Here is a 59,273-nt window from a genome sequence, read left to right as displayed (position 1 = left end):
TATATATATATATATATATATATATATATAAGCATGGATATACAACCAAAAATATCCTATATATAGAAAGACGAGAGAGAAAAGTTAAAAGAGAAATAGAAACGACTTGCTTAAGATATAAATAAATAGGAGAGAGAGGGAAGATTTGTTTTTGGAAAAGATAAGGTTTTTTTTTGGGAAAAGATGAGGGAAAGGTAAAGTGTAGTTTTAAATTTTTCTTTAAATTAGTGTCAATGCCTAGCGAATTTAATTAAGAATAACTTAGAGAATATTTAACTTAGAAAATCCAAGTCCATCACACACGGCCAAGACTCGAAGTTTCACCATCCACCATCCACTTTGATGAGAATTTAATGACTATGTTTAAAAACGCTATCAAATATATTTAATTATAATTCATACTTTAACGTTGAATTGAGTAATTAAATCGTAATCACATTCATTTAGTGAGATTTGTCCCCAAATGAGACTGCTAAACAGTCTCCTCCCGTGGCATTCCTTCCTCTCACATAAAGGCAATAAATCAGTTTTAAGTGTATTTATTAGTATTTTTTATTTGAATAGGATGATTCTAATTAGTTGTAACTGTCATAAAATGAAATGGTGGCATAAAGTCTCATGTGCCATGGTACAAAAAAAGAGAGAAAGAAGGGTGTTAACCTCTCTAGCATATTAATAAAAGAAAAAGAAAAGATTTATATAAACCTTATTTTGTGTTTAGGAAAAATACAGTGGAGAGAAAATAAATAAAAAGATTGTTTTATTTTGTATGATTACAATTCACTTGTAATAAATTTTGGAAAATAAATAAATAAAGAAAGAAGAGGAGGAAGAAGAAAAGTATGAGAAAAAAAGGTACCAATTAATAATAAAAAAATGAAGATAAAGAATATTTACATTTACTCCTGTAATTTTTTATACATGCATAAATGTAACTGTTGCCGCATCCGGACACATAAGGTTTTGGACTTTGAAACTTCAAACAAAACCCGAATAGCAAGAAAGGTATAGATTGAGCATATCGAGACGATCATCAAATCAAACACACGGAATCGTACAGCGAAAAAGGAAAAAATTGACGTTGATGGAGGCGAAATGATCGTTGGTGTTGATAAGGATTTTGGTGATTCTTGGTATATGATTGAATAATGTCATCCCAGAGAGTTTCGAGCGAGTGAGAGAGAGAGAGAGTCTGATTCTGAGGAGCTTAGGGTTTCTGGACCAATTTGTAGAGAGAGATAGAGTAGAGAGGGAAACGATATGATGAATATGACGGAGGTGATCCTCCACATATATGACGTGACGAATAGTGGTTCAGATAAGACGAACAACACCATTGTTCAGATCAACAAGATCTTTAAAGACGGTATCGGTCTTGGTGGCATCTTCCACAGCGCCGTTCAGGTCCCTCTCCGATTTTCTTTATGTATGTATGTATGTATGTGTGTGTGTGTGTGTGTGTGTGTGTATATATATATGTTTATATTTATACATCCATTTATGTATGTGTGTATTTTTAATTTTGCCATTCTGAGTTATGCAATTTTGCACTTTATAAGAGATCTAGGGTTTAGTTTCGTATTTTTGGTGCGCTGATATATAAATTTTGACTTTAATCAAATACTTGTGTTTTTCTGTTTCGTTGTATATTCAGTGTTGATGTTATTTTTTATTGACAATAAGTTCGATTTTTGGAAGTAAAGTGATTTAATTTTAGTTGCATGTTAGTTCGATTTAATTTTTAGTGTGTTCTTTTTATCTATTAAAGAATCAGTACTCATCACCAGTTCGTGGTTGTGAATGTATCATATGAAGTTGCTCTCTAATTTTTTTTTTTTTTCTTTCTTTTTTCTTTTTCCTTTTTCCGCTTCTTCTCAGTGTTGATCTTGTTAATTTAACATCTCATTGAAAGGGTCAAGAAATGCAAAATAATAATAATAATAATTTGTACCAAAGGTTAAGTTTGGAGAAATAGGGGGTAAGAATAGTTGGTACTTTGTTTGTGTTTCCTCTTTAAGATGGTTGTTAGTCCATTTACTCCATTACCTCTATAATGCATATATATATGGAAGTTCAAGCAAACGCACTCGCACCCACAATACTGCCCCTAGGAGGGCTCAAACTCTCAACCTCCTCTTTGGGCAGGAGAGATGATACCATCTGAACTAATGCCCATTGGTCTACTCATGGATAATTGCATAGTGACATCAAGAGCTGTTGATCTTGAGGTGGCTCTTTTTTGTTACTTGCTCATGACTTGTATTCTTAACAAATTCACATTCATGACTTTCTCTTAGTTTGGAATATCTTAAAACCTCAAGATTTGATAACAACCTCTCTTAATTTGGCATTCTGCATCGACCTCAATTTGAAAAACCAAAGGCTAAGGATATTTGTTCATTATTGTGAGGGCAGTGTATTTTATAAGCCATGCCTGAAAAAATTAATTATGGGATCGGTGTTGATTTTATTTATTTATTCTTTTGCTGTTGGGTCCCTCTGAGAAGTCAATCATATTCCTAGGCATTATATGTCCAATTGTTAAAGCAACAAGATGTGTTGGCTGTATATCCTACATAAAACGATGTTATTATTTGCTTTTAGTTTGTTTTGTTAATATTTGCTTTTGTGATCTCCCATAATTTTATTTTAAAGCCCAAACTAACCACATGGTATTTATGTACCTTTTGATATCGCATAGTTGCATTTACTTAGCACGTTATTTTTTCCCTGTCATTTGATCACCAGGCTTTAAGGTCTATTGTATTAGTGAGGGCAGAAGTTACTTATACTGTTTTTTCTCACTAATTTTGGAATAATTAAGAGGTCCATGGAGGACCTTTTTTCTTCATTTTTTAGCTCATGAGCAAAGGCATACATTAGTTAATCCTCATGCATAGAGTTTTTTGTTGATAAGCAAGTGAAATTATTCCAGATTATTTGCTTCTAGTTTGTTGTGTTAATACTTGCTTTTGTGATCTCCCATAATTTTTTTTTTTGCAAAACCCAACCTAAACAACTGGTATTTATGTACCTTTTGATATCTCATAGTTGCATTTACTTAGCCCAATTTTTTTTTCCTGACATTTTACCAGGCTTTAAGATCTATTGTATTAGTGACGGCAGAAATTGCTTATCCTATTTTTTCTTACTAAATTTGGAATAATTAACATGTTCATAGAGGATCTTTTTCCTTCATTGTTTTTTGTTCCTGAGCAAAGGCATACAGTAGTTAATCCTCATGCATAGACTTTTTTGTCAATAAGCAAGTGAAATTATTCCAGATTATAACAAACAAGTCCTTTCTAATTAGTGTTTTTACTGGAGTTGTCAGTAGAACCCAAGTTTTTTAAAATTTCATTGGATTTCATCCAAAATGTGTTTATGGTTATTGTAAATTTGTATTATTGTGGTATTTAGCTTTCTTAGATACAGGGGCTGAAGAGATAAAATTAAGTTTGTTGGATCTAGTTTCCCAGAGACAATGCTGCATAGCAGAACTCCCTTTCAGATAAAATATGCTACCTCTAACAAATAACTATCATGGTTGGCTTTGTTGGCTACATTGCTTGTTGAGTATAAATCTTGAAGTGATATTTTGAAAACATTTTCTTTTTAGAAGATACTTATCCTTTAGTTAGTATTAGTATATTCAACTTCTTTATGTTTTAGCAGAGAGGTTATAATTATTTAAGTTGATGTCAAGACTGCTATTATGCAGTGGCATTTTTTTTTTTTTTTTTTTTTTAGTTTAAAAAAATTAAATAAATAATTCTCTTTTACTTATTGTGATATTGGTATCTGAGAAAGGTGCATCTCTGGCTGCCACAATTAATTAGGGAATGTGTTTACGTGTTTTAGAATTCCATAACTTGGACCATTGTGCAATCTTAATATCAGGTCCACAGTGTTATGTATGTTACAGAAAACAAGAATTAACTTTGGTATGATACAATTAACTTTTGTTTTCACTATTGTATGGATATTCCATTGTTGATATATGCAAATTTGTTGTTTGTGCAGACTTCACTACTTAGTCAAAGCATTTCTCTTTATTTATAAAATGATCAAAATTTCTGCTGTTGTGTTGATAAAGGAGACATATTAGTTGTAAACGAAAGGGAAGACATCTATGCTTTGTTTATCAACTTATAACCAATATGAAGCTCATCTTCTGCTCTTGGAAGAAGCTTCTGGACTTGATCAATTTCAATAAAGAATAAGGGTTCAAACGGGTCATCTTGGAAAGGACACTGAGATGAGTGCATGAATTTTTCACAAACCATTGTCGAGTATATAATTTGGTGCTGGTGCGCATGTCTCTTATTATTTGTTTATATTTCTTTCATATTCTTCAAACCCTTCTTCCTCATGGGAATGGTTAGTCTCTTATTATTTCTTTCATATTCTTCAAACCCTCCTTCCTCATGGGAACGGTTAGTCTCTTATTATTTTTTTCATATTCTTCAAACCCTCTTCCTCAAGGGAATGGTTGTGAAAACCTTGGTGCACCTAGTTTTCTTTTGTTTTGTTCTTCTGTATGTGTTCTTAATTATTATACTTGATTTTTTTTTTTTCTCAAGACTTAATTCATAGTTTTTTGGCATGATATTAACTTTTTGCGACTATTCATGTCTTTTCAAATTGTTGAAGATTCATCGTTTCCTTGTTGACAATCTTAGAGGTAAGCCTCCTCTATGGGCTGCAATCTGAGAGAGTGGTTCAGAGTTCTATTGCTGAAGAGACTACTTGTGGATAATTAAGGTCTCCTTAGCCCATTGGTGGTGACGCAAGTGTAAGATAAGTTGGCTGGAGGGTAGGGATAACCGGGTATTCTTGTAATCCACAAGAAAGAGTATGAATGTAGAATAGGGAGAGGGGGGACATAAGTTGTAGGGTTGAACTTGGGTGGCTAATTCAAACCCAACCTGGTTTTTTCCACAGGTCTGGCAACCATTTCAAAATTATGGTTGGAATTGGATTGAAAAGCAACCCAAACCAGGGTCAATCCTAGTTAAATGGATTTACCCTAGTTCAAAACCCGAATTATATTTATATTTATAATTTTGCATATTTATAGGGAGAGGGGGGACATAAGTTGTAGGGTTGAACTTGGGTGGCTAATTCAAACCCAACCTGGTTTTTTCCACAGGTCTGGCAACCATTTCAAAATTATGGTTGGGATTGAATTGAAAAGCAACCCAAACCAGGGCCAATCCTAGTTAAATGGATTTACCCTAATTCTAAACCCAAATTATATTTATATTAATAATTTTGCATATTATGTACATAATTGTAATCAATATCTTATTCTTCGTCACAGATCAACCTTGATCTTTAGCTTGATTTTTCCAACCTGAGCTCAACCCAAGTTCAAAATATTTGAGCAAGGGTTAGGCTTGGATTGAGAATTGGAGATTTTATTCCTTGGGTCGAGCCTGGGTTGACCCATCAATCCGTCCAACCTACAGGACTGGCAGTCTGGGTAATTTTTAATTTTTTTTTTTTTTTTTTTTTTTTTTTTTCATAATTTAAAAAGAGGTTTGGGTGCTGAAGGGACGGTTTCAACCCTTGCAGTCTGAGTAAGTTGGTGAGAGCAAGCGAAGGAAGTGCCTTTTCTTTTAATAAGAATTTTACTGTTTTAATGGTGTAGGAGCACCCTTTTAACAATTGAAGAATGAACATTCTCCTACACATTAGAAAATTTGTATAATGATAAGATTGATTCAATGTGAAGAATGAGATTTGACAATTGAAGTATGAACATTCTCCTACACATTAGACAATTTGTATAATGATAAAGATTGATTCGATGTGAAGAATGAGATTCTTTCTATCTTATCATTCGCTGGCCTGTGAATTTGATTATCCTCTTGGCTGTTAAACTTTATGTTTTCCCCTTTTTTTATTGTTCATGATCATACATATTAATATTCTTTTTCCGAATTTGTTTTTGCAAATTCCTTTTAACTACAACTCTCAGCAGTTATCGATTCAGTGGCCACTGAGTCATGATACCTGCGGTGTTGGAAAAAAAAAAAAAGATTTTACAAGGTGTTATTGATAAAGATTTGAACTTTAAAAAGTTTTGATCGATATTCATATGCATCAAGCATATATCACGGTCATCCAAAACATAAATGAGAAGAAAACTTGTGATATTTAATGCAAGTAGAATTGGCCCTTCTAACACAAGTCATAAATCTGCTTTTTTCTGCTTCTTTTTCAGCTTCCAACCTGACATTCAACTAATGTGCATCTATCTAGTGTTTATGAATGTCCACAATGCTTGTATGCATTTCCCATGTCTAAATATGACCTTAATGTTATTGTTGGTAACATTTGAATTTTGAAATTTGGTATATGTATCATTGTATGACAGGTTTATGGAGACGAGGAGTGGTCATTTGGGTTCTGTGAGCAAGGTACTGGAGTATTTAGCTGCCCTTGTGGAAAAAATCCGATGTATACATATCGTGAATCAATTGTCCTTGGAGAAACAAGCTTTTCTATATTCAAGGTCAATCAGATTCTCAGAGAACTTAGTAGAGAGTGGCCTGGAAACTCATATGACTTGTTGTCAAAAAACTGCAATCACTTCTGTGATGAGCTCTGTGAAAGGCTCGGTGTGTCTAAACTTCCTGGTAATTTGCATTTTCATCTCCCCCCTTACATCTGAATATTATGTACTGGACTACTAGACTCTGTTAAATATTATTTTGTGCTTATGGATGAAGTGCCCATCACCGTGATATACATTACAGCTTCTTAAACATGTGAGAAGCAACATTGCATCCCTGTCCAAGTACAGCTCTGCTTAATAGACAAGGTGTGTTGCCTCCAGATGTGCCATACAAATTTGAAATGGATAGTGTGGGCAGATCCTCCGTTCATTGAGCTGGAATATATATGGGCAAGTTAATGCTTCTGGGAAACCACTGAGTCTATAGCTCGAGTGGTATCTCCTCCTCTTACATGGGAAGTTGAGGATTCAAGCTCTCATAGGGCCAATAGTAGGTGTCTTACATGGGAAGTTGAGGATTTAAGCTCTCATACCTGAAAAGAGTTAATACCTTGGCATTTTCTTGCTTCTTGTTAAGTAAATTTATGAAGGATGAACCAAAGGCTGTATCCTGGTGGGTACTTCTTCGCCTTCCAAAGTATAAGATTGAGAGTTCAAGTCTCCATGAGGGCATGTGGGATTGTGAGTTTCTTGCCAAGGGAAAAAATAAATAATATAAAAAATTATGGAGGATGTAAATTTCCCAACGCCCGAGGGGCTTTAACCCAAATTTTATAACTAACACTTAGTGGGTTGAACGAGGCTTACTTGAGTATGAATCACCCTGCTCAGCATGAGACTCATACTCACCATAGTTTGACTACTAGTCTTCTAGTTACACAACTTCCTCTATGAGTGGCAGTCATTGAAAAATTTAGTGCAAACTAAGGCATCAAGCTTTTTGGTTTTGCTGGAAAGTTTGTAGATAGTTTGCTTGAAAAGGTTTAAATACTATTTTAGATGTCAATTGACATTTTAGGAATTTTATTGAAATATATGTACATATAAAACACTAAATAGTCGGGACCCTTTGGTTAGATGAGATAATAGGGGCAGAATAGCGTAAATGCTTTATCATGGATAGTGTAAATGACATTTGAAGATTCCTATCTTAACACAATTTAATAGGGTCTTCTTATTTTCAAAAATGATGTACCATTGGGAAGCATCTGGTACAGCTGCACTGCAGCAATTGTTACTTTGTCCTTGGGACGAACTGAAGTTAATATATCACATCTACTGGAAATATATAGTGGAAATTATACATAATGGTTTATCTATGACATATCTTTACATATTTTCTAGTTTATTGTGAATGTATTTCTATTTTAATGGATCATTTCATTGTAAAAAAGTTGAATCACGTGATCATTTCTCGTGTAGTTGTCATCATCTGTAATATTATGATTATTTCGTGTCAATGTACAACCAGATTTTAATGCACAAATATATATATATGTATATATATAATGGGTTCTATTTGAAGGTTTCATGTGAATTTTAACACAAAAATATTGTGGATTTTGAACCCAGAGAAGTTTATAAAAAATTGTAGAGTCCAATTGATAATTTGATATTAACGACCATAGCATGACAGTGATGACACAAATTCACAAATTTATGTGGAAGTTTATGCACCATAGCATATGATATATTCAGTTGTCTGTATCCAATATCGACTCATTTTACTTTATTTATGTTAGTATCTTCATGGCCTGCATCTTTTGTCATGTGTTATTTTACCTTTGAGAAATCAATTTTTGTTTAAAACAGGTTAATTTTGGTGGTTGCAATTCACTATGTCAAGCACGTTCTTAAAATTACTGTAACAGGTTGGGTTAACCGGTTCGCTCAAGCTGGTGATACTGCTGTCGAGATAGCAGGAAGCACAGCATATCGGGTGAGATGGTTGCAAACTTCTTGAATTGAAATTCTATTTCTGCCATCACTTTGTACCAGCCAAAAATGGGGAAAGTAGTTTCATGCAAACCTTGATGCATGCCATCCCCTTCTCTCCAATTTCATTGTTAAATGTGACACTGTTTGGAGTTGCCTATTAGCTGTCCAGGTGCACCAAGTTTTTTCATCATGCAGTATGGTGCTAGAATTGGCCTGCACTGGGATGTGGATTCATAATCTGCACTTGATATTTTAATAGCTATGCTTTTTATGTTGGTTCCATGCTACCTTGCTCAAAATGTGGTCTTCCAGTACTTCCTCTCATAGTTTTTGTGGGTTGTTGCAGCTAAGACAAGCTAAAACAGAGATTGTATCCGCCAGCAAAGTTGCATATCAGTTTCTTGTGGGTGTCTCTTCCAATTCAGCTGTTACTTCTGAGTCCCAAGACGATTCAAACAGAGAAGCTCCTAGATTCCAAGGTACTTGGTTTAGAAACCTTGTTTCTGCGGGTGCCAAACCCTCTAGTAGTTCGGAGCTGGAAAATCAGGAGGATCGGCTTCTGCAGCAACAACAGCAAGATGCAGAAGCACCCCTGCGGCAGAACTCACAGCATGGTACATGAGGAGCTATTATCAACAAGCATGACTGCTACATGTACCGAGTCAAAACTACTCAAAAGTCATTGGCATGTTGTTCATTATGAATTAGTGTAAACATGTTCTCAGATTTTGTTTAGCTGTGAAATTTGCCCATTTCTGCCGAAAAAAGAGAGACCATTTCTATTGTTTTTTTTTTTCCTCTCCCATATTCTTGACTCTTACACATGATCAAGGTTCAAGGAGTGAAAGTTCTTATTGAACTTCGGACATGCTTTGTTGTTTTTCCTCTAAATTTTTAATTTTTGGAAAATGGTGGATAATGGGGGTGAATTTGGAAACTGTATGTTGGGTAGAATGATTGTTTCAAGTGTTGTAAGATTCACATGCTTGTTACTTTCACATTCACTTTATATTTACCTGTTTTAGCGTATATTTACATATACCCGAGACCAGCTGTGAACAGAAATTATAGAATCGATTAGTACTAGAAATTTCCTCGTGTTTAGGGATGTTGACTGAAACTGTTGGCAAAGAAGTGCTGTTGCAATTAAGGCACCGTTTGTAAAAGCCAATGTAGAATTTTCTGGTCGTATGAAAAGTTTTAAGTTTCTATTACTTTTACTCAACATTCTTTTAAATAAACCTTACATCAAAAAAATAAAAAGTCCTTCCAAATAAGGCAAAATTTGTTTTCTGGTTTTCACTTGGCCACAATACTCTCAGGCTCATGGTCATAACATGCCAAGCTATTCCTGCGGCTCATAATCCATTGTGTGTGATCAAAATGCTGCTTGACATTTTGAAAAGTAAAATGTTTTTCTTGTAAAATATTTTTTAAACAAAACATTTTCATGTAAAATGTTCTTTTCATTTTTTAGTAAAATATTTTCTAGATTAGCTTTTGTGGCCCGTTAACTCCCTCTTTCTTCAATATCACCAACAGTACTCACAAGTGTTACTCTCTCTCCCCACTCTCTATTCCTACTATCGACCCAAATCTGTTCGTCAACCGACCAACCCAACTTTGCAGGGTTCAATAAAAATCCCAATGATTAGATGACCCAAGATAATATATGAAAAATTACTAACGAAATTTTTAGTAAATCATTTTCAGTAAAATATTTACATTGAAAAATAATTTCCTAATCTTGGAGTCTCCCAAATACTGAAAAATGAAGAAAATAATTTCGGATTTTACGTGCCTAATATCGCGGACGATCAGAAAATAGCATAATTTTGCAGGAGTTGACCCTTCCTTTCCCATTGCTAGCGGAGAGTACCACAACAAAAATCACGTGAATTGGAATTCTACAATTCGACTATTATTATGCAATCAAGAAATAGTATGAGAGGAGATGATAAAACTGTTCCAAGAAACAAAGAGAAGTAATCAAGAAATAGTACCTGTGAAATATTAAGGAGATGATAAAACTGTGAAATATTAAGGGACCACAAAAAAACCTCAAGCTCCATTGACCAATGTTTTTTGCCTAGAGTAAACAAAGATCAAGTCTTTGGCGTCTCATAGTTGCGTACCATTCAACAAGGATATACGAAGCTCTCAGAATAACATGAAAAAACGAAGCTTGAGAGCCGAATTGAGGAACAGTGTTCAATGGAACAAACATGATATCCAGTAAATAAGAAGGGGCACATGCGCCGTAAATATATACAGGGCATTATTGAGAACCATACCAAGAGTAGGACACTATCAAGTGACCAGACTACATAACAGAGGCTCTTCATCTTACTCTCCTCTTAGCATTCTGCCAAAGACCAACTGGTCTACGTGGGAGTCTTCTGCAATTTGGAGTGAAGAAACAGCCTGTGCCGCAATAAGACCTGCAGAAATCTCTGTAGTATCCCAACATCCCTCATCAAAATATGAGGTATGGAGATCCCTCCCAAAATGTCCACACGAGATTGACCAGTCACTGTGTCCCCCGTCATTCCACTCATATCCAGATATGTAAGCATTAGACAACCACCCAACTTCTTCAAGTGAATGTTTCGAGAAGTCCTGATGGGGAAGGAGTGCTCTACATTCACCCATGACGGGGTCATCATTGCTAGCACAATCCCAAGGGTTGAATCCCTCATCATCCTTATTCAGCATGATCTTACATGAATCGTTCGACTCTTCACCTAGTAGGACATGCAGGGCAACTGCCTCAGCAATCGCAGCGCCCTCCTCATCAAGCCTCTGCTGTTCTTCTTTCTTTTTCTGTTTCTTCTTTTCCAGCTCTGAAATGATGGCTGCTGAAGTAGCCAGGGCTTTCTCCAAGCGCCGCCTTTTCTTCTCAGCCTGTTTGAGACGATCCAACTCATCCTTCACTTGCTTCTTCTTCACTTTTCTAACTCCAGATCCAGATGGCAGCTTGGCAGATTCCATGTTATCCAATAACACACTACCAACCCCTCCAACTACTTAGCCTTGCTTGTTCAACTTTTTTTCAACAAGAAAACTTCTCTAAGACACATGCATTATCTCTATATCTTTTGTTTTTCTCTTTCTCCTTTTTAATATTTAACACTAAATAAATTCTAGTACGTTCCGGAATTGAAAACTAATATGACGTCGAAAACTAAAAACCGATACCTACACCCACTCAGGTTTGAAGGAGTACATCATTTTACGAACAATACAATCCCAAACAGAAAGAACTGGGGATAGTAGAAGAGAAGACGAGTAAGCACTCACAGACACATTCCCTGGCATCATTCTTCCTAATTTCTCACAACCCTTACCAATACTCATCTTGGGTACACCAATACGACCAATAGACTGACTGACTGACAAATGTGGTAATTACAGTCAAATTCAAACAGTTCACATGGCCTTCCCTCCTGCAGTCAAAATAGAGAAACTAGCATCTGAGATGTGTAAAAATGGCAGACAGTGTAGTCCTGTTGTGCACAATACTTTGCACGCACAAAAACAAAAACAATACAGACACATATATCATACCCGTCACTCCAAGTCACAATCACAAATCATAATTCCAAATTTCCAATCTTACAAGTAAATAATCCATGAAATTAAATTTATAGAACAGTATAAGGATCTCAAAAACCATATCCTCCATCAGATCAAAAACCCAAACAGCAAACAAAATTCAACAAGGCTATTCCTTTGAAAGACTTGACAACTCCAAGTGACTGCGAATTGACTTAAAAATCTATAATATGAATATAACAAAGCATTGAAATCCCAAATTGCCATTCAATAAGAAAATTATACCCTAATATTCTGAAATTGAGAAAATATTGATATTCACAATTGACATGCAATGAGTAAAAATTACACCCCAATATTCTGAAATTAACAGTTAGGGTTCTAAACCCTAAATTGGTCTTTTGATTGGAGATCAGCCACCAAAAATCCTTTGAATTGGGGATTACCCAGCAAAATTCTCAACTTTTCATTCATAACCCTAATTCTATTACATTCCCATCATTATATAGGAAAATAAGGAATTAATAGACTTCCTAAGCAAGAAAATAACAATTGGAAAAAAAAAGACTGCCTAATAGATTTAGAATAATATTGGTTTCCTAACATTAACAAAGCATCAAGATCTCAAATTGCAATGTAATGAGCAAAAATTAAACCCCAAATCTGGATTTTTTATACTTTTCATTACTTAGGACCCCATAGAGATTAATTAGTGAACCCAACAGCGCACCGTCCAATTATCAGACTAAACTGAGTAGAATTTCAATATATTTTCTCAGAAAACAAAACAAGGGTAATTAAAGCCCTGAATTGCATCTATCAAATCAACACGAATTTTAAAATCCTAATCAGCCCAAGTCCCTCATTCATTAAATAATTTAAATTGCACAAAAACTTTTCCCAATTGACCCATTTAACAAGCTGTGTCACAGACCTTATTTTCAACTCGCAATCCCAAAATTATTCATAATTGATCCACTCAACCCAGATACAAATCAGTTCTATGCAGTAATTAGCAGAAGATTGAAACACCCATTAAGCTACACTACACAGAGTCACACAATAAACAAAATTTAAATCGATCGCTATGGTTACAACAACAATTGAACAGAGAATCAAATCGAAAGTGGATAATATAAAACGAAACGAACCTCGTAGAAAAGGAAGAGAGAGAGAGAGAAAAAATGTCCTCTAAGATTTGTGTGGTGGGCTAAGATAGATTAGGATTTTGGGTTTGTGGAGGTGTATGGATCTGCAAGGAAATTTTTCTAGAGAGAGAAAGTAAGGTAACTGATCACATGAGTGCCGGTAGGAGGTGACGGGGTTGAGTAGGAGAGGTAAGGGTAATAGTGTCATTTAGGCATTAGTTTTGGAGATGTGGCCGTTTAACATTTGTGGAGTTTTGAAGTAAATCTAGAATCTCTTGACTTTTCTTTGGGTGAATCGCGACAGGACCACAGTTCTGAGTGGTTGTATAGGACACTTGGCGACTAAGAAAGGGATTACGCGCTAAAGTGGGTCCCACTGAAGTCGTTTGATGGACGGATCTGATTAATAGCTACTCCGAATAAAAATAAAATTTTAATGGACGGATCAGATATACGATCTCAACTAATCCCGCAAATCGATGGTTTGAAAAATTGGCACGTTATTAAACATCAGAGATTAGAGCGACACATAGCGAAATATCATTGAAAATCGATAAAAGATGGGTATTAATAATTGATAAAATACTTTCTTATCAAGTACGAAAAAATCGACTTGTACTTCTGTTGGTACCAAAATTTGGCAGCCATCTCAACGATGACGTGGACCAATAAGAAGCAAATAGGTATTTCTAATATAGAGTCAAGGGGATCGGCCAGTTTAAAAATATTAAGAGCAAATATAGGAAGATATATGTCATGGTAGTTGCTAAAATATAGCACCTCACATTTGAATTTTTTCAAAATAGGCTGTTAATAGAAAATGAAAAGGCTAGAGTTTGGATGAAACTCAATAACTAAATTCGTATAAAATAGGAAGTTTAGTTGGATGAAAGAAGGAAAGCTTTGGAGACATGTATAGAAGGAAAGCTTTGGAGATATGAAGTGAACAAATCTAATTGTGACAAGTGGCCTTGACATGGCGCTAAAGGATGGGCCACTTGGGATAGAACACAGCTGCCAAGTTTATAAAAGGAAGTTGCTAGAACTTAGCAACTTTTCAGCAACATTCTAGCAACTTACATTTGACTAGATCAAAGAAAGTTTCCAGCAAGGATTTTCTTATTGAAACAAGGAGCAAGACGAGATAAGAAGCAAAAGAATATTGGGTTTTGACCTAGTTTGAATAACAAAGTGAAGAAAATCAAGGGAATGAGAGATTTTCTGGCAAAAAGTTAGGAAAATAAGTTGAGAAAGAATTCTATAAGTAGGAAAGATGTAATCCTATTCCAATGGTCCAGCACCACCACAAAACATGCATTTCAACTAAAAATGTTTTCAACTGACTCTACGTCATTTTCCTATCAATTTCTTTATTTCAATTTAATGGCAATTGATTAGATCTTCGTCAACTATTTCGATTCAGCCATTTACTTTCTTTCAATTTCAATTATTCTAATTTTAATTACGCAATTTTAGTTAGGCTTTCAATTCAATGGCAATTGATTAAATTCTTGCCATTGAATCGTAGTGACAATTGATTAAATTCTTGTCATTACTTGGCTGATGGCAATTGATTAAATTCTTGCTATCACGTTTCAGTGGCGATCGATTAAATTCTTGCCATTGTGTTTGGCTAGTGGCGATCGATTAAATTCTTGCCATTGTGTTTGGCTGATGGCGATTGATTAAGTTCTCGCTATCTGTCTTCACTCGGCCATTCCATCCATTCAAACATTCATCAGCCGTTGCATTTCTTTAGACACTCTAAAAAGTCCTTGCTACAAACAAGGCATAAAAGAACCTTGCTGGGAGTTCTTACTAGTCTCTCTCCCACACAATCGCCTGAGAGTCAGCCATCGGAAAAAGGGATAGGCTGGTGTTCAATTACATATTTTGGGTATTTTGTACAAATACTCTGGCACGCCCGTGAAGAGTCCATCGACCGGCGTAGGGAACAAAAACCGCGCGAACACGTTTTGGCACGCCCGGTGGGACCACTACTAGAGTGTTATAAAAGAGGCAAATATGCCACGGCCCACAAAAAATTCTAAGGCCGTGGCTACTGATGAAGATTTGGAGGAAGGCGATCAGCCAGTACAGGCTGAGAACTCTGCAGCAGGTCCTACTGATGAGTTAGCCATACTTTAAGCACAGGTTAGCTCCTTGGTAGATGCAATGGGAAGGATGGGAGCACGCTACAACGACTTGCATGAAAATATGTCCCAACTCTCAGCCTTTATTTTGAACAAGCCGACTCAAGCTAGCAGCTCCAACAATCAGGAATCGGCTTCTCAGCCGAATCTATCACAAGCTGCTCGGCCAGAGAGGGCCATTGAAACATCACAGCCATGGCCGCCAGTAGTGACACTCCAACCAGGTGCAACATCAAGTCAGCCGGTTCATACGCTACTCACCTGGGCAGAAAGCTATCCTCAGCCTACGTTGGCAGGTTCTAATCAGCCACCAGTAGCAGGTTCGCGGCCACAGGTAATTCCACCAAACCCTCCTCGGATGCCTTTGAACTCGGGGGGCAATTAGATCAGGTGGAGGCCACCGAACCCACTGTATACTCATGTGCCGCCACAGGTAGGGCTCGGGGGGCAGAATATGGCTAATCAGCCACATGATTGGCCGAATTGCTATCAACCATTTTAATCAGGTACCACCAATATTAAATCAGCCACCTCAAGTCATGTTAGATAGAAGACAATTAGCTGATTTACTCACAGAAGAATATGGCCTGGAACTTAGAGGTGCCGGCCGACCAATTTATAGAACTCCTTATCCAGAAGTGGTAGACCAAGTTGAGTTCCCTAGAGGATATAAAGTCCCTGACTTTGTAACCTTTAGTGGAGAGGGGAATCAATCGACCGTGGAACACATTGGTCGATTCACGGTTCAATGTGGAGAGGCCAGTGTTAGCCCGTGGTTGAAATTGAGACTTTTTCCTAACTCTTTGACAGGGGCAGCTTTTTCATGGTATATTCGTCTACCTCCTAACTCTGTTTTTAATTGGCCACAGATGGAGGAATTATTCCACAATCAGTTCTACCGTATGGAGACAGAACCTACTCTGGCCGATTTATCCAGGCTAAGTCAATTGCCTAGTGAATCGGTCGAGACATTCATTGCAAGATTCAGGAGAGCAAGATTAAGATGTCGTGTACCTCTTCCAGAACAGGAGTACATTCGTTTGGCTTTGAACGGCCTTGATTTTGAACTTCGGAAGAGGTTTGAAGGAGTTCCATTTTGTGACATGTATGACCTGGCCGAGAAAGCTACCAGGTATGAGTTAGTTCTCAAAGAGGAGAAAGAACGAAAAAATTCCTCTAAAGGTACGTACTATAGGGACCCCAACTATGAAGTTTATTCAACTGATGTGGTTGAAGAGGAAGATTTTGAAGCTAATTTAGCCGAAGTCATTCTAAAGAAGCCTTATGTATGTGACGCTTTAACAAAACCAAATGTATCCACCAGTGGTACTCAGCCATCGACTTCATCGGCCAGGAAGGGTACGGCTGATACTGGTAAGGTTTATACGTTTGATTTGGCCAAAACAGAACAAATTTTTGATCATTTGTTGGCCGACAAACAAATCGTTTTGCCAAAAGGACACAATATACCATTGACCAATGATTTAAAAGGAAGAGAGTTCTGCAAATTTCATAATTCATGGAATCATACTACTAACAATTGTTATGTATTTAGAAATGTATTGCAGAAATCTATCGATAAAGGTGTATTGAAATTCCCTGAAAAGAAGCCAGATGTAATGGGGGTCGATGGCGATCCATTTCCTAATATTGTCAGTACCAATGTAATCAGCCTGGCAACTGAAAAAGCCGCTGATAATGGTAGACAGGAAAGATTACCAAAAGTTCTTGGTAGTTCATCGGCCAGTAATGATGAGCAGAAAGTTAAGGACTTGGAAATTCAGTTAAGAGAAGCTCAAATTGCCCTCATCAACCATGGTTGTTGTCCAAATTGCAAAGGCCGAAGGAATGACTCAGACAAGAGGGGCTATTTCCAATCAACCAGAAAGCGCAGTGTCCATGAAAGGTTAGGCCATCAGCCTAGACAGAATCATAAAGAAATCAATCGATCAATATTTAGAGAAAATGGGCCGAGGGCAGTGAGAATCATTCGGTCATCGGTGGCCGATAGAGTCCTGCCAGAACAACATTTTTATCCTAGTTTCAAAAGGAAACCAACAATTCAGTCAGAAATATGGGTTCAAAAAGGAGAAGAATCTAGCTGTGTAAGAACGGTTAGACCTCTTTTGGTTGACCATGGCAGATGGACTCGAGTAAATCACCCAAAGTTTCCTAAGCAACCTCCTACACGTACTCAAAAAAGGAGGATGCAAAGAAAAAATGCAGAACTCAAAAGGAAAGAAGACAAGATCGACCATGATCAACTAGAAAGAAAAAATGAACCAGTGGTGGCTGAAGACATGGAGGTTGCTACATCCTTTGAGAATAAGGCATGTTTTTATGAAGAAAAAGATGATCAGCCAGACCAGGATCCAAAGCATGCGGCCAAGTACAGAATTCGTTTTGGTTCTCTCCCGGATGAGGTAAATTGTAACATGGTATTTGTTTTGCCTTCTGTGTTTGAAGCAAGGATAGAACCAGCGATGAACAGGGATGTTGAGTCAGCCAAGCAGGAGGAAAAGGCTGAATCTTCAGAAATTAAGAACGATTCGACAAGTTCATCGGCCGAGATAGGATTGATCTCTCAGGATCAGCCATCTAAGGCCGATAAAATCATTTTCGAAAAACCACATTTGTCCATAACATAGCAGTTGAGGCCGTTGTATGTTAAAGTATGGGTTGAGGGTCAGCCAATCAATAGGGTTTTGGTTGACAATGGTTCGGTGGTGAATGTCATTCCAACAACTACTTTGAAGAAATTAGGTAAAACCATGGACGATGTAGTTCCAACCGACGTGGCCATCAATGGTTTTAATGGAGGATCTAGTAACACTAAAAGTATTCTACCTTTGGAAATTACTATTGGCAGTAAGACATCCTTTACGGCTTTATTTATCATTGATTCAACCACAGCCTATAATCTCCTTTTAGGCCGAGATTGGATTCATCCTAACATGTGCATCCCATTAACCTTGCATCAAATGTTGATTTTTTGGGATGGAAATGAGGTAAAAATTGTTGAGGCCGATAACAAACCCTTTATAGCTAGGGTGTATTCGGCTGAGGCTGCACTTTATGATGAAACTGTTGTACCTATCAAATTTGTTGGCATTAACAGGATGGGACGACCAGCAGCGGCAACAATGAAGAAGAATTTAATTAATGCTGATATTAAAGAATTATTGTCAGAAGCAGCTCGGCCGAAAATTGATATTTTCAGGTCGACCATCAAGGACATTGAAGATGTTACTGATGGATCACAAAACCAATGAAGAAAAGAAGCGGCAAGCTTTCAGGGCCGCTTGCATAAGACTGAAAGCATATCTAGCTGAGAAGAGATTGGCCAGAGAAGAACAGCTATATGAAGAGGTATCGGCCAGCACGGCCGATATAATTGAAGAAGGTTTCGAAAAGCTGGATGCATTCCAACTTGAAGATTTGGAGTCAGCCCCTTCCAGGATGGAAGATAATAAAGCAGAGGTGCAAGATCCTTTATTGGAAATAAATGTTGGTACTAAAAAAGATAATCGGCCATTATTTGTTAGTGCTTTGCTTGAGCCTAAATTCCAGGCCGATTTGATTAAATTATTAAATGAATATAAGGATTGCTTTGCTTGGAGTTATGAAGAGATGCCTGGCCTGTCTAGAAAATTGGTAGAACATAGATTACCGATCAAAAAAGATTTTCAGCCATTTAAACAACCACCAAGAATGATGTCTTCGGAAGTAATACTCAAAATTAAAGAAGAAATTGAGAGACTTCTTAAGGCAGGATTTATTCGAACAGCTAAGTATGTTGAATGGCTGTCTAATGTTGTTCCGGTAATGAAGAAGAATGGCAAACTTAGAGTTTGTATGGATTTTCGCAATTTAAATAATGCCACTTCAAAAGATGAATATCCAATGCCTGTGGCCGATCAACTTATTGATTCGGCCGCTAAGCATGAAATATTGTCTTTTATGGACGGCCATTCAGGTTATAATCAAATCTATTTAGCCGAGGAAGATATTCATAAAACGGCTTTTAGATGTCCTGGGTCAATTGGTACTTTTGAGTGGATTGTGATGCCATTTGGCCTAAAAAATGCTGGGGCTACTTATCAAAGGGCAATGAATTCTATCTTTCATGATATGATTGGTCGATTGATGGAAATTTATATAGATGATGTAGTTGTGAAATCATCGGCCAAGAGACAGCATTTGGAATACTTGAAAAAGGCCTTTGAAAGGATGAGGATTCACAAATTGAAAATGAATCCATTGAACTGTGCATTTGGAGTTTCAGCCAGGAATTTCTTGGGGTTCTTGGTACACAAACGAGGTATTGAAGTTGATCAGAACAAGGTCAAAGCTATTATAAATGCTAGGGCCCCAGCCAACAAAAAACAAGTGCAAAGGTTCCTCGGCCAGGTAGGTTTTCTTAGAAGATTTATTTCTAACCATGCTGGCCGAGTGCATGTCTTTTCGACTTTAGTGAAATTAAAGTCACATGAGAAATTTCATTGGGACAAATCCCATCAGAAGGCCTTTGACAAAATAAAAGAGTATTTGGCAAACCCCCCGGTTGTAATGCCTCCAAGAAAGAAGTGGCCGTTAAAGCTTTATTTATCGGCCGCAGAAGAATCAATTGGTAGTATGCTCGCACAAGACAATGAACATGGAAAGGAGCAGGCTGTCTACTACCTGAGTAGAGTACTAACTGATGTAGAATGCAGATATTCCTCAATTGAGAAGCTTTGTTTATCTTTGTACTATTCGGCCATGAAGTTGAGAGTATACATGCGGCCTATTGATGTTTACATTCTTTGTCAGACTAACGTGATCAAGTATATGCTATCAAGGCCATTGATCACTGGCCGAATAGGTAAGTGGGCTTTGGCTTTGATGGAATTCAATTTTATCTACGTCCCACAAAAATCAGTAAAAGGAAGGGTTCTGGCTGATTTTTTGGCCGATCATCCTTCAACTGATATTGATCCATGGGTTTATGATGAATTGGAGTCATCAACTATATTCTTAACTCCTTGGATCTTAATGTTTGATGGATCAAGCACGGCTGATGGAGCAGGAGCAGGTATTGTTATTATTTCGCCAGCTGGCAGAAAGGCTTCATTCTCTTTCTTTTTAGATTTTAAATGTTCAAATAATCAGGCCGAATATGAAGCGCTTATAATCGGCCTGGAGATTTTAATTGAAATGGCTGTTAGAGATGTAAAGATTTTGGGAGATTCAAACTTAGTCCTTAGCCAAATTTCTGAAGATTTTAAGTGCCTAAGTTGGCAATTAAGGCCGTTTCATTCTCTGGCCACTTCATTAATCAATCAATTTGATAGTGTTCAACTTAAGTTCTGGCCGAGAGGGCAGAATAAGGAGGCCAACAGCATGGCCCAAGCAGCCTCTGGAATAAGAGTACCAGCCGGAATAAAAGATCAGTTGATAAAGATAACACGAAGATCTTTGCCATCGGCCGAATTGAGAAATACTATGTTGTTTAATACTTGGACAATTTGTGATACCCCTCGATTCTAGAACCACGGGTGATCAAGTTCGGGTACAGATTCGAAGGATACCAGACAATCAATATATAAACAAGCAGGAATAAAATTTGAATTAAGAATAAAATAACAAAACGCTGAAAGAATTCTAAAATAAAAAACCTCAACTTAAAAATAATAAATTAATAACATTTAAATCCTTCAAATCCGTACAACTCGGGAATCCATCTAGTGGACCCCTAATAATTCCAACTGGTAAAACATTTACAGAATTAAAATCCAAAACCAAAATAAGAAAGAAAATCCTATGTAGTCGGAAGAGTGAGTGACTGTATCTGCATCACCACGATCAAACCCTAAGCCTGGTACTCACGAGCACCTGAAAAATAAAGGTGGGTCAGGCCCACATGCAAGTTCCATCCTACTACAATCCGTACATAAACTCGATACGCAGATACATCCTAGATAGCTCAGCAATATCTACAATAGTCCATAGATATATAAATACACACTATAGGATGTTCACTAGCCTATAACATAGTTCAGCCTGGGTAGAAGGTGACATATAAAACACGCTTTTCAGCGGCCAAGTACCTAGACCTACCAGGGAACATTAGCTATATCTAGCTACTCAACCTTTGCAATATACGCACCCTAACCGTGATCAGGAGACTCAAGCTCATATCACGGTACCATAAATATATATATAAATTCCTTCCTAACGCAGAAAGATAAAACAACCATCCGTTATGTCGTTCAACTGTTTTAGTTGACAGGACATGCATCCATGTAGGATTTAACTATTTTAGTTAATCCATTCCGTATGTATGAAAGGGGTAGGACTTAGCTTTTTGATCTAATCCATCCCTGATATGTCACCGTCCCATACCGGTACATATCATGCAAATGATCCACAAATGATGCACATTCATTAGAACATCAAATAAATCCAGAAACCAGCATAATAGAAAACATGTATTATTAAGATCCTATTTTGCATCCAGTATATGATTATAATTATAGATCCTCCTTTTAAATTGTTAAAGTACCGATAAACAATTTAAGCCATCAATTTCCATATAATTGACAGAACAGAAATTATGACAGTTCGACAATTATCATCCATAACATAATATAATGAATAACAGAATTATAACTGCACATTATACTAGAATTCCCAACCAATACATCCATACTAGTTCATTTACATTATTAAAACGAAGACTAGCATATAAATCATCCTCAATCCTTGTCGGCAATGTAAATTAATATTTAATTCTCATGGCGACTATTTAATCCCCAACTATAAGTCCGAAGCATGATCTAATGATACTCAGCTATAAAAACTGAACACATTTTATTTGAATGCCAAAACCACCTCCATGCTAGTCTATTTAGTTTTCTAAAGCGAGACTAACAATTGCAACTTCCACTGCTCCTGACAGCATATAATTTAGTATCTAAATTTCATGATGTCTATAACTATAATAGAAACCAACATTCTTGGGACCCATACATTATATATTTCATTTATATAACCTCACAAAAATAACTTTTATTTTAGTCCGTTTAATTTACTAGTAACACGCTAGAAATTAACCCTTCCACCCTCCTTGACTGCATGCTTAATTAATAATTAAAAGTCATGCCCTCCACTCCCATAGCCTCAACCAATAATTCTAGGTCTTTTAATAGATTAAATACATCATTTTAAAACCTCTCCATTAAATTTGCTTAAACATCACGACAAGAAATTTAATTTCTTCCAAGCCGTAAACCGCATGTGAATTTAATTTTAAATCCCAAGTTGATCAAGTTCCTAACATGAATTAATTATTCATGGGTAGAATTAATCATTCTTGGGTATAATCCTATTTAATTACATCATTCAAATCCATTAAACCAAGTTTAAACACACACTGGAGCCCTGAAATCACAAAATTCACGTACTAGGCACTTTATAAAATTGGAGCCCCCTCCAATTTTCAGTTGAGCCGGCTCCAATTTTAAGTTGAGCCGCCTCAACTCTTTGTGGAGCCGGCTCCACTTCAATGGAGCCGCCTCCACTTCCCTAGCCTCCGTTTTTCCTTATTTACTTCCTCTGTGTTGCCTTCTTCGTGTCCGGCAAAGCCTCCGCCCTCTGTCCCACCTTTTGTTAAAGATTTCTAAGGTTCAAATTAAGTCCTAACAAACCTAGAAACTTCTTTTATTCCAGCATGAATTACCTAGCAAAAGCTTAAACCATGAACGCAACAGTTTATGTTTTCTCCGTTTATCTTCTTCGCGTCCGGCGAAGTTCAACCCTCCGTTCTAGAATTTTTCTTACATTCCTAGGGTTCAATTCAAGTTCATTTAATCCTAGAAACTCCTCAAATTCTCTTGTGAAATTAATGACAAAAAAAAATTTAAAACCAAAACACAACAGTTCATAGTTTCAAAAGCGAACAGGGGTTTAAAATTGTACAGAGACTCTATCACGTATAAACATCCATTTTAATAATTAAATTAGATTCCCGGAGACTATAGAGAATGCACTAAACACAAGTTTACAGGAAGGAGATAGAATGAAACTTGCCTTTAGGTTTCGGTTTGAAACCTTTCAACGCCGTTGCTAAATTCTCCGACGAACTGTAGACTACCGGCAACTCTCCTACTGCTCCAGTTCTATCTCAGCATCAACCTCTTCCTTCCTCTATGGTTCACCTTTAGTCCATAGCTGAAAGCTTAATTGATTCTCTCTGTGTCCCTCTGTGTTTTTTCCCTCAAACGTCTCTGTTTCTCTCTTCTCTAGTTTCCCTCTGTTTACCTCTCCAGATTATTACGTGAAAAGGGTATCTCCAAAACCCTTGCTTACAAATATTTTTCTATATATATAGACTCATGCAAAAACCCTAATCCTAATTCCAGCCCAAGTATAAGTCGGCCAACCAAAATACTTAACACCAAAACCCTAAACGTAAATATAACTACAACCATATAACTTAAATCAAACAAGTCACACAACCCATTTAAAAACACGTAATAATAAAAAAAAAAAAAATCAATTAATCAAATAAATAAAATAAATCCCAATTGCACGTAATTAAGTTAAAATAAATAAACAACATAAAACAAATACACAATACCAATTTTAAACAAGTAAAACAATTAACCACTTAGCCAGATAATCACATTTAAATGCACACAAAACAAATAATCAATTTATCAATTTAAAATGCACATAAATAATTTATTAAATTTCCATTATATCCTTTTGAAAATTAGGGGTATTACATAATTGATGTAGAAGATTTGGCCGACGATGACTGGAGGATACCATTTATAATGTTTCTTCGAAATCCAAACATCAAGGCTGATAGAAGTATTAAAAGAAAAGCGATCAACTTTGTGCTTCTAGATGGGGATCTATACAGAAAAGGGTTAGAAGATGGGCTCCTACTACAATGCATAAGCAAGGAGGAATCACTTCAGGTTATGGCCGAGGTACATGAGGGCAGCTGTGGGGCTCACCAAGCTGGGATAAAAATGAGATGGCTGATTCGCAGGTATGGATATTATTAGCCGAGGATGAGGAAAGATTGCATAGATTACTCAAAAGGTTGTCAAGCTTGTCAAAGACACGGGCCGATTCAAAATGTACCAGCAAAAGAATTACAGCCAATAATCAAACTTTGGCCATTCAGAGGTTGGGGCCTTGACCTTATTGGTAAAATTAATCTACCATCAAGCGAAGGCCATCACTGGGTGATTGTTGCCACAGATTATTTTACTAAATAGGTTGAGGCCAAGGCTTGCAAAGCGGTTGATCAGCAAATAGTAATTAATTTCATGGAACAAAACATCATCCACAGATTTGGGATTCCAGAAACACTTGTTTCAGACTATGCAACAGTATTTAGGGCAACTGATGTACTACAATTCGGTCACAACATGAATATTCATATGTCAGCCTCTACGCCATACTATGCTCAAGCAAATGGCCAGGCCGAATCTTCAAACAAAATTTTAATAGAGATCATTGAGAAAATGATCAAAGATAAGCCAAGAAGGTGGCATGAGACTTTATCTGAAGCTTTATGGGCCTATAGGAACTCAAAAAGAACAGGCACAGGAGTTACACCATACATGTTAACTTATGGTCATGATGCTGTTCTGCCTATGGAAATGAAGGTTAAATCAGCCAGAGTTGCTTTTCAAAATAATCTAACTCCAGCTGATTATACTCAAGCAATGTTAGTAGAATTGGAAGATTTGGATGAAGTTAGAAGGGATGCTTTGGATCATATCATAGCTCCCAAAGGGAAGGTTGATGAAAGGAATCAGCCTAAGGTTGCCGAGAGGACACCATCAGCCATTCCAAATGTCAAGGCTCTCATACAACACGGTTGCTGCCCTGAATGGAAACGTATTAACTAAGGTAAAAGAATTTCAAGATTAAATCGGCAAGATTACCAGAATGCTTGGCCGAGAGTGGTATCTAATACTCAGCCAGAACCATCATTTGCAGAGAGAATCCTTTTAGTTCGTCATCCTCAACCGAATTTCAAGAAAAGAAAGCGGGGATGGAAACTAAAAAGGGTTAAGTGGAGAAGAAATTCGAGGAAGAAAATGAATCGGCCAATTAATGCAAAATTTTGCATGGCCAATGCAGTGCTACATGAAGAGAATTTTATTTTGTTCAAAAGAACGAATAAAATGGGGCGATCAACATCGGCCATTATGAAAAGAAGTCTGGCTGATGGGTTAACCAGAAAGGTATTTTGGCCGAGGATAATGCTTTATCGGCCAACTGTTGAGGTGCCAAATAAAGAATCAAGGAGAAGTCTGGCCATCATGGCCGCTGACATTCTAAAAGCTTACCCGGTAGATAAAAATTGGCCATAAAAGAAATTCAATTCTTAGTATTTTTGGCTAATATAGTTGAAGTCATTAAAGAAGATGACTATTCAAAAACTTGGGATGACATACTTTCAGAAGTTCCTTGGGGGTATAAAAATTCAAGAGGATCAGCCATAAAAAAAGCTCCATACTGGCAGAATTTTGTTTTTTTCAATAGAGAAGCTAATTAGATCGGCCCAAATGACATTACATAACAACCTGATCCTGGCCGATCACGATTATGCCTTACTAGTAGAGTTGGGAAACTTCAATGGTGAGGTCTATCATGGGTTTATAAATGGCCAATATTTTGAGAGGTATCAGCTAACTTTGTGGGAACAACAGAAGAACTAGGATCGACTAGTCCTGGCTGACGCAAAATAAAGACCAACTTAAAGGTGGTTCGAAAGAAATAAAGTCTAGAAGCTCGCTGGCTGCCAGTTTATTTCATGTTACAAAAATTCCAAAAATCTTATCAGCCTGAGTGGCCGATAAGACATTTGAAATTTGGGGGGCATTTGTTGGCACCAAAACTTGGCAGCCATCTCAACGATGACGTGGACCAATAAGAAGCAAATAGGTATTTCTAATATAGAGTCAAGGGGATCGGCCAGTTTAAAAATATTAGGAGCAAATATAGGAAGATATATTTCAGCCACCTAATGGATATGGTAGTTGCTAAAATATAGCAACTCACATTTGAATTTTTTCAAAATAGGCTGTTAATAGAAAATGAAAAGGCTAGAGTTTGGATAAAACTCAATAACTAAATTCCTATAAAATAGGAAGTTTAGTTGGATGAAAGAAGGAAAACTTTGGAGACATGTATAGAAGGAAAGCTTTGGAGATATGAAGTGAATAAATCTAATTGTGACAAGTGGCCTTGACATGGCGCTAAAGGATGGGCCACTTGGGATAGAACACAGCTGCCAAGTTTATAAAAGGAAGTTGCTAGAACTTAGCAACTTTTCAGCAACATTCTAGCAACTTACATTTGACTAGATCAAAGAGAGTTTCCAGTAAGGATTTTCTTATTGAAACAAGGAGCAAGACGAGATAAGAAGCAAAAGAATACTGGGTTTTGACCTAGTTTGAATAACAAAGTGAAGAAAATCAAGGGAATGAGAGATTTTCTGGCAAGAAGTTAGGAAAATAAGTTGAGAAAGAATTCTATAAGTAGGAAAGATGTAATCCTATTCCAATGGTCCAGCACCATCACAAAACATGCATTTCAACTAAAAATGTTTTCAATTGACTCTACGTCATTTTTCTATCAATTTCTTTATTTCAATTTAATGGCAATTGATTAGATCCTCGTTAACTATTTCGATTCAGCCATTTACTTTCTTTCAATTTCAATTATGCCAATTTTAATTACACAATTTTAGTTAGGCTTTCAATTCAATGGCAATTGATTAAATTCTTGCCATTGAATCGTAGTGACAATTGATTAAATTCTTGTCATTACTTGGCTGATGGCAATTGATTAAATTCTTGCTATCACGTTTCAGTGGCGATCGATTAAATTATTGCCATTGTGTTTGGCTGGTGGCGATCGATTAAATTCTTGCCATTGTGTTTGGCTGGTGGCGATCGATTAAATTCTTGCCATTGTGTTTGGCTGATGGCGATTGATTAAGTTCTCGCCATCTGTCTTCACTCGGCCATTCCATCCATTCAAACATTCATCAACTGTTGCATTTCTTTAGACACTCTAAAAAGTCCTTACTACAAATAAGGCATAAAAGAACCTTGCTGGGAGTTCTTACTAGTCTCTCTCCCACACAATCGCCTGAGAGTCAGCCATCGAAAAAAAGGATAGGCTGGTGTTCAATTACATATTTTGGGTATTTTGTACAAATACTCTGGCACGCCCGCGAAGAGTCCATCGACCGGCGTAGGGAACAAAAACCGCGCGAACAACTTCAATAATTGATTTTTCATTGCCCACTCATTTATACACAATTCAAAACCCATCCAAATTTAATACAAGACATATTTCACTTGTATCATTTTCTTCCATTCGAATCAGCGCAATGCTCTTATTGTGAGCGGACCACCCTGCCTGTCCGGGGCCAAACTCGAATGTGTTTACGTGATACCGAATTAAAGATGAGTTTGACTCTGATATCAACTGGATAAGTGCTTAACCATTTATCCAAAACTCAAATTGTTGGATAACGTTAAATTCACCCATTTATATATACTTCAACCCCCACCCATTTATAAATTTTGTTTATTTTTTACCTTCCTTAAAATAATAGTTTGACTTTGTAATAAACCAATTTTAAATAACATATTAAATACACTAAATAATTTTAGATAAAATTACTATTTCATTGTCTTTTACTTCACCATTTTTCTTTCTATATCTATTCCTCTATGCAGTATTATTTTTTTTTTGTTGAAAATTATTCTTTCTATAAAATATATTTCTTGAAGAATTCTATTGCAGTGAATGATATATATATATATACAGGAAGGCTCTCATGCTGTCCAAAATAACGGACTTTTCAACTAACCAAGTCAATTTAGAAAATTACACTTTATTACCTTATCAGACCTAACCATAGTTAATTTACCATAATTAACCAATACCTTTATACAATCTCTCTCTCCTTAATCTCTTCCATCGTCCTTGCAATCTCAACCATTACCGCCATATCTACATCATCAGTGACATATCCACATCATCTTCATCATTACAGTTCATTCTCCAAAATCGGAACACAACTATTAAACGCAAGTACTTCTATATCTAGAGCCAATAAATTGCCAGAATTTGAAGATTTTTTTTATTTCAATCTTAGTATTGAGGTATGGAGATCCAGAAAACCTAAATTTAGAAATTTTTTATTATTTTCATGACAGAATTAACAGGATTAAGTAATATATATTTTTTATTTGAGACTCTATTATTGAAGGTCGTGCTTATTCAATTTTTGAAATACGGAACAATGGTGGTGGTCGTTAAACGCGATTGCGGGTCAATGAATTTTCGTCTCGAAGAAATAATAATTCCCACTTTAAATCTCGACCATTTGATTCCTTAGGTCATGGTCTGGAACGTCATTTTACATTTCATTAACCGTGACTAGACATCACTAAACGTTAGCAAAGTGGCGACCTGTGATTGGATGAGTAGTTCACTTTTTGTTGACCGGAGCATAGCCTTTACCGGCTGTCTCCGACTTCCAAGTAAGCAGTCATATATCTCTCTCTCACACACACACTGGCGTCGTCGTTTCTGTTTCTGCCGCCGCCGCCAGCGGCGGCGACACAGTCATACATCCGTTCCCGTCAAAGTGACTCCACAGCTAATTTGAAACTTCTTGATTCAAAATCATCCTATAACAGCGATCGACCTCTAATCTCACCTCTTGTTCTCCCCAATAAACCTACTCGATCTGTAACGGTTAGATCCCATTTGAATTCCCCTCTCATTTCTCCAAACGATCAATGGGGCACCTGGACTGCTCTCTTCGCTACCGGAGCTCTCGGTATCTGGTTAGTAACCCCTCCTCTCTCACTATAATACACACATACACACACTGAGTAGATCAATGTTTGACTGCTAAGAAACCTGATCTACCGAGCCAAAAATTAAAGAAAATAAAAGCTTATGTTTCATGCTCTCTTCTACTTCTTGGAAACGTGTTATGTTCTGTTTGTTTCCTGAGAAATGTTGCAAAAACAAGATATTGGCCCGTTTGGTTCAGTTATTTCAAAATGAAAAACGGGGTCGAGGGAACTACAGAAGATTGTTCGCTGAATTTAGGCCATTTTTAAACAGAAAACTGTCAATCAAACTAATTTTTGAATTTTACATTTTTTTCTTTTTTCTTTCTGCAAGGCATAACTTTAAAAACAGAGGATTGGGATTTGCTTTTTCTGATTAATAATTGATCATGTGATTAGGTCCGAGAAGACCAAAATTGGAAGCACATTGAGCGGTGCATTGGTTAGCATTTTGATCGGACTTGCAGCGAGTAATTTGGGGATTATTTCTAGTGAAGCGCCAGCATATTCTGTTGTATTTGAGTTTCTGCTTCCGATGGCTGTGCCATTGCTGTTGTTCAGAGCGGACTTGCGTCGGGTGGTACAGTCAACCGGGACACTGCTCTTGGCTTTCTTGCTTGGATCTGGTAATACTTGTTGATATTGGAATTTCTTCCGTTATATACTCATATTATTGCTTCTGATGCATTGTGTTTTTTTTTGCTTCTGCAATTGAGAATGTGGTTTTTTTTCATACTTGGAAGATGGGGCATTCTATTTGAAAAAGTGGAAAAAAATGGATGTTAGTTGACTTCTTGTTTTTATTTTGGAGTGCTCTTGAGCAATGGCTTCTCTTTTTTTAACACAAAGTATTGACGAACTATTGAAAGATCACGAGGAGAAGAAAAATGAGTTAGAGATATAATATGATGTTTCTTCTGAATTTAATGCACGATGGACCTTAATGGAAGAGCAAAAGCTCAAGTCTTTTTATCAAAATCTGTAGTTAGCCTCGGAGTTAAATCAGGTATTCTTTTTGCTTCTTTCTGTGTTTACTATTTTATTAAAGTTTTACTCGGTGGGTGAGACATATGAATTCTATCTAGACGATCTAGCTTGGTATTGTTTTCACATTTTCATTTCTAAAAGAGCCTATTGTTCTCTATTACTCCTAAGCTACAGTTAAAAATTGATTTCGTTAATTTGAAATATTTCTTACCAAGCCATTATAAATTGTATTAATTTCTTTATTTTGTGCATATATGTAGCATGGACACTTGTGGTCATTGTCTGGTGCAATAGTAAAATCTCAGATTGATGAAGGTGAGGTCATGGGCTCAAGTTTGAGAGATGTCACTTTGTACAAACTAATGCCAAAGTTTGGATTTGTCTCCAATATGTTCCTCCCACACCCCGCCTAGACGATATATACACTGGGTAATGCAATTTTTTTCCCCTTATATATGTGGTAGGGACTCTTTACACTTGGGACGCCCTTGTACCAAACACATACCATAAACATGAGTACTGGGTCTCGATGTGTCCTTGGATATGTACTCAATAAGATACTTGATACCAGAAGAAGGGGGAAAGTTCCTACTTCACCAATACTTCCTGGTTATATCTTCTCAATATTCACCTTTCTTGCATGAACAAGCAAGTAAACCAATAGGCCAGTAGCCTAGCGGTACCAAGCCCTTACTTTTCAAAGGGAGGTCAGGGGTTCAAGCCTCAGTGGAGGCATGTGTGTGTGAGTACCAACTAGGGAAAATAAGAAAAAAGAATAAGCAAGTAAAATACACATGTGAGACATGAAATGTCGCATACTTCCACCTTGGTATACACGGAAGAACAGTATGACACTAACTATTTAGGCAGTCATTTGTGTCCTAGAATATGAGTATGACACTTCAAGTTCTGACATCCAACACATATACCTAAGCCCTTGCAGTATAGTTGTACATCACTTGACGAAGTTCTCTCTCTCTCTTTTAATTAATTAATTAGTTTATCCTTTCTTAGATGCCATGAAGATCATTATCAGTTCAATGGATGCTCTTGATGTTTAGGATCTCTATCTATTTGTCAAGACTTTCAGATTTTGTGGATAAGGGAGAGGTCATCACCCTTCTTATTAGGGTAATTGCATCTCTGTTTTTAACATGTCTTTTGTCGAATAACTCTGGGAGGTCTTTAGATTGCCTCTATTATATTTTTTTAAAGGAAGTGTAGCTTGGTATGGCTCAATGGTTATGGTTGAGTAGTTTCCCCTTCTTTCCAAAATACAACTAAGTTGGCAGGAGAAAGAAGCAATTTCCAATCTAAAGGGAGGAACTATATTCTATCATATTTTGTCAAAAGAAAGCTGTTTCTTTTTATGAGTCCATTTTTATGTGTTGTTCTTTAATGGTTGAACTCTGTATTTCTTCGTTAGGCCTGTTAGTCAAACACCATAGAAGATGCCATGGTTGAATTCCTTAGTGATTGTTGTATGATATGGTGCAAGATGATTGCCTTATTTTAACAATTACTTTATAATTAGTGTTGTCTTTTTTTGTCAAGTATGGGCATAGCCTATAAAATTAATTAATATTCTTTAGTATATGAAAATTTCACTTTTAATTTTCTTTTTTAGCGTCTTCTCTCTTTTTGCTGCATAGCTACATTATCACTCTGGAATTCTTTGACATCCCTTTGTTCTTCTGTTTTTGGACAGTTGCAACGACTATTGGAACTGTGGTGGCATTTCTGATGGTTCCAATGCGATCACTAGGTCAGGACAGTTGGAAGATAGCAGCTGCACTCATGGGTAGACATATTGGTGGAGGTAATTTGTAGGGAATACTTGTGAATTGCTGATGTGTGGGTCTGCATGCAGGGTTGTTACTCTAAAGCAGTTCATGTACCCCACTTAATTGAAAAGTCCACAATGGGAAATCCATTACCATTTCGACCTCTTATATAGATCACCTGGTCAAATTATATTGAAAGCCCACAACTGAAAAGTCCACATCGATTATGGATCTAAATCGAAATCCCATGAAGTGAGCAGGTGATAAACCGAATACCCTTAGATGGCCATACGAGAAATGGTCCTCATTTAGATATAATCGCTACTTAGTTATGGGAACCCTCTCAATTCCAATGGAAAGGATTTGTGATCACCTAAGAACTGGGTTTGGATTATGATATGAAGTAGGATGGGGCCAATCACCTTAAGCACCTTATCCCGCCCTGCCAAAGGTAGGCCTCTACTCATCATCCGAGCCACCGACTCTACTCATCACTAGTTTTATGTGGACTGTACATAATTACAAAATATAATTCATATCTTATAAAAATATAATAATAAGATAAAAAAAAAAAAAATCAAATAAAATCACACATGACAATCACACTTCACCAAGCATGCAAAGCGAAATAAAGAGAATGTAATCCGAAGTCCAGTGGCCTCTACTCATCACTCGTTTTATGTGGACTGTACATAATTACATAATATAATTCATATCTTATAATAATATAATAATAAGATAAAACAAAAATAATCAAATAAATCACACATAGCAATCACACTCCACCAAGCATGCAAAGCGAAATAGAGAGAACGTACATTGGATTTCAGGCCATGCAAATGTAAATTAATAAGACATGCAAGAACATGTAAAAAAGTAGAACTGGAAAATATGCACTTTAAAACAGATGACGTGAAATAATAAAACTAATTAGAGAAAATAATCTAAAATAAAGGAAGACAAGAAAGAGAAATTTATCTTATTGCAGGAACTTAATTTATAATTTTTGAGACAATTTTTGGTGAAGGATATTATTTAACTTCTTCATCTCCTAAATTCTTAATTTGCTATAAATAAATATATTTTGTTTATTTGGAATTTATAACCTATTTTTTAATTTTCCCTGTGATTTGAACCATGACATCAAGTTAGTCTTGCTCCTTTACACTAGCTGTTCCCTGGCTAGGTATTGTTTTCTAATAATAGAATCTAATATGAAAATTTTGAAGTTCCAGTATTTTCTGCCTAACTGATGAAGTTTCCATTTCTATATTCATGTAGCTGTCAATTATGTTGCTGTTTCGAAAGCCCTTGGCGTTTCTCCTTCAGTTTTAGCTGCAGGACTAGCTGCAGATAATGTTATTTGCGCAGTATATTTTACAACATTGTTTGCACTTGCTTCTAAAATACCTCCTGAGGCTTCACCAACAACCAATGGTATGCAGTGTTCTCCTTTGTTATGACTGATTCTAAGTACCCCAGATATCCTGGTTGACGATTTGTTACTTAAGCTTTTCACTAATGGCACACTCTTTTGATCTATGAATTTATTTTTGACTGTAAATGGTTTTTATCTAATGTGCTGGACTCAGTTTTTAGTATGAGATGTATGTTCATTATATTTTTAAGGAGTGACTAATGATTTGTCCATATTCTTTTATTATTTTTCCATTTGTATTTTTCGTTGTCAATAGTTAAACATCCATCCTCACAATGATCTTTTGGCATCAAAATGATGGTAACAGATGAATGCCATTCCGGCCATAACCCAGTCCTAATTAATCTGTAACTTTGGCAGATGCTGGAATGGATATGGAGTCAGAATCAGGCAACAAACTTCCTGTTCTGCAGACTGCTACATCAATTGCTGTTTCCTTTGCCATCTGCAGGATTGCCATTTTCTTTACAAACTATTTTAGAATTGAAGGAGGTAGCCTTCCGGTCATTACGGCAATCGTTGTTGTTCTAGCAACTGTATTTCCAACACATTTTCGTCGCCTTGCCCCTTCTGGTGAGGCTATGGCTCTAATTCTAATGCAGGCAAGTTAGTTTCTAGCGGAATTCCTCTACTTCTACTCAAATTCCATCATTTTGAAGCACTTGTTTACTATAAAGTCCACTTGCATTTTTCTATGGTAACTTCAACCGTTCTATTTTCCCTTAGTTTTCCTCGTGAAGCTGTCATAGAGTCCTCTTGCTTTTGTTGGAAGATGATTCAACTCAGTAAGGCATTATATTTGAACTACTTGGAGATCCTGCTTTGTTGGATGCGCCCCTCCCCACTCTTATGAACCTTGAGGTTGTTCAATTAGGCTAGCATGCATTTTAGAAGCACTGCTACAAGAACCTGGAAATAGATCTTGATTCGGATAAGGAAGATGTGAGCAGCATAAGTTTTCAGAATTATATGTTTGAACGAAAATTTTGAGAAATATTTGAGTTACAGGACTGTTGTGCAGAAACAATAGTGGGAATGGCATGTGTAATGCGTATTTGAGATGAAAACCACATGGTATTCAAATAATATTACTTCTAGAGTGGAATTTGAACAATTGTGATGGGAGAAGATATTGGGTGGTTATGGCTAGGGAAGAGATGGGTGCTTTATTGCTTAAGAGCAGGGATGCAATTTAGCTTTTACCTCATCTACTTTATTTACAAAATTATTACCACTGCTGTCTTTTCCCAATTTTATTTTTCTTAAGCAATGTAAATGACCAATAACAGTAAAGCTTCATAATGGAACCAACCATTTAAGGTGCATGCCCAAAGAAGTGGAAAATGAGGGCTGCCCCTATGAGCCTCATTGGCTGCAGTGATACATGATTGGGATACTTATAACTGGAGTGTGGTAGAGCACTGCTTAGTTTTGTGTATTGGGAGAGAAGTACTGGCAAATTAGTCTGGCAACTCTATACTAGATTATGTTAACTCCTGAAAATACGTTTGAGGCTATGCACTGATCTGAAAAAAACGCTTGAGGCTATGCAGATAAAGAACCCTAGTTCTTTATTATGATTAAGCTGAGTTTGTCTTTCTTTCTTTTGCATCAAGAGCTGACTTGCCATTTTCCATTTTTTTGGAGCAACAGGTATTTTTTACTGTGGTGGGTGCAAGTGGGAGCATATGGAACGTTATTAATACAGCGCCCAGCATTTTCATGTTTGCTCTTGTCCAGATTGGTGTACATCTTGTCGTGATCCTTGGACTGGGAAAGCTTTTTCGCTTTGACCTCAGGTTGTTGCTTTTGGCATCGAATGCTAATGTTGGAGGCCCTACAACGGCTTGTGGGATGGCAACAGCCAAAGGATGGAGTTCTTTAGTGGTTCCTGGTATTCTTGCTGGCATTTTTGGAATTGCCATTGCAACTTTTCTTGGCATTGGTTTTGGAGTTGCAGTTCTCAAGTACATGTAAAGCTAATGCTGAATACAATGGCTGGGCTGATCTGTAACCTATGTAATTGCCAATTCATATTTTGTGCAATAAAAGTAGCAGCATGTTTGAATAAATTCATTGGAGAAACTGATCAATTCGCGATTGCCACCTTTTAGTGATGATCAATTTGCTGCTGTGGGGCATCCTGTTACTTCTTTTCAACTCCTTGGCTAAAAATGTCGTGAAAGATATAATACCATCATTTATTGTAGGGGAGTTCTTCTTTGTTACACCAATAATACAATTCAGTACTCTCTACAAGAAGCTATTTGTTCAGTGAGTCAATTTTTTCCCTTTTATTGGTTAGACCTTCAGTTAAAAAGTTTTTACTCCTTTGATCTTTTGAAGCAGATCCATAAATGTTGGTCCCCATACTTGATGAAATGGCATGATAGTGGTTAGTGTTGTAAGATGAATAGAGCAAGTGGCAATTCATAATCCATTCAGTAATAGACTCATCAGATAAACATGCCAAGCTTGATCGGATTTTATTACTTGTTAATTATCATGCTCAACTCAAAAAAAAAAAAAAAAAATTGTGGGTCAATATAATAAGCCAAATTACGCAAACTGGAATCTAAATTTGCTCAGTTGGAGGCCTGCACTTTCGTTTCTTGATAAAGTTTAATGATACAATTATTGTGTATGACTTGTTAAAATCTGTGATTCAATTATTTGCAGTCGGAACTGTTTAAATAATTTCTCTTGCACGTGAACTGCGTAGGGATACGTGTGCTTGTGACAAAAGAACAGATGATTTCAACTCAATAATGTATAAGCAGTGACAAACCTTAAACTCCCATCACTTTAGAAGTCAATTAAATGAACTAGTACATAATAAACTCAAGAAGATTGATAGGATCTCATGATGATGGTGATATTGGATATGACAAATTTCCAGTTCATAAAACTACAATTGTTCCACATTCTGTTTTCTGGTCTACGAATTCTTTGTTTAGGTAATTGAATACTGCTGATTATGTGTGATGCTCTTTTATATATGCATGTTGCCCACCAAAATGTCAACTGCAACACACAAAAACACACACACACAGCATATTTTCTCACTTCTACCTAGTACTCTAACTGTACTGCAGGGTTGCAATACTTTAAAAAAAATTCTGCAAGTTTATATGAATAATGGGAATAATAAAAAGGCATCCCTTGCTTTATAAGAAAATGAAATATCAACTATACATGTGGTCAATTGTTTGCTATGGTGCATGGACTCCAGTAAATGTCATGGGCCATGGGTATGTGTCCGAGCATCGAATCTACCAAATCCACTAACACAAGGACACAGGGCCATTGCTAAATATTTGTATTATTTGACGTTTTTCTTTTATCTTCTAGAATAAATAACATTTTTATATCAGATATGATTTTAGATGCATATCCGACCAAAAGTGTTGGACACATGTTTCATACTCATGTCTAAGTATCGTGTGTGTTTGACACGAATACTTAACATACTTTTGAAGAGTCCGTGTAATATAAATTTTCTGGAACTCACATTTTCATCCATAGGGCCTTTTAGACTGTGGGAAGACCTGAAAGTAATTTGTTCAGATGCATATGACTTTTGGAATATTAAGATTTTTTGCTTACAGTTAATATGTATTAGGTTCACTTGTATGATGAAGAGAAAGCTCACTGTAAAAAACATCAAGTCATCAGTTCACTTGGTCACCTGGTGAAGGGCATTGAACCTAGGGTCCTACATCAATTCTGATCTGCCTTAATAACAATGTATTCACTCATTTATCTTTCACCTTGGATGTATCACTCTTTGTTGTCACCTGAAAGAATTTTTTGAGATATAAATAATCAACAAAACTCTAAAATATATACTGACTCTTCCTTTGTTTAATGGGCAACATTTGAATGCAACTATTCCGACTTTTTAACAAATATCCATATCACTAGTTGAGAAGCCTATACAATGAACTTCATCTACACAACATTGTGCGGATGTGCATGAATCATGCTGTTCTTTGTAATGTTACACATGATGACATACAAAGCATTGCGAATTCTATAAATAGATCAGTGAAGTTTTTTAGAGCATATTAGAAAGTTGATTGTATTGAATAACAGATCCCAATTCAGTGAAAAGGCCTTTTCCACTAAAACTACCAAGTGAAAAATATGAGCAGCCACGCAAACCTAAGAATGATTTTTGTTCTTGTGTTTCTTGGGTGGCTTCTGGTTTGGATTATGTTGCCAACAAAGACTTACAAAAATGCATGGACTCCAAAGCTAAATAACAAGCTCAATTCAACATATTTTGGAGGGCAAGGTTTGCTTTTGTTTGCTCATTTGTATGTCATGGTCTTTGTTCTGGTCTCTTGCATGTACACTTCACTTTGTGTGTATTTGTGCGCGCGCTAGTCTCTTGCTTAAACCTGACCTCCACCACTTCAAGATATTGTGTGCTAACTGTACCACTTTTTCAGGGATAAATCTTCTGCTCTTCACATTCCCCATGATGTTCATAGCTGCTTTAGGTTGCATTTATCTTCAGTTTCAGACGAAACAAGAGAAGTCTCACTCTGAAAGGTTAGTATTTCTTTGGACATTTGTCTTCACTTTTCCCCCTTTATCACTTAAAAATTAAAGCAAGCTGTTTTGAGTCATATGATCTACGGACTAACAATATGTTCATATGTTGAACTGGTTGTAGTGCCATTAAGAACCACCGTCTAACCTTCTGGAGACGCCCGGTACTTGTGCTGGCTCCTCTGGGAATTGTTACTGCAATGGAGCTTGCTTTTGCTGCTATGTTTGTTGCACTTCTGATCTGGTCTCTTGCTAACTACTTACATGTTAGCTTTGGTCACCTTCATATGCATAAACATGGGGAGAAAGTGTATGTGACAATGCTTCAGTTAAATTCCCAATAACTATTTATAATGAATTTATGTAACTCTTTTTTTTCTTAGGTTGGTTATATATCCATAGTTTATCCCATTTTATGTGTTACTTCTTATGATAATAGCCTATATTTGTATTAGTACCACCTAGTTCAAAACCATTCACTTTGCTAAGCAAACATATGCCTCCTTTCTAACTCAGAGGTTTTAATTTCTGTAAGGTAATTGCTCTGCTGTGGTTGGCATTGGCAGGTGGCAAGCTAAGTTCCGTAGTGTATCATTGAGACTCGGATATGTTGGTAACATATGCTGGGCATTTTTGTTCTTTCCCGTTACTCGGGGATCTTCCATTTTGCCTCTTGTTGGTCTCACATCAGAGTCCAGTATCAAGTATCATATCTGGCTTGGACATCTCTCAATGATCCTTTTTTCAGCACATAGCATAGGTTTCTTCATCTACTGGGCTATGACTGATCAAATGGCTGAGGTACTTGCACTCAATAATGCTATGCTTTTTTGTTTCCTTAGATATTCTAGTCTTTAGTCTTGTTTCTTCTTTTATTTTGTTTGTTGCTACTTGTGGTGGGATAAAAGATTTTGACTCCTCTTCTTTTGTGTGTGATTGGAATTTTCGTGTGCCTTTCTTTGCTGCAATCAAAGAGTGTTGTTTTTCTTGTTTGACAGTACTAGAGAAAATCTGAAGGTAGACTTGGATTCCTCTACCTTTTTACTTTATGAAGGAAAAAGGATGAATTATTGATGGTGTGGACCATGTTAATTAGTATCATAGGCACCATTTATCATCTCTGAAACTGACATGACAAGGCGCTCCACTAATATATCACACCGCAAATTATGTTTGAATTCAACCGTTCAATGTGATGATCTGAGTTTGTGCGTAGCGAAATTTTCTGCAATTTTGTGGAAAATACTTAAATCATAAGGACCCTATACATCAAGCACAGCCAACCCCATTTTATTTTATACGGTTCAATTATGTTTACAATTACCAACAAGCTGGTAGCCTAGCGGTATTAGCCTCTTACCTCCCAAAGGGAGGTCAGGGTTTAAGTTTTAGAAGAGATAAGTGTGTGTGAGTACTAACTAGGAAAAAAAAATTATGTTCAAAATTATTACAATGAATTTCAGAACATTAGCAAAATTTCCTCATTATTATTATTATTATTTTGGTCCCATAAGAAAAACAAAAGTTAATGACATGTCCCCTTAAAAAGTTCCAATAAGGGACCATGCAATAATTACATGTCCCTTTAAAAAGTTTTACTTCCCATAAGGAACATCTATTTATATTATGGACCGAGGGAGTATTATTATTATTCCTTTACTTCCTGTATTAACTCTCAACCTTCAACCACCAAAAAATATTTTGGTAATGAACATGGCAGGCATGTGTATGCAGTTCTTGCATGATGTTTATATTCTGCAATGGATGCTGAAATTAGATGGTACTGCTCTCTCGGACTCTCTCTCACTGTGCTTTTAATGTGGACTGAATGAGATTTTGACGATGCAGATGCTAAAATGGAGCAGAGATTGGGTACCCAATGTAGCTGGAGAGATTGCATTTGTATTTGCATTAGCAATGTGGGCAACAAGCATTCCACGCGTTAGGAGAAAGATGTTTGAGGTTTTCTTTTACACCCACCATCTCTACACTCTCTACCTGTTCTTTTACATATTGCACGTTGGAGTCGCCTACTTCTGCATGATCCTTCCAGGGGTTTTTCTCTTCCTAATTGATCGATACTTAAGATTCTTACAGTCACAAAAAAGGGCTAGATTGGTTTCATCTCGCCTTTTACCTTGTGGCACTGTTGAACTGAACTTCTCAAAAAGTCCAGGTGAGGCTACATTTCTACAATCTTTTATCCGTAGGTAGAAAATTGACAAAATATTTTTTGGTACATCAAACTCTTAATACAATCTTTTTTGGCAGGCTTGAAGTATAACCCCACAAGCATCTTATTTGTAAATGTGCCTAGCATCTCCAAGTTGCAGTGGCACCCTTTTACTGTGACTTCCAACTGCCATGTGGAGCCAGAAATGCTCAGCATCACAGTCAAAAGTCAGGGAAGTTGGACTCAAAAGCTCTACCAAGACCTTTCTTCCTCTACAGACCATCTTCAACTTCAAGTCTCCATTGAAGGACCCTATGGGCCCACCTCATCTCATTTTCTAAGGTCAGTTTCAAGACTAAAGAAAACTTCAGTACAAGGTTGATTACTGTGTGTGAAGGGTGTGACTTCCCTTGGTTTGTCCTTTGCTAGGTTGTTTCGATACCATGTTGTTCGGTTTACTTTTATTTTACATTTAGATAGTATAGAGAATTTTGTTTGTGTGTGTGTGTGTTAAGAGAAATATATTGACTACCAAAATAGAAAGATACAGAACACACTCTCTGCCTAATCAATTCTAAAACCTTAGAGGAAAAAGCTTAGCAACAAAAAGTTGCAGAATGTGTATTAACCATGTTTAACGCAACCGTTTTAACAAGACAACCTTTGGCCTCCCTACAATCATCCCTTAACACAGAAAGAGCTGAAAAAAACAGATTTGATTTCTAGCAGTTTGATGCCACCCTTAAAGCATTGTCCAAACGCAATTAATTAATTGTGGTGGTACTGTCTCATGCTCCATTGCCCCTTGACTAGATGCTCATTAAGTTTGATGGATCTTGTCACAGACGAGAGGCGCTGGTGATGGTGAGTGGAGGCAGCGGCATCGCTCCTTTCATCTCCATAATCCGGGAGATCTTGTTTCGAAGCACCCATCCCAACTGCAGGATTCCAAGAATTCTTCTTGTTTGTGCCTTCAAGAACTCAGCTGATCTCACTATGCTAGACCTATTGCTTCCCGTAACTGGCACCCCTCTAGAAGTATCCACAATACGGTTGCAAATAGAAGCCTATGTGACCAGAGAAAAAGAGCAGCCTGTCATTGATATTCAGAAGCTCCTCCATACCATATGGTTCAAGCCAAATCCAATGGACTCACCTATTTCTGCAGTGCTTGGTCCCAACAGTAGTCTTTGGCTCGGCATAACAATCTCCTCCTCCTTTGCCATGTTTCTCGTCTTCTTGGGGATTCTAACTCGTTACTATATATATCCCATTGATCACAACACTGACAAGATTTACCATTTCACCTTAAGAACTCTATGGGAAATCCTTCTTTTGTGTGTGTGTGTGTTTATAGAATCTAGTGCCATTTTTCTCTGGCAAAAGAAACAAAACAACATAGAAAGGAATCAAATTCAGAACTTGGAAGTGCCAATGCCAACAACTTCACTGGGGTCATGGTTATGTGGTGCAGACAGAGAGCTCGAAAGTCTTCCACACCAGTCCCTTGTTCAAGCTACTAAGGTGCATTTTGGTACAAGGCCTGATCTCAAGAGTAAGTTTGTTGCTGTTTTGATAATAGTAATTCTCATGCTAAAGGCCAAACCATAAATGTATTTAACTCATGAAACTAAGTTTGTATGTTGGCATTGCAGAAATACTATTCGAATGCAAAGGATCGGATGTTGGAGTTTTGGTTTGTGGCCCAAGGAAGATGCGTCATGAGGTTGCTAAGATATGTTCATCTGGTTTAGCAGATAACCTGTATTTTGAGTCCATTAGCTTTAACTGGTGATGCATGTAGTACCATGTTTGTGCGTGTGTGTGTGTGTGTTCGCACGCATGGTCAGATATGTTATTTTCTTCTACAATTGTGAGTGGAAAAGAGGGCTTGTTATTGTTTGTGCTGTTATACACGTATTATCTAAGCAAATTGTTCAATGTCCATTTTCTTTTGTTATACACTTAAACCAAGTCTTGTTTAAAAGCGCAGGGTGAATTGAGGTTCAAAATTATCATGATTTACGTACCCTATCTAACAATTTTGATTCAACATTCAGTGAAAAAGCAAAAATGATATTAGAATAAAGAAATGCTAATTGCAGTCGCGGAAGCGACTGCCCATTTACAGTTGTCAGTTAGGATTAGTTAGTTTTGAATGCATTAATTACTTTGAGTTTCTATTTTTAAGGACTCTACTAACATTATTTTTTAGACAAAAATACCTTTGTAAATTATGTCTTTCTTCTTATCTCTGAAAAAAAAAAAAAAAAAAAAAAAAAAAAAAAAAAAAAAAAAGTTAGATAGGATAATTCATTCACAATAAATAAATCCTGAGGTAAAAATAATAATAATAAGAGAAAAAAATCCGAAAAAGAACAAGATAGATTCTGAGATTTAAAATATATATATACAAAATTAGTTTTATACACGTATATATTTCTTGTTTGGTGAAGGAATTATTTCCTTTTCTTTTATTTCCTTTTTTTTTTTTAAATCCATTTATACAAGGATAGTTGTAAAAATTAAAAATAAAAACAAAAAGAAACACACACACACACACATATATATATATATAGGAAAAAAAAAGAAGGAAGAAATATATAATTGATTTTTTTTTACCTTTCTTTTTATTCTTTTTGGATTTTTTTCTCTCTTTTTTTTTTTTTTTTTCTTCTTCTCTTGTGAATAAATTATCCTATTACATAACTAACCACACATACTCAATTAAAGGAGAAGAGAAGAAGAAATATTAGATAATTTAAAAGGGTATTTTTGTCTAAAAAGTAATATTAGTAGAGTCCCATAAAATTAGAATTTCAAACTAATTAATGCATTCAAAACTAACCTATCATAACTGATGACTCTGAATGGACAGTGCGCAACTATAATTAGCATTCCTCACTGGAATAACACACTCTTTTCATTCCCCTCCTTTTCTTGAATTTCCTGTTAGGTCTAAGTCGGTCAAACCACATTTGTATTTGGTCATATATTTTCTTGAAATTTTGAGTTATTCAATAATGCGAGAAGCATCCTTCCATAAATAGCGAACAACATCGGGGAAAATACTAGATAGGTAACAGTAATGCTGTTAGAAATAGTGGTGGTGGTGGTGTCAGAGATGGTGGTGGCAAACCATGTGAGACAAAAATTACATATTGATAAGACGGTTTAACATTTATTAGTTTTATTTTTTAAATTTGAGGTGTCTGTTAAATTGACAATCTTTAATTTTTTTCTTTTCAGCACACTTACATTGATTAAATTTTATAAAATAACAATTTTGTCATTCTTTTGTATACTATATTATACTATTAGAGTAATTTATGCATTTTAAAATTATTTTTCATAATATATATTAAAAAATTGTTGATCAATTTTAGTTATTATTGCTTATATTTGGCATTGCCTAAAACATCAAAAGCAAGTGTGTAGTGAACAGCAAAAAAGTGGATTTCATATTGTTGTAGTTGAAAGAAATCATTCTATATTTTTAGGGCACCTAAATTAAATGAGTACATCAACATATTTGGTGAGGGTAGCCACATGTGAATCCTGATGAGACCCAAGTATTCGGACGCAGGATACCATCCACTATTCTACTTTATCGTGGACGACAAACAATAAATGTGTGTCGGTAACAAGACCAAATGAGCAACTCCCATTGGATGCTGGTAGCTGTGATTATGTTTCAAAATTGAACTTGGCCTCTTTATATTATATTCTTCTATAAACAAATCAATTCGTGATTGAAGAAGCCCCTCTTCAGTATTTTAAACTATATCACCCGGTCAACGAAAACCATCTGTGCTGCATTTCTCTCCACAATCCCATCCCATTCAATGCTAAAGTTGACTGAAGATATTTTTTTTTATCATCAACTCGCTTTCCTCTTTTTTAAGCAACAAGTCCTTATCTCTCCACAGAATGCCCACTAAAGTCCATATAGTTTTTTAATTCTCTCTAAAATAAACACCACCACCAACCATTGTTGATGTATTTGTTTTTAAAGCATCGTCAGGCATAATATCCTCCAGAGACCAAAACTCCAAACACAGGCAGGTAAAGTTCCCAACCTCAAACACACATTCCACACCCAGAATTACGAAAATGTGCTTCGACTATTATCATCATTACGAAAGCAATCCCGGCACTACCACCGTCGTTAAAAAAATAATATAATGCTCACGGCCACAATTATATGGTAAATTCACATATGACGGTGGAATATTAGCTAGGAAAATTGAATAAATACAAATTGAGATTTTAATAACTCAATTCATCTTTATGACTTGATATATAGAGGTAACAATAGCCGAGGCGGCCAAAAGGAAAAGGGAGAAGGAACCAAAAAAATACAAATCAAAGAAAATTAAAACAAGAGCAAGAAGCCTAATAAGTAAATCATCAGATGGCAAAAAAACTAGAGCACTACTAAGGACTAAAATCAGGCAAAAAAAAAAAAAAAAAAAAAAAGAGAGATTAAAATTAGAAATGCTTCTCTCTAAAAGAGAACAGAACTGGAAATGTTGGAACAGGTGTAAAGATCGATCTCCTAACCTACCAGCAAAGCCAACCAACCCCCACAAGGAAAAGAAGGCACATGAAAATCCAAAAGAAGCCATCAAAAGTCATCATCCTTTTCTGGGTGGTGATGCATCCTCCTCAAAATCTCGAATTCCAGATGACTTGGGGCTACCTATATACATCCTGCTGTTCTCATTGTTGTTATATCGCATTGTGCCGCCCCCCCTCTCTTCCCTACCATTATTCCTTATATACATCCTTCTCCCAGTAGTACGCGTCGTCGTGGTAATGCACTCATCCTCGTTATGGTTGTTGTTGTTGTTGTTGTTGTTATGCGCCTCGAAACATTCTTCTTTCTCATAGTGGAACCGCCTCACCACACCACCACCATTATCATAGCGCCTCACTCTACGAATCATCATTTCTTCGTACCTCTCACCACCTGGTTTCCTTCTATCATCATCACTGCCATCAAATTTATGACCCCTACCAGGGCTTCCACTCATCCCACTGAATCTTCCACGACGTACCATAGGTCTAAAGTAATTGTCCGACTTTACTCTTCCAGGAGAATCGCCCACCAAATCAAATCTTTGCCTCCGCTGAAACTGTCTCACAGGCGGCGGTGACCTGTCCCTAAAATGATCACCCACAGAATTCCGATCATTCATCAATCTCGAATTATACTTTGGGGAAATCCGACCACCTGGCAGGGGCATGAAACTTTCTTCTTCGTATGCTGGAAAACTGGACTTCTGAAAGGGTATCCTCATTCTCTTCATTCGGCCCTCAGACCTGAAATCTGGAGATCTACTGTCGCATCTACCACCCACATTTCTCTCTCTCTGCAAATGCCATGCAAGGGGAGGAGAACGAGTTCTGGATCTTGACCGTGATTTCCTGCGGGATCGGGGAAAATGAGCACCTCTGCTGGGAATGGGGGAAAAGCTTCGCTCTCTCCTGGCCACATAATGTGGCACACGAACAGATGATGCAGGGTCGTCAAAACCAGGCCGATTATATTCACCCCTGAGGCCTCTACTCACCCCTTGTCGCAATATTACAGACCTGTCCCCACTCCTACTACGGTTAATGTCCCTCATTGGTAGCATTCTCCTATGCACCCCGTAACCATCATCCCTGTCAGTTGGTGATCTCCTCATGGGAGGCCTATACCCACCTCTCGAGGAATAATTTATAGGTCTTCTGTGATCACGAGGTAGTCCCTCAACCTTTGCAGCCATATTTGCAATAAGGCTTCTTCGCCTGGCATGTCCAGGACCATGCGGAACATGAGAATTAGTTGAATAACGGTTCCTTGAATCCCAATAGCCAGCTGAAGAATCAACCCAGTGACCATCATCCTGGCTTCTGTCATGCATTTGCAGCATGGATCTGTCCCTTCCCAGGAATTTCTCAGAATCAAACTCCCTTTCAGGTCGGTAGTATGAACCTTCAATGTTCCTGAGGAGAAAAAAAAGTGAGAGAGAGAATAATTAGCAATCAATCAATTAAAGAAGTTCATTGGAAAACCAAAAGATAACAAATATAAATAAGTAACCTGCTCCGCGGTATAAATACAGCACCCTTGCCCTGTATTTCATCAGAACATGATGTTCCCTCAACCTGTGAGGACAGCTTCCCCCTAGATGCCCTTGATTTAACCTCCGCCATGGAAAAACCTTTCACATCAAGCCCATCAATGCAATCAGAAGTATGGATTTTTTGTAGGCTAACATCATTAACTTCCCCTGTCCTATCCGTAGAACATTCACGACCTTCAGGCAATTGATCCCGTCCAGAAAATTTTGTATTTAAACTTGCAGAACGGCTTGGTTCCTTTAAAGGAGCTCCTGTGCCACAGTCCTCAACTTCAACTTTTTCTGACATAGTAAAACCAGCGGCGTCAAAGTCCTCTGTGACTCCATTATCAGACTCATAGTCCACAAATTCGGTTTCTCCTTCAACTTCATTCTCCTCCCAGGAATATGCAGTTGCCTCCCTTAATTCTCCATCCTCAAATGGAGAATCATAACCTGTCTGTAGTTCAGTCATATCCACATCAACCATGTTTCCCCTACCATCAGGAGAAACATCTGAGTTATAGCAATCATCAGAAGGATCTTCTATACCGGGACCATTATCATAAGGTTTGCATGACTCGTGCGAGAGGACTACAACTTTTCTGCAAGACTCTGGCAGCTCCTTAGGCTCAAGGCATAATGCATAACCATTTAGAGAAGTACCAGCTGCAGAAGCATTATCATCTTGTTCTTTCAAGTCAAGACTTGCAACAGGTAGGCCTTCCACATCAGAGGTTCCTAGTGCAGACGAATTTTCACACTTGGGTGAAGGATGGGAAGGACCAGAAGGACCTATTTTATCTGATTTACTCAAAGAATCAACATCTAATGTTTGACAGGTGGTAATGCTAATCTCTTCCTTTGGTGAAGTCCTATTATCAAGCAACCCAGATGTTTTTCCAGAATCCCCACCACCATCTTTACAAGGAATGCTGTCAATCTCGCACATAGCTTTCTCTGAGACTGGCACATCAGGGAAATGACCATCAAGCTTCCCGAGCTGAACACCTTCTGAAGATACAATTTCCCCAAGTTGCATGGTAGTTCTGCAACAATCTTCTTTGATCTGCTTAACAACGCAGATGGGAGTTGCATTTATCTTTTCCTCAGATACACATGCGCTGCTTGAAATATGATCTGAAACAGAGCAGGAGAATTTATCAAGGGATGTGTCAGTGCTGACCACCTGGGTTAAAGCTTGTGTATCAGCACTAGCATATTTTAAAGGTGCCAGAGCATGTTCTATTGATGCAGAAACAGATTTTTCTTCACAACAGGTCCTCTCAGCTCCTGAGCATGCTTCAAATTGCGCAGAAACTGTTTCGCACACCTTAGACTGCACCTTACTTTCTATATCATTTTGGCTATCGTCAACAACCCTTTGTTTCTCACAACTGTCCAAATTCTCCAGCTTTTCAATGTGTCCACCATCACCTGACACACCTTCTGAAGCATTTCTTTGAGAATGAATAGTTAAATCAGCACAGGGTTGCTCCCATGCGTCCATCACAGTATTCAAGTCCCAGTGTAACCGGCCATCTTTTGAAGGAACAGAACATTTCACTTCCCCATCATCCTCATTCCTTGAAACAGACACAGAATTATCGTGAACAAATGAACCATCCATGTTATCTTCATATACAGACCCTGTTTGCAAATTGACTTCTTCAGAAGATGTAATAGTTTCTTTTAAAGGTCTGGCAGATAAAGATGATTCGTTCCCTTCTTGTGGCAAAATTTCTTCCACCACTTCACCCTCCTTGGCATGATCAACATCAACACCAATGCTATTATTGCAGGCAGCAGCTGCGAGAAGTGCAATACCTGAGAAGTCCTCAAGTTTCCCGATCATAACTCCACCATCAACATCTTGACGTAACTGAACTGCTATAGAACCATCGAATGCCCCCATCTTCTGCTTGGAAACTGAATTTGAATACCACCAACGATCAGAAGCACAATTATCATCTAGAAGCCGCTTGGGCTCTTCAGGGTGTGAAGGGGTCTGAGATCGCGGTGATAGAGGCTCCTCGTGCTGTGCCAGAGGGGTCTGATGTGGTGGTGATGGAGACCGGAGCAAAAGTCTCCTTTTCTTGATTGGTACATGCTCTACCTTGTCAGCAAAGCGTCGGCCAAGAACAGCTACACCAAGCTGCAAATGGACAAAGAGTTTAACATCATGAGATTTTAGAGTCTAACTGGTTATACACATCATGGATAGAAGAAGAAAATGTACCTTCTCCGGTTCAGAAACTGATGAATCCTCCACCCCTTTGGGGCTTTTATCATCCAGTTGCATACCAATATTCAAGCTTCTCCCAGTTGGTCTCCTAGAGCGTCTAGATGAACTCCTGGAACCTTTTTTCACTGTCTTCCAAGTTAAGTCGGGATCGATAAAGTTTGTAAGTTCTAGATCAACTGACCCAAGCATGCTTGCTGATAGAGGTCCTGTTCCATCAACTAATGGTCTGCCACACGAGCATTACAGGATGCTTTTGCTACTTGATTTCCTTTTCTACCCAACCCTGAAGAAGACAACATCCACCAATAAACAGTGAGAAAATGAAAGTATTGAGACGGATGCGTGGCAAGAGAAGATGATAAAATTAGAAAGGAACAAATTGAGGTAGCATAATGGACTGAAATGAGAGAGAAGCAATTAAGATGATTTGGTCATATGCAACAAAGATCAATCATACAACAAGAAATAGCAGTGGTTCCACATTGAGGGAATGATGAGGGAAGTGATAGACCATAAAAAACATGGGTTGAGATAGTAATCAAATATTTTTTAAAATAACAAGCTATGGTGTTCATGTATAACAGCTCCATATTTTGAACGATAACAACTTTCATATTTCTGAACATCAATATAACATACTCCAAATGCTGTATGTTTTTGGTTCATATCCACTGTACAAATTCAAAATTTACAAATCACTCAAGATTCATTAAATTTTTCAAGAATATTTTCAAAGGTATTGAAAACATCAACCACACAGTATATAACTGAATATGATTAACTCCATCAATATCTCTATATTAATTAAATATCAACAATATCATAGCATAATTCATAATTCTTAGTGCCAGAGGTTTACTCAACTCTAAAATGTACAAAATTAGAACACTAATAAGCATTACAAGCACATACTACAAGAAAATTTTGTATGACTATAAAAAAGAATGGTCATCAAGCCATCAACTTCCAGCATATGCCTCCATAGGCAATTACCTTGGGGCAGATGGTGGTAACAAGTTTTCAGGCCAGCAAAAACTCCCTCAGATCACATTGTAGCTTTAGACATAGCTGATTCCTAACATTAAAAGTTACTTGCAACCAAATAAATAAGGACAATAAAGACTTCAGGTAACATTGTAGGGGAATCACATTGAAGCCATCACTTCAATAAGTGAAATAAATGACACCCAAAATTGGAACCTATAAATCCATCAGAATAACATATTGTGCAAGAATTCTTATTTTTACTTCATGCAATGCCAAATAAGGCATCAAAGCAATCTACATATTCAAACAAGTTATCTGACTTGTACTAACTGAAAGCCGACCCAAGAACATCCGAACCGTGCCAACAGACTGATGACCCATAAAAATTCCAAAACCACCATGACAATAGTAATCATCTTTAGAGGAGAAGATCCTTTGATCTCAAGTTTTGCACCCACAACCTTCAAAAGACCCATCTCAAAAATTAAACAAAGGGTCAGCAATAATCATCTAAGAGATTTTGCTACGATAAAATTTCCCTTTCTTTGAATATGAACTCCAAAGGCCCAATTCTCTTGAATTAACCCAAGATGAATATGAAGCACAAGAACAGCAGCTTTCTGCAAACAAAGTGTTCGAATTTAGGAAACTAAAAATACAAAATATCAGCCATAACCTACAGATCCAATAGATGTGAAAGGCTAGGAGTAAAATATCCATCCGATCTACAAGCAAGCTTGAGAGATGCATAGACAATCTTAGCGTTCAGCATGATCCTGAAGTAAGCCCTAACAATTTGTTGGTCATTCAGTGCCAGGACTATAGTATTTCGGTATGTGGCAAAAAACCGGAGCGTCAGAGGAAGATACCCTACAAACGCATCCGCAAAGCCAATTTTGTCTTACGCGTTCTACGGTTGTGGTGCTAAAAGAATAGCTCATAATAAATTTCTAGATCAATTATATGCAGAAACCCTAACAATTCTCCTGCAAGAAGTTCCAGATGTGGTGTTTTCGAAGCAGCTTGTTTGAATCGAATCACAAGCAGCGAAGCAGAGAAACCAGACAAAATAGCATGAAGAAGATTCACGTTATCAACAAAGACACGAAACAGTCTCCATCCAGATTGTAGCTTCGCACATTGAATCCTACCTAAAAACTACACGACGACGAATCTCTTTGGATCGATTCCGACATATATATATACATATATAGCTCATCTGTTGAAACCGACTGACGGCTGTCCATGAACCTCCCGTTTAGTCTTCTTCAGTAAAACCCTAAATATGCCTTTTGAAATCGAAGATCTGGCAAAATCCTGAGACGATGGAACCCTTCGCTCTCCTCTTATTGAAGATAAACAACCAATAAAAAAAAGCGTATTAAATCAAAAACTAGGGTTTTCAATACCTGTTCTTTCGATTACAATCGCAGCGACGATTGATGATCTGACGGAACTTCGGAGATTAAACAAAAGAGAGACGTTCAACGAATGTTGAGAAAAGATCTTGAAATCGTGATAAAGAATAACGAAGTTTCGGTTCTTCTTCTTCTTCTAAGCTTCAATCAGCGACAACAAGCCTAGTGATTGAACTCGATCGATCAATGAACATCAACCGTCGATCTACAGTCGTCAATAAAGCTTCGTCTTCGTCGCTCCTCTTCTTCTAGGGTTTTTTCCTTCTTCTTCTTACCAAATCTCTGTGCCTCTAGCGGCCTCTGTGCATAGATAATCACAGAGAGTGCTCTCACCACGTATTTATGGTTGACTTTGTACCTAAACTACCCTTGTCTGTCGTATGTTTTTCCTAAAGTACCCTCCGTGCCCTATTATTCAAGTCAAACACAACTCCACACGTGCGAAGGATTTATATTTGCGTGTGTATAATTTTTCTTTACTTCTATGGTAGTTTGTTTATAAAGAAAAGAGTGGAAAAGTTAAAATCTACTATTTTCTCTTACAATCAAATTAAGAAACAAAATAAGTTTTTTCCTTTTTTTATTCCTTTTCTTCTTTAATTTCTTTACCTACCAAACAAGAGAATAACAATTTTTATAAAAATATAGATATATATATCCATTCTTGTTTACATCTATTCCGTTTCTTCCTCTATTTTATGTTTTCATTTTTTGCTTCTTTTATTTTTCCTGAATCTTTTTCCACCAATCAAACAAACTAAAATTAACACTTTCTAGTTCATTCTCTTCTCTTCTTTTCCTTTATATTCCTTTGCTTTACTTTTCCTTTCCTTGGTTCCAAATACTACATACTTTCTTTTATGTTGATTACGTTTATTCTTAATTTTCTCTTATTTTATGTAGTTGAAAGGTTGGAATTTAAAATTCAAAACAAAATTTTCAGTATTTAGAATGAATGAAATTTAATAAGGAATTATATATAGTTTATAGGATTTGAAATCCCAAAATACAGGGCATTCAAATCCCATAAAAATTGACCAAAAGCTATTTCATTTACCTCAAATCCCATAACAAATTGGTGATTTCTTGTCAAATTTATAAATTACTTAATTAAAGAATTTGTAACTTACTCAATATGTCATTGTGAAATATAATATTAATAAAAAGATAAATAAATAAAAAATCTTTATAATTAAATTCAGAATTTGATTTCAAATACAATTCAATTTCTTTTCCTTTTCCATATCGAAATCCCATAAAAATATGGTTCCAACAAAGCGTCTCCCAATTGCATTTTTGTCTCTGTTATTGAAGTTTCTCTAGTGTGGACCCATTGCCTCGGTGTCCCATACCTAGCACGCATAGGTGGACACGTGTGCATGTAGTAGTTAAGATCTACAACTAGTTTTTTTATTTTTTTATTTTTTATTTTTAGAGAACCCTAGATGTTAAGGATGAACAAATGAGACGTGAGATTGACAAATTGTGAAAATCAACAATAAAGATTAAAGACTTCTGGAAACGGATTTGTAATAGTAGAACTAATAGTGAACAATAGAATTTTTCTTTTAATTATAAATAGGATCAATTATTAGTTTTAGGCTGTGTGTTTGTTTGAGTGTAAAATATTTTTTATGTAATATTATTTCATGTAAAATATTTTTTAATTAAAATTAATATTTTTATTTGTTTTTTTTTTATTATTCAATTTTTTTCTTACTTTCAATTGGTCCAATTAATTTTATACCAACAATAATTATTATTTGAAAAAAATATATTAAAATAAATAATTAATTGAACTTTCTATTATCGAATAGAACAAGGAAGGTTTTTTTTTTCTCTCTCTCTCTCTCCACTTTGTGTATCACTTTTTGAAGTTTTAGAAAGTAGTACCACAAATTAATCACTAAGATAATAATAATGACAAAAATATATATAATAATAAAAATAAATTGAAGAAAGTAACCAAAAATACAAAATTGTATAATTGTTATTAAGGAAGAGATTGGTTTCGTACCTCTAACCCCACAATAGGGATGCCCCACAATAGGTATGGGGCTTATTAACTCTTCTCTTAGAGTATCTTCAATGCAAAATGCTATATTTTTACGTCAAATTTATTTTTTGAGATGAGGTACAGTGTCAAAATGCTATATTTTTGCAATTCTGCTCCAGTGGTGCATTTTATTTAAAATGTTATTTTTTTGACACAACAACCATTTCATATTTTGAGAGTCCATTGGAGTGCCTTATTTTCAATTTAGTAATTTTTGACAATCTCAAAATATGATAGGTTTTTTTAGAGAGTCCATTGGAGTGCCTATATTCAACCACTTGCTGTTTTTTGAGTTTGAGAGGGCATTTGAAAGCTGCTATATGTGATAATACATTTGAGAATCTTAAAATATGAAAAGTCTTTTGAGAGATCATTGGAGTGTCTTAGTTTCATCCACCTGCTATATTTTGAGTTTGAGAGCCCATTTGAGAGGTCAGTGGAGATGCTCTTAACAGATGCTTTGTTTCCATCACTATAGTACATGTAAAAGAGCTCTTTTCTTTCCTCTCTACAAACTCTTTTTATTAAACGGCTAATTCCTTTCTTTCTCTAGGTTGTTTTTTTGGCCACTATGTAACTCTTCATGTACTTGATTGACGTTTTCGATGCCATATGTTTTTGTTGAGGAGGTTGAAAGTGAAATTGGTAGGTTTGGAAAATAATTTTCAGATGATTAATTGGTAAGTTGTTCTAGTTAAGTTTTGAAAAATTATTTTGCGACGTAAAAGATTTTCTTTAAATTTAGGACTACCAAACACCGGAAAACACAAAATCTTTTTTAGAAAATATTTTATGCTCAAACAAACATAGCCTTTAAAAAAAAAAAAAATTGCTAGATATTCTAAACCTTGTTTGCTGTTAAGTTTTCTCTATATTTATTTTACCAATTAATTAGAGGCTCAGCAGTATAATCCTTCCTCCCTTGTAAGAAGGTTAGTGGTTCGGATGTTGTGGAACATTTGTGTGCGTACGTGTTACTACTTACTTTCTCTATCTTTGTTGCTATTAATGAAAGAATTTTGTGCCATAGTCTTGAAATTAATGTGAAGTTAGAAAGTGTAACGGATTAGATATATTAGTAGTATATAATTGCGCAATGCGAAGAATCCACTCATCCATGGCTTACAAGTTAACCCTTTGAAATATTCAATACCCAATAAATTTCTTTAGCGTTTATGACCAAGCCCCCCCCCCCCCCCCCCTCTCTCTCTCTCTCTCTCTCTCTCTCTCTATTTTTTTTTTTTTGTGGACAATGAGATCTCTTCCAAGCCATATATATATATATACATATTTGGACAATGAGATCTCTTTCAAGCCCCTTCCTTAGTCTTGTCGTCTATAGTCATTAGAAAAAGAAAAGTACCAATGGGAAAGTTCGAGGAAATGGAAGAAACCCTGCCTGCTTTTTAGCATGAAACTGAAAAAACACCAATGCAATGTAAGTTTAATTATTTATCTTAGAGCATTTCTAATCGTTGTGTATATTTTTTTTTATTTTTTGTAAATCTAATGTGTAATGATGAATTTATACAAAATTTCAGATTATGTAATTTTAGCTCCAACGGTTGTTTTTAACCTTTTATGTAAAAATATACCTTTTATGTAAAAATATATCTATCAGTGACAATCAACCATGTGTCATGTAAAAATATATCTATCAGTGACAATCAACCATGTGTCATGCCAGGACCCCACATAATTTTTACAAACCTACTTAATATATGGTTGATTTTTTAATAGAACAAGAAAAAGGGATGAGAAAGAAAATATGTTAATATGGCAATGTAAATAGGTTGTGTAAAATACACAACCCTTTTACACATTGGTGTGGGGTGGCAATTCGTGTTGGCATGTCGTGTTCGTGCGACACGAACACGATTAGAGTTGACACGAACACGACACGATTATTAATTGTGTCTAAGACTCTTGACACAAATACGACACGATTATTATACGTGTAACACGACACGACACGTATAATCTGTTTAATAAATGGGACACGAACACAACACGATTATTATACGTGTAACACGACACGACACGTATAACCTGTTTAATAAATGGGTCAAGACTTGACACGACACGAAAAGACACATTTAAATCATTTTTGACGCGAATACGACATATTTATTCTACACGTTTTGCTAAATGGGTCATTTTTGACACGAACACGACACGTTTATCTAATACGTTTAGTTAATCGGGTTAATCGTATCATAATAATGTTTACAGGGTCAAACACGAACACGACACGTTTAGTTAGTGGGTCAATCCGTGTCGACACGATTATGACACGAACACGATTAGCCCAAATCCAAACACGCTTATCTCGTGTCGTGTTAATGTGTCGTGTCAAATATTGTTACCCCTAATTGATGATGTGGCAATGTATCTTAACAGACTGCTGGAGATGGAAAAAATTTACACATCATAGGTGAAAGTGTATATTTTACACAAAAGATTATTTTAACATACCATTGAAGATGCTCTTAAACTAACGTATGTATATGTATGGATATAAAACGTAACCCCCGTCGTAGCTATTAAATCAATATGCTAGATAGAAGTGTTAGTAACAAGTCTTTGGTGATTGACTGAAAACACAATTTTATTCGCCTTCAAAAGTAAGGGATAGAGGGTTCGAGGCTAACGTAGCACGAACGTAGGAAATGGACACGACGAATATGTGGACACGTCAAATTTTAAAAAAGTAAGACACGAGTGCAGCATAGACACGACTACATATAAATATAAATTTTTATTTTTATATATTTATTCATTAATAATATTATAAAATTTTAATTTATTTATAATTTTTATACTAAGAATTGTTATGAAATAAATTAGAAAATAAAATCATGTTATTATTGTAATAATTTTTATATCATATATACCATTATTCATAGTATTTTCAAGATTACCGTATAAACTTGTGTTAAAAATGTCAAGACACGTATTTGAGGAGTGTCCAAAATAATAAAATTAATTTTTATTTATGGACGCGCATATGAAATGTCAAGACACATATATGAGGAGTGTCGGTATCCAACACGAGTATGGCTCATTTGTAAAAGTGTCCATGCTCCCTAAGTTCGAGGGCAATGTGAGAATTTTTGGCTAGAACTTGAAAAAGAAATATTGAATATCCAAATTGTGATTTTATATACCCACACAATTGTCATCCCTAATTGGGGGATCTCAAAACGCAAAATCTCTCAATTTAATACCGGAAAAAACTCACCTAGATTCCTCACTTTACTTTTTGTTTTTTTGGCAAGTCCTCTCAAGAATAAAGTGCATGTGCCATCCTCCATTGTCCCATGCCGTGTTGCTTTTATTCCACGGAGGGAACCCCACCACAATGACCAACCCAACCCCCAAAGGAGGGCGCCCAATCTTCATACCCCACCATGCCATCAAAAGTCAACAGATTCCTTTCGTGTCTAATCAGCTCAGCTTCTCCTCCTCATAAATATACTACAACTACTGTTTTTTTTTTCTAAATTACAAAAACATAAATCTGCTATGCAATAATTATTATTATAAATAAAAAAAAATTAAAATAAAAACAACAATGATAAAATGGCATCGTTCAGAACACATTAATAATGTATTATTTTCTAAAATTTCGGCTTGAATGGCATTACTTTACTGGTTTTCATTTCATATTGTCTTTCTGTGTCTCTGTGTCTGCAGATATGTTTTTAGTATTAAAAATGATTTTACTACTCAGAAACATTATTTAATTCCAGAGGAGATGAACCCTACATATATTAACAACACTAACACCACTTTCAATTAAAACTCTGCATTAAACATCATTGACTATCAGCAATTCAGCAAACGAAAATGCTCCCTCTATAAAGGTCCCCCCCCATCCTCTTCAAAATGTTTTTTACTTATAAAGGTCCTACACTACACAATAATGAAATATAAGCAACCAAACAACTAAAATTTTACAATTTGTGAGCTACAGCTTATCAAAATATATTAATCATACACTCGAAGAGAAGCAGCAGCCTTGAAAATTTTGATTACAAGTGCATGCCACGACGACCAAAGATGAATTCAATGCCAAACAAGGATGCATGTTTTGAGACTAATAAGATTTGGCAAAAATTGCAACTTCCTCGGCTGGATTGCCCGTCATTAAGCACGTTTTCGTCCCTTGGGGCTGCTCAAAGGGGAAACACCTAATGGTTGCCCCTGTTTCTTCTTTCACCTTTAATTCTTCTTCATCACTGTACCAACAAATGGGGCATGATCCGGGAGTTAAATGTTTTTGTGCTATAGTAAGAAGGACACGTCCGAGTCCAACCATATGTCTCCATATATATGCACGCATACATACATGTAAATAGATCGAATTATGAGAGGAGAGAGAATGCTTACCTTGCTGACCAAGGACCTCTTGCCCATTTGCCCTGAGAAATCGCCTCTTTGAGCTCATCATACGAGCTCACATCCACAATGTTACTGCAAAAATTCCCTAGTGTCAGCAAAATAGTGATATATAAACAAAATAAGGTAGCACAAAGGACTTAAAGCAAGGCAAACCAGCTGACAAAATTGTAGAGATGAAAGCTTTTCATATAGTCAGAGCATTATAATACAAATGCATAATTTGTAATTTACTAAAACCTACATACATGTTATGCTAAGCAAAAAAACACAATTTATAATTATAAACCAAGAGGAAAGACCCAAGCAAAAAAAGAAAAAAGAATGTCTTACAATTATAAACCAGCTAGAAACACAAAAGTTCATTATAATTATAACCAAAATGTAGATGACATCCTCATCCCCCAGAGAGAAAATACAGTGAAGCTCTTTTCAGAAACACAGGGAGCTAACTGACGGTCACTTCGTTACCAAGTAGCCACAAAATATTCTACTTCAATTTCAATCAAGCAATAATTTGAAGTTTATAGGTAACCATGGAGATTTTCACCTTAAATTTCATGGCATTCTTAATAGAAAAGTTCAAAACATTGCAAAGAGCATTCCAATTTTAGCAAATTCCATTAATTTGTCTTTGCTTGAGCAAAGAAATAAGGACTCTATAAACCCTTTCGTAAGAAATTTTACAATAGCTCTCAAGAGCCATACAGGCTATTACAAAATTAAGTCTGACATACTCAATTTTGTATCTTCAAACGTTAAACACAATGAACAAATAGCCCAATTTTCTCAGAAAAAATCTCTGGATGCTCCAACTGTCATGGCACCCCAACATGCAAGAAACTAAGGACAATAAATTAATATCTTAAAGTTCAAAATTCTACATAAAGATGTGAAAAAACCTAGCATGATCTATCATATAGAAATATCAAATCTGTTAAGTCAACTAAGTAATTAGACAGCCAGACAGGCACCTAGGGTCTATTATACAGTACTACATGCATTACATCAACATGATATTTCTAAAGACGTGATGTTTAATGGATAATTATTGTGAACAACAGAGCTCATGCATATTATGTCATTTTATACAACAGATCAGCTTAAACAAAGAAGAATTGTTAAAGCAGGAGACTGCACCTATCTCGAAATGATAATGCCCTTCCCAGAAGTGATGACTGGATCTCGTCCAACTTTTCTTTGACATAAGCTACCAAAACTGAAGATTCCATAGATATTCCAAATACTTTCCCTTGTTTTCCAGGAACATCTCTTCTTGATATGACCACACTCCCACTTGAAACATCACGAGGACCAATTTCAATCCTTAGAGGTACTCCCTGGAAAAAACAAAGAATGTTGCTTGTGATAACATATTGTCAAACAACATTTTTATCTCTCTAAAGAAACTCTGATTAGCAAACTGCTCTATTCATCGACAAACAAAACCTGATAATTATAGCAAAACAGATATAATGGTGTAGCATTTTTAAGGGTCATTGCTTCATGCAGTTGTAAAAGTTCAGCTGACAAGTGTAAGAAAGCTAGTTCAAGTCTGCAACAGTCACTTTTTGCAAAATAACATCAAAAGGTTGCATTTGTCTCCAGTCTTCCACTTGCAGCACCCAGCCTAGGTGGCCAGCACTAGTAATGGCCTCTACAACCACTTGTTACATATGTTAACCACCATCTACTCTAAAAGCTTAAGCTGTTAAAGAGGGTGTAACTTTAATATTTAAATCCTTCAACATGCCCCCTCACGTGTGGCCTTCTTTTGGTTCAACACATATTTTCAATTTTAATTATCAAGGTGACGGTGAGGTTTGAACTTGAGACCTTTGGCTGTAATACCATGTTAACCAACACCTACTCTAAAAGCTTAAGCTGTTAGAGAAAGTGTAACTTTAA

The 59,273-nt window shown here is 36.4% G+C and overlaps 6 protein-coding genes across 7 annotated transcripts in view; 3 read left to right on the top strand and 3 right to left on the bottom strand.

Moving 5' to 3' along the window:
- Positions 1 to 963: 963 nt before the first annotated feature.
- LOC132312675 (uncharacterized) lies at positions 964 to 9,415 on the top strand. The gene is made up of 4 exons (XM_059811140.1): positions 964 to 1,404; positions 6,383 to 6,644; positions 8,395 to 8,462; positions 8,808 to 9,415. The coding sequence occupies exons 1-4, from the start codon at positions 1,261 to 1,263 to the stop codon at positions 9,081 to 9,083; spliced, it is 750 nt and encodes a 249-aa protein (XP_059667123.1). The 5' UTR covers positions 964 to 1,260; the 3' UTR covers positions 9,084 to 9,415.
- Positions 9,416 to 10,447: 1,032 nt separating this feature from the next.
- LOC132312676 (uncharacterized) lies at positions 10,448 to 13,365 on the bottom strand. Its single transcript, XM_059811142.1, has 2 exons — positions 13,168 to 13,365; positions 10,448 to 11,907 (listed from the first exon to the last, which is right to left on the bottom strand). Exon 2 carries the CDS (start codon positions 11,450 to 11,452, stop codon positions 10,808 to 10,810), a length of 645 nt encoding a protein of 214 aa, XP_059667125.1. The 5' UTR covers positions 11,453 to 11,907; positions 13,168 to 13,365; the 3' UTR covers positions 10,448 to 10,807.
- Positions 13,366 to 28,892: 15,527 nt separating this feature from the next.
- Positions 28,893 to 35,490, top strand: LOC132312674 (uncharacterized; the record flags this gene model as incomplete). Its single annotated transcript, XM_059811139.1, has 6 exons — positions 28,893 to 29,197; positions 29,609 to 29,835; positions 31,905 to 32,015; positions 33,262 to 33,417; positions 33,779 to 34,020; positions 35,072 to 35,490. Coding segments are annotated over 6 exons (1,365 nt in total), but the record flags the coding sequence as incomplete, so codon positions are not given.
- Positions 35,491 to 37,285: 1,795 nt separating this feature from the next.
- LOC132312673 (ferric reduction oxidase 4-like) lies at positions 37,286 to 42,112 on the top strand. The gene is made up of 8 exons (XM_059811138.1): positions 37,286 to 37,715; positions 37,873 to 37,975; positions 38,100 to 38,285; positions 38,542 to 38,776; positions 39,824 to 40,151; positions 40,247 to 40,490; positions 40,994 to 41,703; positions 41,804 to 42,112. The coding sequence occupies exons 1-8, from the start codon at positions 37,565 to 37,567 to the stop codon at positions 41,941 to 41,943; spliced, it is 2,097 nt and encodes a 698-aa protein (XP_059667121.1). The 5' UTR covers positions 37,286 to 37,564; the 3' UTR covers positions 41,944 to 42,112.
- Positions 42,113 to 44,394: 2,282 nt separating this feature from the next.
- Positions 44,395 to 51,218, bottom strand: LOC132312672 (uncharacterized). Its single transcript, XM_059811137.1, has 4 exons — positions 50,900 to 51,218; positions 48,498 to 48,786; positions 46,240 to 48,413; positions 44,395 to 46,142 (listed from the first exon to the last, which is right to left on the bottom strand). The coding sequence occupies exons 2-4, from the start codon at positions 48,690 to 48,692 to the stop codon at positions 44,786 to 44,788; spliced, it is 3,726 nt and encodes a 1,241-aa protein (XP_059667120.1). The 5' UTR covers positions 48,693 to 48,786; positions 50,900 to 51,218; the 3' UTR covers positions 44,395 to 44,785.
- A 5,027-nt stretch (positions 51,219 to 56,245) lies between these two features.
- The window catches only part of LOC132312671 (proline--tRNA ligase, chloroplastic/mitochondrial), an 18,372-nt gene continuing 15,344 nt past the window's right edge, over positions 56,246 to 59,273 (bottom strand). For both annotated transcript variants that reach the window (XM_059811135.1, XM_059811136.1), the window contains 3 exons: positions 58,506 to 58,705; positions 57,357 to 57,440; positions 56,246 to 57,205 (listed from right to left, as the gene is read on the bottom strand). In XM_059811135.1, the coding sequence (XP_059667118.1) occupies positions 57,064 to 57,205; positions 57,357 to 57,440; positions 58,506 to 58,705 (426 nt within the window). In that variant the 3' untranslated portion in view covers positions 56,246 to 57,063. The remainder of the gene's footprint in view (positions 57,206 to 57,356; positions 57,441 to 58,505; positions 58,706 to 59,273) is intronic.

The sequence above is a fragment of the Cornus florida genome, unplaced genomic scaffold (genome assembly GCF_030987335.1).
Source record: "Cornus florida cultivar Cherokee Brave unplaced genomic scaffold, ASM3098733v1 CherokeeBrave_3.0.0_Hap2_Chr06, whole genome shotgun sequence".
Taxonomy (NCBI): Eukaryota; Viridiplantae; Streptophyta; class Magnoliopsida; order Cornales; family Cornaceae; genus Cornus; species Cornus florida.
This window is presented reverse-complemented; position numbering and strand designations above follow the sequence as displayed.

What these genes read in the sequence shown, in the direction of transcription:
- LOC132312676 (XM_059811142.1), bottom strand. Translation starts at nt 11,452, where the DNA reads ATGGAATCTGCCAAGCTGCCATCTGGATCTGGAGTTAGAAAAGTGAAG.
- LOC132312672 (XM_059811137.1), bottom strand. Translation starts at nt 48,692, where the DNA reads ATGCTTGGGTCAGTTGATCTAGAACTTACAAACTTTATCGATCCCGAC. An exon ending in CAGTTTCTGAACCGGAGAAG is followed by an intron (nt 48,414 to 48,497) that starts GTACATTTTCTT and finishes GTCCATTTGCAG; the next exon opens with CTTGGTGTAGCTGTTCTTGG. An exon ending in GTATTTATACCGCGGAGCAG is followed by an intron (nt 46,143 to 46,239) that starts GTTACTTATTTA and finishes TTTTCTCCTCAG; the next exon opens with GAACATTGAAGGTTCATACT.
- LOC132312673 (XM_059811138.1), top strand. Translation starts at nt 37,565, where the DNA reads ATGAGCAGCCACGCAAACCTAAGAATGATTTTTGTTCTTGTGTTTCTT. An exon ending in AACATATTTTGGAGGGCAAG is followed by an intron (nt 37,716 to 37,872) that starts GTTTGCTTTTGT and finishes CCACTTTTTCAG; the next exon opens with GGATAAATCTTCTGCTCTTC. An exon ending in CATAAACATGGGGAGAAAGT is followed by an intron (nt 38,286 to 38,541) that starts GTATGTGACAAT and finishes TGGCATTGGCAG; the next exon opens with GTGGCAAGCTAAGTTCCGTA.
- LOC132312675 (XM_059811140.1), top strand. Translation starts at nt 1,261, where the DNA reads ATGATGAATATGACGGAGGTGATCCTCCACATATATGACGTGACGAAT. An exon ending in CGGTGTGTCTAAACTTCCTG is followed by an intron (nt 6,645 to 8,394) that starts GTAATTTGCATT and finishes TTACTGTAACAG; the next exon opens with GTTGGGTTAACCGGTTCGCT. An exon ending in CAGGAAGCACAGCATATCGG is followed by an intron (nt 8,463 to 8,807) that starts GTGAGATGGTTG and finishes GGGTTGTTGCAG; the next exon opens with CTAAGACAAGCTAAAACAGA.